Below are 59,095 nucleotides of genomic sequence, written 5' to 3' on the forward strand. Positions count from 1 at the left end.
CCCCAGGCTTCCCGTCTCATGATTACCGTCACTGGAGCCGGCGGGTACTAGAAGGCTCCCGATGTATACTAGCGATTGGGAGCTTTCTGATCATGTCACAGCGGTCACATGACCCGAATGCCCACCTTCTGGCTTTTAGAACCCTTAAAGGGCTGGGAGGTGGTTGGTGGGAAGGGGCTAAGCATGACTGAGACGCTAAACTTTCTCACCTGTGGGAAATGGTTGCACCTTTTCTAAAACCTCATGGTTCTATGTAGGGTTGCACCAATATCGTTTATCAACGCGTATGAGTGCCGGTACTGGGGAGCCATTTACATCCATACAAACCAAATAGACGCAAATTGCACTGCAAAGAATCCCATGCAATTTTAACAGGAATGGGGTGCGATTGCTGCCCCAAATTGCATGCGGTTCCCCCCACCCCCCCCCCCCCCCGTGAACCCAGGCTTGCCATGGTGATTTCAGCCTGGGTTCGCACAGAAGCGGTGCGGGAAACCGCATGCGATTTGAGGCAGGAATCGCACCCAATTTCCGTTCAAATTGCATGGGATTTTTTACATAGCGATTTGAGGCCAATTTGTATAGATGCAAATCGCACCGCAAAGTATCAGTTTTGGCATTGAGAGCATTTTCACAAGCACTTGTTGAAAACACTCGTTATAGGTGGATCCCTAGTTCTATGCATTTCCGTGCATGAGAAAATGCGCTGTGGTTTCCAGTGCGTGGGGGGACTGGCACCCCCACACATCTGCTAAACAGCAACGCGTTTCTGCTGTCTGTGCGGGAATGCATGCGATTTACATGCGCCCACATAGATGTGAACCCAGCCTAAAAACAGAGAATTAGCCAATCCGCTCCAATTACAGTGAAAATGGGAGCTCAGAAATTTTCCCAGTGGGGGCCAGTACTGTCAGCATTCACTCAAACCGAAAATCGCAGATTTGGATCTCTTTACCCTTTTACCGCTGGATAAAAGTGTCAGCGGGTCAGTGAAGAGCGCCATTACTCTGATCATCCAGTGCAATCTTCCCGAGAATCTGATGCTCCAGTTCATTGTTACCCACCGGAAGCTGAAAGAAGTTGATTTCGGCGGCTAAAGTGGCCATAGCGGTGGGGTCCTGCCCAAACTGCGCCCGGAGCATCATGTCCATTTTCTCCAGGCGCCGTTTCAACCGTTTGGCCTCTCGCTCCTTAACAAGTCTGGCCTGCCGCTTCTCCGGAGTCTCATTGGCTCGCTTTAGCCGCATGGCCTCGCGGTCCCTCTGGAGGCGCCTCGCCCGCTGTTCATCCGTCTCCTGCATCCTCTGCTGCCTCTTGGCTTCCCGGTCTCTCATCCTCCTGATCTCTCGCTCTTCGGGGGTTTCGCTGTCTCTCCGGCTTTTCTTGGCGGTGCGTTCTCGCTCCAAGCGCTGCATTCTGGCCTGGACGGGCTCGTTCTGTCTACGGGTCGACCACTTTCGCACCGCGGGGGTCTGAGATGACACCATTTTCCGGTAGGCCACGCAATTGTTGCACACGAGTAACACGCCTGCTGGGTAGATGGGGTTGAAATCCTCGTCTTTTCCTTCCTCGCTGTTGGGGGAATTGTGATTGTTCTGGTTCCAGGAGTCTGAAGACAAAAGCTCCGGTAGCTTCTCACTGAAAAGGAAGCGGAGGAGACTTAGAAGAAGGGACTGGAAAGCTACACAAGTCAAGTCAAGATTTTTTTTTTCACCCATAAATCCTGAGCAAATATTAACCACTTGCATGCTTTTTCTGGCACTTTTTAAAGTAAAAATCTGTATTTTTAATTTTTCTAGAAAATTATTTAGAGCCCCCCCCAAGCATTATGCATTTTTTTTTTTTTTTTTTTTTTTTTTTTTAGCAGAGGCCCTAGGGGATAAAATGGCGATCGCTGCAATTTTTTATGTCGCATGGTATTTGCACATACAAATTTTTTGGGAGAAAAATAAAAAATAAAGTAAAAATAAAAAACACAATATTCACCTCAATTATTTTTGTATAATGTGGAAGATGATGTTGCGCTTAGTAAATAGATACCCAACATGTCAAGCTTTAAAAATTACGCACACTCGTGAAATAGCGACAAACTTCACTACTTAAAAATCTCCATAGGTTACAGAAGAGGTCTAGTGCTAGAATTATTGCTCTATTTACTTTTTATTTAACTTTTTTACACCAATTTATTTTATTTCATCACTTTTATTACTATTACAAGGAATGTAAACATCCCTTGTAATAGAAATAAGGATGACAGGTCCTCTTTATGGAGAAATCTGGGGTGAAAAAGACCCCAAATCTCTTCTTTACCTTTTAAAAGCAAACGATCAAAAAAAAAAAAGAAAATGTTAAAATAAAGAATAAAAATAAAAATATTAATTAAATTAAAGAAATAAAAAATTAAAATGAGCCCGCGGGGGGACACAGGGAGAGAGGAAAGGGAGAGTGAGGGATCCCCTAATCAACCTCCCAGGGAATGCCCAGCTGCTCTGTCCTGCCGAGACAGGGAGAGCTGTACTTACCCGTCCGGACGAGCTGGAGGCATCCCATCACAGACCCACACCCGAGCAGTACGGGGTGGCTGCTGGCCACGGCACACTGTGACACAGACAGTAGTAGTCCGGTCATATGTGTGCCCCAGAACATTGTGCTCACCGGCCGCCCCTGGAGCCTGAGGGGCATGTCGTGGCCGATCCAGCGCGTAGCTAGGGCCTGCTCATGCTCGATGGTCAGGCTGGGGAGACTACAAGGATCTATATTTATCCAGCCTGTCACCCAGCCGGCTGTTCATAGAAGATCAGAGGATCAATATCCTGCGCAAAAGGCAAAAAATCCAGAAAAAAAAAAATCCCCAAGACCGATGGTCCCGGCAGGGAGCCTAGGTCCTCCTCCTTCACTAGGCAGAAAAAAAAACTGAGCTGCAGGAATCAGGCTGAGGGATTATTACCACAGGGACCCCCCCTGGGCGGGACTGTACAGTTCTTTTGTTTTCACATGTGTTACATGTTCTGCCTATTCCTCTCCTGAAGGTGGCGTGATCACCCTACGGTCAAGATTTAATGGAGCTGTGTCCGTCAATGAACGAAAGATAAAAAATGTTTACTTTCAGCCTGGACCGGAAGTGATGTCATGATGTAGTTCCCGGTCCTCCAAGACCATAGAGGCGAACAAAGAGCATCTACTTTTTGATCGTCTATGGGAGCAGCTGGCTGCACCCTGAGATTGTTTCTCACGTGAATCAGCAGAAACGATAAGCCCGAGAAACACTGGCGAGCGGGAGGGTGGGGAGTGTCCCTCCCGCCACTTCAGAAAGCATTCCAGCAGCTCATGAGCCACTTGGAATGCTATGAGAAAGCAAGCCGCCGGCTGCAGAAAAACGACACCGGGTTTATTGTGGAGATCTTCAGCCATAATCCCAGTAAGCCACTTGCAAACCGCAACATATATATATATGTATGTATTGCGGTCGGCAAGTGGTTAAACATGCCATATAAAGTGGTTAGAAAGGTTGCGTTTTTCTGTGACATGTCCAGTCAGAACGGGAGAGCCACCGCCCGGCCGTCATTTTGCTATAGGCTGAGCAGGACGTGGTTATGTCAAATGTTAGTTCTCTTTAAATTCACCTCTCACCTGTTGAACGTGGCAAGGGTGGAAAACTGAGCCCCGCAGACGGCACAGTTGGAAAGCTGATCGTCTGAATGTATAAGAAGGTGACGTCCCAAAGAACCCGGAGAGCTGAGAGCACGGCCACATACCGGACACAGGTAGCTCTTAGCACTGACCACTGCAGCTGTGTGCTGGAAATAAAAAGAGACAAGAAGATATATTGCGGAAAGTCTCCATTTATGTGTAAAACACTGTATCCACGGTTGCCCCCTAAAACACGCTGTAGCCACAGTCACCCCTAAAACACGCTGTATCCACGATCACCCCCCTAAAACATACTGTATCCACGGTCACCCCCCTAAAACATACTGTATCCACGGTCACCCCCCTAAAACATACTGTATCCACGGTCACCCCCTAAAACACTGTATCCAAAGTCACCCCCCTAAAACATACTGTATCCAAAGTCACCCCCCTAAAACATGCTGTATCCACAGTCACCCCCTAAAACATGCTGTATCCACAGTCACCCCCTAAAACATGCTGTATCCACAGTCACCCCCTAAAACATGCTGTATCCACAGTCACCCCCTAAAACATGCTGTATCCACAGTCACCCCCTAAAACATGCTGTATCCACAGTCACCCCCTAAAACATGCTGTATCCACAGTCACTCCCCTAAAACATGCTGTATCCACAGTCACCCCCTAAAACATGCTGTATCCACAGTCACCCCCTAAAACATGCTGTATCCACAGTCACCCCCTAAAACATGCTGTATCCACAGTCACTCCCCTAAAACATGCTGTATCCAGTCACTCCCCTAAAACATGCTGTATCCACAGTCACTCCCCTAAAACATGCTGTATCCACAGTCACCCCCTAAAACATGCTGTATCCACAGTCACTCCCCTAAAACATGCTGTATCCACAGTCACCCCCTAAAACATGCTGTATCCACAGTCACCCCCTAAAACATGCTGTATCCACAGTCACCCCCTAAAACATGCTGTATCCACAGTCACCCCCTAAAACATGCTGTATCCACAGTCACCCCCTAAAACATGCTGTATCCACAGTCACCCCCTAAAACATGCTGTATCCACAGTCACCCCCTAAAACATGCTGTATCCACAGTCACCCCCTAAAACATGCTGTATCCACAGTCACCCCCTAAAACATGCTGTATCCACAGTCACCCCCTAAAACATGCTGTATCCACAGTCACCCCCTAAAACATGCTGTATCCACAGTCACCCCCTAAAACATGCTGTATCCACAGTCACTCCCCTAAAACACGCTGTATCCACAGTCACCCCCTAAAACACGCTGTATCCATGTTCAATACTGTGACGTGCAGAATTATCATCTCAGAGCATAAGAGATTCCTCTATCAGCATTTCGATCAATCCAAGGACCAAGGGATTGATTTCCTTATTTTAGCACAGTGTGTACAAATAATTTCTATATATCCTAAAAGGCATACTATGCATGCCAGAATACAGGCTCATTGAACAGTCACAGCTAGGAGTCATTTAACCACTTCAGCTATTCAGCACCGTGCCGCTTTTACCGGCAATTGTGCGGTCATGCAACGATGTACACAAATTAAATTGATGCTCTATTTATGTGAAAAAAGTTTTCTTATGGTGGTATTTGATCACCACTGTTTTTTTTTTTTTTTTTTTTTTTATCTTTTACTAAATAAATATACGTAAAAAGACATAAAAAACTGAAAAGCAACAATATTTTCTACTTTAAGTAAAATATTCAATAAAATCAAATTTCACCATGAATTTAGGCCAAAATGTTTTCTGAAACATGTGAATGAATGAATGAATGAATGACTTATATAGCGCTACCTATGTGAACTGAATCTCCTCAGGGCGCTTTTCTTGCCACTGGTGTCCATCTGCAGCTATATATGCGGTCCTTTAACCTGTAGAGTCCCGGCACACTTACAACATTGACATACACATACACATATTATGGCCAATTCTTTTGGACAGGGTCTAATTAACCTTCCAGCATGTCTTTGGAGTGTGGGAGGAAACCGGAGTACCCGGAGGAAACCCACGCAGGCACAGGGAGAACATGCAAACTCCAGGCAGATAGTGTCGTGGTCAGGATTTGAACCAGCAACCCTATTGCTGCTAGGTGAAAGTGCTAACCACTACACCACTGTGCATGTCATTGGTAAATCAAAATGCCAACAACTGTATATTGATTGGTTTGTGTGAAAGTTATAGGGTCTATAAACTGTGGGATATACATTTGAAAAATCGATCAATCCTGATGTACTGATGGCTGATCTCGTTTCTTTGATGCCCCAAAATGCCAGAACAGCACAAATATTCCCCAAATTACCCCTTTTTGGAAAGTAGACAGTCTGAGGCATTTAGTAAGATGCATGGCAAGTTTTTTTGAAATTGTAATTTTTGTGCCACAATTTTTTTGTAAAATTAAGAAATTTAATAAAATTTGTTTTGTTTCTGGACATACTGTCACGAGTGCAGTACAACGTCATCATATGATGGGTGTAGTGGTGATCAGGGCCACTGACTGGTGACAGCATGTTAAGAAAAAAAACAATAAATTAAATCATTTTGTATTCAAATGTTTAACTTTTTTTAACTTTGTCTTCATTTATTACTTTTTTTTTTTTTTTTCCCCATCAGAGTAGTTCAGTGTCACCATAGTAACGCTGTAATACTCTGGGGGTAATCAGATTTTTTTTTTTTTTTTTTTTACACTTGGGTTAACCATTCACGACAGTTGTGATCACTAGTGATTGGCTACAGTTATTCACATGGTACTGTGATTGGCCCAGGTACCATGTGATAGCTGTGGGCCAATCAGAGCATAGTCAAGAGAGTAGAGCTGCACGATTCTGGCCAAAATGAGAATGACGATTTTTTTTGCTTAGAATAAAAAGATTGCGATTCTCGCGACGTGAAATCTTTCACATTATAAAAAACAAAATTGGGCTAACTTTACTGGTTAGTTTTATTTTTTTTAATTCATTCCCATAATTCCCCCCCCCCCCCAAAAAAGAATGCATTTGAAAGACCGCTGCGCAAATACAGTGTGACATAAAATATTGCAACAACCACCATTTTATTCTCTAGGGCAGGGATATGCAATTAGTGGACCTCCAGCTTTGCAGAGCTACAAATCCCATGAGGCCTAGCAAGACTCTTGACAGCCACAAGCATGACACCCAGAGGCAGAGGCATGATGGGACTTGTAGTTTTGCAACAGCTGGAGGTCCACTAATTGCATATCCCTGCTGTAGGGTCTCTACTAAAAAAAAAAATATTTATAATGTTTGGGGGGTTATAAGTAAGTTTCTATCAAAAAAATTATTTGACTTGAAACCAAGAAATGTCAGAAAAAGGTTTAGTGTTTAAGTGGTTAAACTTTTTTCACTTCCACACAAAGTCTATTCCATTGACAAATTGTTACAATGTTTATACTTAAGTTTCTCCGCTAAAGAATGTTGTGATTCTTGGCAGACTGCCCTGTTTTTTTTTTTCTTCCTTTCTTTTGGACGGCTGCGGCTTCAGACCGCAAATGGGGAAAAAAATAGCGATTGTGATTCTTGACGATTAATCGTGCAGCTCTACAAGAGAGCTTTTATGAATGAATTAATTTATAACATCTTTGTTGGCATTGTGGTCACATGATCTTCGAGATCCGCAATCCGCGGTTGCCTGCAGGTGCTGCCCAGCCACGGCAAATGGTACTGCAGAAAGTGGTTAACTTGCATACAGCGTTTTCAAGCCGGGTAACTTCCATTGGTGAAAGATGCTCACTGACCTGATATACGTGACTAATAAGTTGCTCCTGACTTTCACATTCCAGCTGGCAAAGCGGGCACAGATACAGAACGGAATCCAGGTGACCGAGGGCGTGGGGAACCTACAAAGCCAGAGAAAAAGAAAGGGAGGACCAGTCACATTTTGTGTTTAATACATAAGTATTAATTACAAACCAAACTGGATCTATAGAGTTTCAAGCACATCCTTGAATTCCTTACCGAGGTCGGGTATTTATGCAAGGACTCCAGAATTCACTGCATTTCTGTGCCCAGCAGTCACCTGTGTTTTTGTACTGCCAGGGCCAGCAGCCTGTACAAAATCAATGACAGGCCGACAGGTGCCACTGCTTTACGCCCATAACCACACAACCAAGCAGTTACAAGAATGGATGTAATTCCTTAGGGTGCAAAGTACTGCCTGTGTCCAGAGCTGCTTATACTCGGATGTGCGGTTATAGGCACAGAGAGTGGAGGTCTGTGAGCCTGCCATTGATTTGTACAGGTGGCTGTACCCAACTGCTTGTGACTCCTGTGACTTCCAAGGGCCAAACCCCCCCCGAATTCTGGTGGTGTACAGCCATCTGCCCCAAACCCTGAGGTTTTGGGGGCCCTACAGCTCTCTAGAAGAAGCATACTACAGGCACCTGCGAGGACCTGTTATTGGGTACCAATATCATTATGGCTCCATTACAGGTACAGGGGAACCTTGGTTTACGATTAACGGGGTTAACAAGCGTTTTGAAAGATGTGCAAATTTTTTTTTATTAAATTCTGACTCAGTTTGCGAGTGTTGTCTCGCGAAATGAGCAGGATTCAAGCCAATAGGCGGTGAAGTACTGCATTTGGCCAGAGGTGCGGGGGCGCCGGGGACACTCGGAACGGTTCGGAGCCGTTTGCAAATACTTGGAATGACTCGGAAATATTCCGTTCCCGAGCCTTTCCAAGTTCAGCCGAGCTGTCCCCGAGTATTTCCGAGGCTCTCCGGCGCCCCCCACCTCTGGCCATATGCGGTATTGCATGTAATAGAAGACAATGTGGAACGAATTATCTTCGTTTCCATTGACTTCTATGGGGAAACTTGCTTTGATATGCGAGTAATTTGGATTACAAGCATTCTCCTGGAACGGATTATGTTCATAATCCGAGGTTCCACTGTACACTTTTATGGATTAATAAAGAGACACAAAGGATCAACAAGGCGACAGCTATTTGGGAGCAATGGTACTTTCGGCATTTTCAAATAGCGGAGGTCACCTACTCCACTGACAGAACGGCTCTCCTCCTTCCCTCTGCTGACTCCCGGCTCTTCTTTGTCACCACTGTCCTCTTCTGAAGCCGGAGAAGACAGGTCATCAATTGTGGTCTCGTCTTCATCGCTGTCACCTGCGGTACAGATAAGCGAGGTGCCTTGCAGTCAACAACTAATACAGACAATAATAAAAAAGGATAATTGAAAGAGATATATATATATATATATATATATATATATATATATATATCACACACCTCCTAAAGGTACATACATCCCCTACAAGTCCACAATAAAATGCAAAGGGGCTCATTTATAATAGAGAACAGATATCCAGAGACACACACTTCCTGCCCAGGACTACATGTCCCATGAGGCATTGCTCCTCACACATTCACAAGTTCTCAGGCACACACACACACACACACACACACACAATTTCCAGGTGCAGATGGACCCAAAAGTAGTTCTTTCTGCTTAACACACCAGAGAGAGCTTTGTGATTGGAGGAGAGACAGTCACATGACTTTTTTCTTTTTCTGTACACATTTTGAAACACATATCCCCACTTGAGCTCCGGGAAGATTTACTCCCCTTCGTGACCAGGCCATTTTTTGCGATACAGCACTGCGTTAATTTAACTGACCATTGCGTGGTTGTGTGAAGCTGTACACTAATAAAATCAATGTCCCCCCCCCCCCCCCACAAAGATCTTTCTTTTGGTGGTATTTGATTTGGTATTTTTTGCGCTATAAACAAAAAAAAAATATAAAAAAAAAAAAAAGATAGTTTTTACTTTCTGCTATAAAACACATCCCATAAAAAAGAAAACAAAATTTAAAAAGGCCAATACGTTTTCTGTATTGCAATATTGGGGAAACGCATCGGTGGAGCCGAATCCTGTGACGGCACTACGCATCAGCCTGCAGACGAAGTCCACAGGTGTTTGCCCGTTTGCTTCCTATCATTTTTTGTTACATGTGCATAAGATACTTTTAATAAATGTTAAAAGTTTATAGTACTGCACCATGAAGCCTCTTTCTTCTATAATCCTTTATGCCTGAGAGAAGCTACAGTGGGATGTTCCACACAGACATGGAGGACACATGAGATACACTGTAACAGAGTGGAGAAGTCTTCTTAAGAGGAGGGAGTGTCCTCATTAGGAGCCTTAGGAGTGGGATATCCCTGGTGGGCGATGCCTTGAGATCCAGCCCTTCTGGTAAGAGGTGCATATTGCATGTGGGAATAAGTACTCTGAAGAACCTTTTTTTGTGAATCACTTTTCACTTATAAGAGCACGTTCCACTGGACTCTTTTTCATTTATTTTATTCATTTTCCTATGGACTTAATGTGGATTTTTTTTTTCACACACAATACAAATTATGTGAGCAGACTGCAGTTCCTCTTTAAGGTGCTAGTGATAAAGGCCAAGTACACAACTTACTAAATATTCAAAAATTATATAAGTGCACAACCTGTAAATTCTCTGTGATAAAATCTATTCTCGTACAATATGAAAAAAAAAAAAAATGATATATATATATATATATATAGGATCGGAAACAGGAAGTGGGCTGTATAAGGTATTTACTGGCAGAAAAAAAATGTTTTACTATCCAAAGTTAAAACAAAAAGGGCAGAAGATTTAATAATAAAGATGAAAAAAAAAAAAAAAAAAAGACTGAAGTTCTGCTTTCAAACTATAAACTTTTTTAGGGCGAGTACAAAATATATTTTCTATATACTGATCGCCATCTAATTCCCTAGGGCAGTGATGGTGAACCTTGGCACCCCAGATGTTTTGGAACTACATTTCCCATGATGCTCCTGCACTCTACAGCGTAGTGGAGCATCATGGGAAATGTAGTTCCAAAACATCTGGGGTGCCAAGGTTCACCATCACTGCCCTAGGGTCTCTGAGAGAGATAGATAGAGATTATATATATATATATATATATATATATATATATATGATATAGATATATGAATGAGAGAGAGAGAGAGAGAGAGGGAGATATTATCTCTCAGAGACCCTAGAGTAATTATATATATATATATATATATATATATATATATATATATATATATATATATATATATATATATATATATATATGTTGTGTACTAGAAAATTAGTTATAACCCCCCCAAAAAAAATAAAAAATATATATAATTTTATTTTTATTTATTTTTTTGGGGCGTTATAACTAATTTTCTAGCAAACAACACTAATTTAAACTCGTAAACAAAAAGTGCAATATAATGACTGGTGTGGAAAGGGATAGAGAAAGCACGGGTGTGAGTAGGAAGGGTACACATATATATAAAATCGCTGATACTAGAGTCACCTGTCACTCATCTGCTCCATACTTACTGCTCATCCTGTCATTTGGTTCCATCATAGAAGCTTCCTGTTTTATGATTTCTGTTTTCATCATTGCTTGACGAGCCTGCTGCTCCAGTCCGGCAAACATCTGCTCCCCTGCCGAGGAAACAATAAAGAACCCGTTACAATTCTTTGTATGGTACAAGTACAGAACAAGGAAGGTCATGTGATACTTCTACTATTTATTAGTAGCGGCTTAAAGCGGAGGAGTTTCCAGCATCAATCACAACTATGGCTTGAATAACACAGGACCCGACCCTCACTCATATCTGGATTTTTTTTTTCTGTTGTCTTGAAGCTGTACCTCCGTCCTTCCACGGCGAGGTACGTCACTTCCGCTTTCCCATTGGCTCCTGGGATAGCTGTGTCATCAATCACACGAGTAAATGCCCCCCCCCGCCCCCGCAGCTAGCATCCCATTATTTAAAAAAAACAGAATGGAAGCGATGCTAGGCGGAGATAGACGCCATTTTTCAATTGCTTGTATTGGTGTTGGGTGGAGGTGCAAGTATCAGCAGCAGCTGGAGGGGCAGGCACAACAGGAGCAGGGTTGCTAATAAGAACTTCCTCCAAACGGGGCCATCGCTATGGAAACCAGTGGGGTGCACTTCCTTCCCACCGCACATGCGCAAGATTGGGAGGTGCATGCACCTAATCCAGGAAGAGGTCTTCTAGATCTGTGTAGTAATCCAGTGTGAGACGTCTTGTAATAAAGACCGCTCACTGCTGCTCTCTCTGCTTGTGCAGGGGGACTGGTCTTGTCTCCGCCCCCCTTCTGTCGTTTTCTGCAGGCAGCCTGCTGGGCCCCTCCCCTCAGCTCTGCTCTCTGCCCAGGCCATGTACAGCACAACACAGTGATGATGTCACTGCTAATTTTACATTAGGAGCACCTTCTTACATCGACAGGACTAATCTGTGCACCACATGAGCACCTACTGTAGCCAGTCTGTGGGAGCCAGAATTATTGGTTGGTAGGGGATCAAATACTTATTTTACTCACTGAACTGCAACTCCATTTAGAACATTTGTATCATGTTTTTTTCTGAATGTTTGGTTGACATTCTGTCTCGATCATATAAAACACACCTATGATAAAAATTATAGACCCTCCATTTCTTTGTAAGTGGGCAACCTTACACAATCTGCAGGGGATCAAATCATTATTTTGACCACTGTAATGCCGCATACACAGGGTCGGACTTTCCGACGGGAAATGTTGGATGTGAGCTTGTTCTCGGAAAGTCCGACCGTGTGTACGCTCCATCGAACATTTTCTGTCGGAATTTCCTCCCACAAATGTTTGAGAGCAGGTTCTCAAATTTTTTCCGACAACTTCACTTGTTGTCGGAAAGTCCGATTGTGTGTACACAAGCCCCTCGCACAAAAGTTCACGCATGCTCGGAATCAAGCAGAAGCAGCCACACTGGCTATTGAACTTCCTTTTTCACAGGTCGTCATACGTGTTGTACGTCACCGCGTTCTTGACGTTCTGCGATTTCCGACAACATTTGTGTGACGGTGTGTATGCAAGACAAGTTTGAGCCAACATCCTTCGGGGAAAAAAAACGGTTTTGTTGTCGGAATGTCCGATCGTGTGTACGGGGGCATGGCTGAACGCAAGTTTTGTGCCTGAAGTTCAGCTTTAAGGCCAGAATAATAACTTGAGCTAGTGAGCCCTCCTTTCACCAATCATATACATACTGCGCGGTAGGCGTGTCTCATTGCTATAGCGTAGAGGGGAGCCGTTTTATTGGCTTACTTTCCTGATACTCACAATGTACTTTATTTGGAGTTGTTTGTTTCCTCCGGGACATTTTATGACGAATGCTTCACATCCACGCTGTCCCTCTACACAGAGCAGCTCTGAAATGACAAGAAAAGGTGAATTCAAACACTACAATTCCAAATCATCAGCCCAAAAGCCTGTTCTGACATTTCTCTCCTACGTGTAAAAATCTGCATTTTATTTTTACTAGAAAAAATTACTTAGAACCCCCAAAACGTTATATAATTTTTAAGCAAAGGCCCTATAGAATAAAATGATGGGTGTTGCAATTTTTTTTTCACACGCCATTTGTGCTGCTGCTTTTCAGACAGTGCATTTTCAAAAATACACTTTAACCGCTTTCGGCACCTATCGGGTGTGCGCACGCGAGTCCCGGGAACTCGATGTTCGCCGGCGGCCCACGATTGCGGTGTGGAAAGGTAGAACAGGAGATGCCTATGTAAACAAGGCATTTCCCTTGTTCTGCCTTGTGACATGACAGAGATCACCGCTCCCTGTCATCAGGAGCAGTGATCGCTGTCATGTCAGTGGTAGCCTACCCCCCCCCCCCCCCCCCCAAGCTTAGAACACCTCCCTAGGACACACTTAACTCCTTGATCGCCCCCTAGTGGTTAACCCCTTCCCTGCCAGTGTCATTTACACAGTAATCAGTGCATTTTTATAACACTGATCGCTGTATAAATGACAATGGTTCCAAAGTGGTGTCAAAAGTGTCCGATGTGTACGTCATAATGTCGCAGTCATGATGGAAAAAAATAAAAATAAAAACACAGATCGCCGCCATTACTAATAAAAAAAAATATATATATAATAAAAACGCTATAAATTGAACCCCTATTTTGTAGACGCTATAACTTTTGCACAAACCAATCAATATACGCTTATTGCGATTTTTTTTACCAAAAATATGTTGAAAAATACATATCAGTCTAAACTGAGAAAATAAATAATTTTTTATATATTTTTTGGGGATATTTAGTATAGAAAAAAGTTTAAAATATTGTTTTTTTCTTTTCAAAATCGACACTTTTTTTTTATTGAATAGAGCAGAAAGTAAAAATGATTGTTTTGTTTTTCAAAATTGGCGGCTTTTTTTTTTTTAAATAGCGCAAAAAATAAAAAAACTGCTGCTAAGGTGATCAAATACCACCAAAAGAATTTTTTGAGGATATTTATTATAGCAAAAAGTAAAAAGTATTTTTTTATTTTTTTTTAATTGTCACTTTTTTTTTGTTTATTGCGCAAAAAATAAAAAAACGCAGAGGTGATCAAATGCCACCAAAAGAAATCTCTATATGTGGGGAAAAAAAAGACGTCAATTTTGTTTGGATGCAACGTCGCACGACCGCGCAGTTGTCAGTTAAAGTGACGCAGTGCCGTATCACAAAAGTGCTCTGGTCAAGAAGGGGGTGAATCCTTCCGGGGTTGAAGTGGTTAATGAATTTTACATACAAAAACACAGTGTAATACCCAATTGTTTTGTGAAATATAAAAGATGATGTTATACCGAGTAAATGTCTGTCACATTTTAACACTGCGCGCGGCGACAAACTACGGTACCTAAAAATCTCCATAGGCAACGTTTTAAAAAGCCTTTACAGGTTAGCAGTTTGGAGTTGGGCACGGTTCACCCTTATGAGTTTTTTGATGCTCTTTTCCAGAAACGCAATACAGTTCATTTAACATGGTTTTCCTATGGGACACGTTCACATCTATGCTTTTTTTTCAGCCGCTGGGTTTTTGAAAAGGGTCAAGGGCTTGTTTATATCCTGGCGAAAACCGGAAGTGACGAAATACTCATCACTTCCGGTCTCTTAGACCATAGAGACGATTGGGGACATTCAGGTCCTCTGTCATCTCTATGGTCAGCCAGTGGAAACCCATGGCTTCACTCCTGGGTTCCTCAGTGGAATGTGAGGGCAGCGGAAGGAGGGGGGCCCACCAATTGCAACAGCGATCCAGCGGCCAATTAGCTGCTGGGATCACTTTTACATTGAAGCCAAACCGGTGGCTGAAACCGAAGATACCGGGAGGAAGCCTGTAGCTGTAGGCATCTTTCCGGTATAACCACTTCAACTAGGCGACGTACGGGTACATCATGGAGGCTGAAGTGGTTAAAGTTGACCTCCAGGCAAACATCTACATCAGTGTTTCTCAACCTTTCTTTCAGTCAAGGCACCCTTTAAAAATGATGAACAATCTTGAGGCTAGGGCTGGGGAAAAAAAAAAAAAGACTCAGTTAGACTTACCGGTGACGGTATTTCTAAGAGCCTTTCAGGACAACCCCGGAGAGAGTAGCTCCACCTTGCAATCAGGAAACACATGCCCACTTTAAAAACACCTCCTCCTCCTCCATGGCTTCAGTTATTGTGGCCTTCCGACGCTGGAAAACAAAGCACAGAAAGCACAACACCATGGTAGAACTTAATACATTTACTAAGCATAACCTAGGGAGGGAAGTAACGGTTGTCCTGAAAGGCTCTTAGAAATACCGTCACCGGTAAGTCTAACTGAGTCTTTCTCAAATCGCCTTTCAGGACAACCCCGGAGAGGATAACCGAGAAACTTACCCTAGGGCGGGACTACTGCCTGCAGTACCTTCCTGCCGAAGGCCTGATCTGCTGCAGACAGTAGATCTAACCGGTAATGCCGGAGAAATGTCGAATAACTGGACCAAGTGGCAGCCTTGCAGATTTGTTCAGGCGTGGCACCGGCCCTTTCAGCCCAGGAAACTGCCGTGGATCTAGTAGAGTGGGCAGCAATACCTGAGGGAGGTATTTCTCCTTTTGCTTTATAGGCTTCTGTTATAGCCAACTTAAGCCACCTACCCAGCGTACTTTTAGAAGCTTTCTCCCCCTTGCGTGATCCAGAAAATATCACAAAGAGGGCGTTTGATTTTCTAAATTCTTTAGTAACTTTCAGAAACTGTAAAAGACATCTTCTCACATCCAATGTGTGAAAAACTTCCTCTCCTGCATTTGCTGGGCTTGCAGAGAATGTAGGTAACACTATTTCCTGTGATCGATGGAAAGTTGAGGATACTTTCGGTAGGAATGCTGGATCCGTCCTCAGTACCACCCTGTCCTGATAAATTCTAAGGAAGGGTTCTGTAATAGCTAGAGCTTGGAGCTCGCTGACTCTCCTGGCCGAGGTGATGGCCACCCAAAAAGATTGTTTTTAAAACCACCTTCTGCAAAGAAGCTTCCTGTAAGGGTTCAAACGGTGCTCCCGAGAGACCCTGTAAAACTGTAGACAAATCCCAACTGGGAAAGTCTTTAAGGGCTACTGGTCTATTTCGAGCAAGAGCCCTAAAAAATCTAGAAATTAAAGTTTCTTTAGATAAAGTCTTTTCAAAGAAAACTGATAAGGCAGCCACCTGAGTCTTCAGGGTACTGGCTGCGAGACCCTTCTCCATTCCTTCATGGAGAAACTCCAAGACTGACACCGTGCTCTTGACCTTGAGTTCTCTAGAACTGCACCAGGAGTTGAACTTTTTCCAGACCTTCATGTAAATTGCCTGTGTAACTGCCTTCCTACTGGACAGCAGGGTCTTTACTACTTTATCTGAGAGACCTTTAGCCTTTAACAGGTCCTCCTCAGAAACCAGGCGGTTAGCTGCAGGAGTTCCACTTCTGGATGACTTACTGTCCCCTGGGATAACAGATCTTTTCTGAGTGGTAACCTCCATGGGGGCTTCGAGGCTAGGTTTCGAAGACCCGCGAACCAGGGTCTTTTTGGCCAAAAAGGAGTGACTAGTATTAAGTCTGTCCTTTCTTCCCTGAATTTCCTCAGTACTAGTGGAATTAGAGGAAAGGGGGGAAAGGCATAGCACAGCTGGTAATGCCAGGGGTGAGCGAATGCATCCAACCCTATTGCTGCATCTCCTCGGTGAAGAGAAAAGAATCTGTCCACCTTTGAGTTCTGCTGGCTGGCAAAAAGGTCTACCTGAGGAACCCCCCAGGCCTCGGAGATCATCAGGAACACTTCCTGATTCAGACTCCATTCTGCCTCTAGCAATTTGTGCCTGCTTAGGAGGTCCGCAAACAAATTCTGAGAGCCCTTCAGATGCACTGCCGATAGTGAGGCTGTGTTCTGTTCTGCCCAGGCTAACAACAGATTGGCCAGCTCCATCAAGCTCCTGCTTCTGGTTCCCCCTTGCTTCATAATGTAGGTAACCGCTGTTGTGTTGTCTGACAACACCTGAACATGGTGGCCTCTCAAACTCTGCTGAAATGCCACTAAACCCAGAAAGATCGCCTTCAACTCCCTCCAGTTGGATGATCTTTGAGCTTCCTGTTTGGACCAGACCCCCTGAGATGTCTGACCATCCAGATGGGCTCCCCAGCCCCAGGCACTTGCGTCTGTAGTAAGGCGCTTGTCCACAGGAAAGGTCCACACCAGGACCCTTGAGAGGTTTGCCTGGTCTCTCCACCACCAAAGAGCCCTTTTCGTCTTTGACGAAATTTTTAGCTGTTTTTCCAAAGGATCCTGATGGGACCAGCTTGACAGAACCTCCCTCTGAAGGGGTCTGGAATGGAACCTGGCCCACTGAACAGCCGGGATTGCTGCCGTAAGCAGGCCCAGAACTGCCATAGCCATCCTGACTGAGACTGTCTGGTTGCTCTGTATCCGCTGTACAGCTAGCTGTAACTTTTCCTGTTTTTCCAACGGCAGGAAAACTTTCTGGAGAATCGAATTTAATGTATACCCCAGAAATTTCATTTCCTGTGAGGGGGTCAGGATTGACTTCTCTAGGTTTAGAAGCCATCCCAGGCCCTCGAGGTGAGACTGGGCCCTCTGGAGATTGACTAGGACCTGCTCCCTGGAGTCTGCAAAAAACAAAAGGTCGTCCAGATAAGGAACGACTGGAATCCCCTTCAATTTCAGGGGTTCCAAAGCCTCTGCCATAATCTTCGTAAAGACCCTGGGAGAGGACGAGAGTCCGAACGGCAGAGCCCTGAATTGGAGGTGCCATACCGAACTCCCTACCTTCAATGCCAGGCGCAGGAACTGCTGCGATGCCTGATGAATTGGTATATGAAGGTAGGCATCCCTTAGGTCCAGGGATGCCATGAAGCATTCTGGGGTCAACAGCTTTGTGATGGAGAAAATTGTATCCATCCTGAAATGTTTGTACCGAATGAACCTGTTCAGGAATTTCAGATTCAGGATTAGACGGTACTTCCCTGAGGGTTTTTTCACCAGAAAAATATGTGAATAAAAACCCCCGCCCTGCTGGCTTACTGGGACTTGAATCAGAACCTCTTGCTGTATCAGCTCCTGTAACAACAGCTTCATTGCAGAGGCCTTCTCCTGATCCCTTGGCAATGTTGTCACATAAAACCTGCTCGGGGGTAGTTCTGAAAACTCCAACCTGTACCCCTGATCGACAACGCTCTTCACGAACAGATTTGGAGACAGCCTGTCCCATTGTTCGCGAAAAGCTGACAGTCTCCCCCCCACTGGGGAGATATTGTCACTTGTTCTTAGGGGACTGCTCTGGGGGAGATCTAAAGAGGACTCCACCCCTGCCTTTGCCCTTCTGTGAACCCCATCTGCTCTTGTGCTCCTGGTCTTTTTTATGGGACTGCTGAAAAGCACGAAAATTCTTTTTAGCCATCTGCTTTTTCTTAACTGGAAAAGCCTTCTTTTTATCGGCTGTTCTATCCAGCACAGACTCTAAATCAGGACCAAAGAGCAAGTCACCCGAGAAGGGAAGACCACACAGCTTGACCTTAGAGGCAGTGTCCCCAGACCATGTTTTCAGCCAAACTGCTCTCCTGGCTGAATTTACAAGAGCCGAAGACCTAGCGGCCAGTTTAACTGATTCTGCTGATGCATCCGCCATGTATTTGACTGCATTCAGGATCAGTGGAAAGGACTCTAAGAGATCCTTGCGGGGTGTCCCCGCCTCAATATGGCTCTTCAGCTTCTCTACCCAACATTCCAGATTCCTGGCCACCACCGTAGCTGCCATTGCTGGTTTTAGACTGACTGACGCAGCATCCCAAGCTTTTTTAAGGATGGAGTCAGCTTTTTTGTCCATTGGGTCTTTAAGGATCCCCATATCTTCAAAGGCTAGATCCGTTCGTCTGGATACCTGCGAGAAAGCTGCATCGACTCTGGGTTTCTTGTTCCAAACCTCTGAGTCCTTATCTTCGAAGGGAAACCTTCTTTTGAGAGCTTTAGAGAAGAAAGGGGCTTTTTCTGGGTCCTTCCACTCCTTTCTCACTGAGTCTGAGAGGACCCTGTGGACAGGAAAAACTCGCCGTTTTGTTTCGTCCAACCCCTGGTACATTTTGTCATGAACTGACAGTTGTACTCTTTCTTCCTGAATTTCTAGAGTAGTGTAGATTGCTTTTAAAATATCATCTACTTCCTCTAGTGATAGCTTGAATTTGGAGCCCCTGCTATCTTCTTCCTCTTCCTCCTCCTCCTCAGAATCCCTGAAGGAGATGAGAGTACTACCCCCTTCGTCTCCAGACTCTTCAGTTTCCACCTGTCTGGATGACGACGCCCTGGGGCTGGGCGGTAAGTTCTGAGGCTCGGTCTGTGCGGGAGGGTTTTGTATCAGGATGGACTTGACTGAACTCAAAGAGTTTGTCAGCTCTTTAACCGAAGAAAACAAATCCTTATATTGTTGAGATGTTTCCTCTTCCACCAATTCTCTGATACAATTTCTGCACATTGCCTTCTGCCATGAATCTCTGAGGGGGGTTTTGCAGGAAGGACATTTTCTCTGACCTGGTCTAGCTTTTCCTAGTGATTTTTCCTGAAACGACATACAGGTTTAATTCACTAAAAGCTCTCAACAACCAGTTGCTTAACACCAAGCCAGTGCAGAGACCCACCACCAAACAGACCTACTAGTGAGACCCCAGAACTAGGCTGCAAAAGGTCAGAGCGAAGTCCACCTCTGACCTGCAGCGACAGGCCCCCAAGAGGGGGGAACAAACAAAGACATACCCACAGTAAAGCAGAGGGTGCCAGTGCACCTTACGTACCTGGGCTGGACCGGTGCTGGGGGCGCCTGTCTCCGCCATAGCTGGCTTGCACTCTTCCATCGTTTGAGTGAGGCAGCTATTTTACAAACAGCTCTCATTTTAAATTTTCCCGGCCGCCGCGTCATCAAGGCCGGCCGGAAGCGGAAGCACACGGTCACCTGACCCGCCCCATGACCCCTGCGTTCCAGGCGCTGAACCACGGCGCCACGCCCCCTCAGAGCGCCCGCGCGTCACCGTGAACGACGCCGTCGCCGCCCGGGACCCGGCGCCGAAAACGGAGCCATGCCGCTGACCTGCAGCGGCCTCCGCCAGCAACAGAGCCCTCCCTGCGCTAACAAGCGGACACCGGGCACCCGACGCCGGCACTCCGAGGGTCCTTACTCCCGTGAGATGGCGGGACCAGGAGCTCCAGGAGTCCTCTCCCCGTGGAGATGCTGCTGGGGGTCAAAGAGAAACAACCTGCAACAAAAGGTAAGCCTTACTCCCCTGCAGAGAGTGTAGCTCTCCCTGGTTCAGGCACATGCTTCCTCCAAGGAGGAAACACAATAACTGAAGCCATGGAGGAGGAGGAGGTGTTTTTAAAGTGGGCATGTGTTTCCTGATTGCAAGGTGGAGCTACTCTCTCCGGGGTTGTCCTGAAAGGCGATTTGAGAAAAAAAACATCAAATCGATTTTTTTTTTTTTGATTTTTTGTTCACTGACACCATGCCGGTCCTGAGGAGCTGCGGGCAAAACTCCTGCCCGCAGCTCCTCAGGACCGGCGTGATGTCCATCAAAAAAAAAAAAAACTTGATTCAAATCGTGAATCGAGTTTTTTAAAAAAAGGAAAAAAAATAAATCATTGTGCATCGTTACAACCTTCTAGCTGCTGTCATCCTAACGACCAATGGCATCATCAGTTGATGAGGAGGATGACTGTCGCCTGCATAGCACCCCTGCGTGACCCTCCCCTGCCCCTCTTCATCAGCTGAGTGATGGAGAAAAATTGAGGAAGAGAAACATTGGAATACTAGTCAGTACCTTAGCCCTGCCATGCAGCAAAACCAGACCTGACTTTTCTCTGCGGCAATACAGTTTGCTTACTACCCATTCCCCAGCCTGTGATTGGACAGTGGAGATGCAGCAACATACTGACGAGCCATCCCTCTGCTCACTCTGCCTTTTCCTCCTATCAGCACCTAGGACTGCCCCTCTGTCTGCTGCATAGGAGATTACAAAAGGCGAATGAAGTTAGTGGCAGCAGCCATATGAGGAGCCTTACCTATTAGGCATGGGGCTGTTATTATTGCAACTCTGAAAAGTGATCTGTGGTGGATCGTTTTTTAGGAGGCACCAAGGAGACGCGATATGTCCCCTCCTGTTTCAACCCTCCGCATTGCAGCACCATTCACTTGATTGGGCTGCATTCAGCGGCGGTACTGCCAATAAAATGCCCCTGCCCGCTCGCGGTCATCTCCGGTGGTATACAGTGAACTACGCATGCATGGGAGCGACATCACCCCCTGCTGGCCGATGAAGATGCCAGCTCCAGTGTGGACCCGTTGGACAGGTAAGTACTCACCTTTTAGTTAAAGGGCCCTTAGCCCTCATTCACATTGACTGCAGCTGTGAAGTTATGCGACTTGATCAGAAATCACATGATTTCAAAGCCGCATCTCAGTGCGACTTGGAAGACATCCGTGCAGCTTTGTGCACAAATGTCTATTCAAGCGTCACCTGAAAAATCGCTACAAGTAGTGAAGGAACTACTTTTCCAAATCAGTGTGGCACTGCAAATTCAGCATTGCATCGATTTTAAAAATGGCCAATGACAGCAATAGGGTGCGACTTGTCATGCGATTCGACCTGTCAAATCGCTTCAATGGGAACAGGGGCCTAGATGCACACAGAACTATTCGCATCTAAGACGCAGAGCATTTTTCTGGGCTCTAGATCGCTCGCAAATTTTTAGTAGCGCAATTGAACTGCCAATAAATGTCCCATGCCGCCACCTGATCAATCGGAAACCAATCCGGTGCGGGCGCTTAACCGACGCTGCAAGAAGAAATCGGAAGCAGATCATTGGCCGACTATACATTAGTACGATACAGACAGCGCAATTATTAACAATGCATCCAATAAATATCCTGCAGGCTGTAACAATTAAATAAAATAAATAAAAAATTCTGTCTGCTGATGGTGATCCCATAGAATACCTGCTGTGCACCATTGCAGGAAGGGTATGGAGCATGCATGGTGCAGGGTTGCCCGGATCCCAGCCACCTCCTGCACCCTGCACCGCTCACCAGTCTGCTGCATTAGAATGGGGGAGGAGGGGGCTCCAGGAAGGACACATTACAATGGCCCTGCCGTGCACTGACAGGCGGCCCTGTGGCCGCACCTACCTACCTGCATGGTGTCCCGGTCACCCCGGAGCGGCCGGCCCCCCTCCCCCGGTATCCCGGGTGTGTCCCGGCTCCCGGCGGCTGCTGGATTCTAGAGGGAGAGAGAGGCCCTCCGGTGACGTCAGCGTCACATGACCCGGCCGGGGGGTGAAGGAGGGGGAGAGCATTGTGTCTGTGGAAGAACTCCTCACACATACACGGAGATATTATATGATTGTCTTAATAAATCACCCAATATGAACTCCAATGTGTGACAGGAAAGTCTATGCCCCAAAAAATGAGTCTGTTAAAAAAATCACACTAAGGCCACATTCATAAATTGCGTTACGGCAACATGCGCCTTTACCTACGTGCGGGAAAACATGGCACTCACAGGGGTACACATTGATATACCCTGTGTTAACGAGGACCCAGTCACACTTTTGCTTTGTGGCCGCGTGCGCCAAGGCCTCATTTACATGGGCGTATAAATGAGTACAGCGCATGGCGGCCATGTTTACCCAGAACACCTGTGCATCCATGTGCGGGAAAACATGGCCCTCACAGGGGTACACATTGATATATTGCCCCGTGTGAATGAGGCCTGTAAACACACATACTAATCCAGCGCACTCCATACAACCACAAGTCAAAACACAAATGGGGGCAATAATGACAGGGCCAATCTAAACTAGAGTTGCCACCTCATCCCTTTAAACCCGAACACATATTAATTACACAGGTTCTGTGGCTGATTAAGGTGGTAATTAAAGGGGTTGTAAAGGTAAATGTTTTTTCACCTTAATGCATTCTATGCATTAAGGTGAAAAAACATCTCACACTGCTGGCGCCCCCAGTCCCCCCGTTTTACTTACCTGACCCCTCGAAAATCCCGCGCTCGCCCCCGCCGTCCTCTTCGCCGCTCAGCCTGGCCGCTGATTGGCTGGAGTGGATGGATTGGCTCGCGCTGCTGTCAATCACATCCAATGACGCAGCGCGCCGGGGGGCGGGGCCTTGAGATACAGCGAGCGGCTATAGCCGCCGGCTGTATCACGGGAGCGCGCCCGCAGTGCTTCTCACCAATGCGAGGGAGCTCGCATTAACGTGAGAAGCACCTGCGGGAGGAAGCAGAGACAGCCGCCGAGGGACCCCAGAAGAGCAGGTTCGGGGCCACTCTGTGCAAAACGAGCTGCACAGTGGAGGTAAGTATGACATGTTTGTTATTTTAAAAAAATAAAAATTTTTACTTTACAACCCCTTTAAACTCACTTAGTGCCTTACCTGCATTTAAAGCGGTTCTTCACCCTAAAGGGGAAGTTCCGCTAATCTGATCCCTCCCCCCTCCGGTGCCACAATCGGCACCTTTCAGGGGGGAGGGGGGTGCAGTTACCTGGATAATCCAGGTATCTGCACCCACTTCCGGGCAGACCACCGCAGACCCCCGCAGACACCCTGCCCCCCCGTTGTGTTCTGGGAAACACACAGTTCCCAGAGACACAGCGGGGGACCATAAGAGACGCGCAGAGCGACTCGCGCATGCGCAGTAGGGAACCGGGCAGTGAAGCTGTAATGCTTCACTTCCCAATTCCCTGACAGAGGATGGCGGCGGGGGCAGCAGCGAGACGAGCGATTGCTCGTCACCTACCGAAGACATCGCTGGACCCTGGGACAGGTAAGTGTGATTTTATTAAAAGTCAGCAGCTGCAATATTAGTAGCTGCTGGCTTTTAATATTTTTATTTTAGGTGCAGAACCGCTTTAATTAGCCTCAGAACATGTGTAATTTATATGTGTTCGGGTTTAAAGGGATGAGGCGGCAACTCTAATCTAAACCGTAATTAGCGGTGCTGAAATATCACTGTTGCTACTATCAGCTGGTGGTGAATAAATGTTTTGACCTTAAACATCACACTTAGGGCCCAGTCACACTTGTGCATTGCGGCAACATGCATCAAGGGCTCTTTCACATGGGGCGTAGCAATGCGTACCACATGTGACAGCCATGTTTACCCAGAACACCTGTGCATCCACGTGCGGGGAAATGTGGCCCTCACAGGGGTACACATTGATATGTCCTGTGTCAATGAGGCCTATAAATGCAAATAATGATCCCGCACACTCCATACAACCCCAAGTCAAAACACAAATGGGTGCCAACCAATCCAAACTGTATGTCGTGGCCCTGAAATGTCACTGTTGCTACTATCAGTTGGTGGTAAATAAATGTTTTGCCTTTAAATATCACACTGAGGGCCCAGTCACACTTGTGCTTTGCGGCAAAATGCGTCAAGGCCTCGTTCACACGGGGCGTATAAATGCGTACCACGCATGATGGCCATGTTTACCCAGAACACCTGTTCATCCACGTGTGGGAACACATGGCTCTCACAGGGGTACACATTGTTATGCCCTGTGTGAATGAGGCCTATAAACGCAAATACGGATCCAGCGCACTCCATACGACCGCAAGTCAAAACACAAATGGGTGCAATGGTATAGGTCCAATCCAAACAGTACTTAGTGGCCCTGAAACGTCACTGTTGTTACTATCAGCTGGTGGTGAATAAATGTTTTGACCCTAAATATCACACTGAGGGCCCAGTCACACTTGTGTGTTGCAGCAACATGCACCAAGGCCTTCGCTCACACGGGGCATATCAATGCGTACCATGCATGAGGGCCGTGTTTACCTGTACAGGGATGCGCAGAACACCTGTACATCATAAACGCAGGTGAGCACTGATACGTCCCGTGTGAACAAGGCCTTAGCGTGGCCCCATTGATATCAATTGGGACGCAGCAGCTGCGCAGACACAGCCGCTACTTCTAATATGACATCCATGTAGGTGCATATCCCCGGACTCACGTTGGGGTTGATTTACTAAAGGCAAATAGACTATGCGGAGCTTCCCCTTTCAGCGCTGTAACAGTTTGAATGTGGGAAAAAGGAGGGTAAGAGCCTCTTTTATAGGCCCCCCCTTTCCTCATGGGATCTGAGGCAGCGGCTTAAAATTATTAGAATATCAGTTTTGAAATTTGCTGCATTTCAATTGGTCAAAATAAGATAGCCAGTTTAAATATTATAAAATATTAATTTGAATATAATTGGTCTGTTAAATATATTTCTCCACCAATAAATGATTTAAATCAAAAAAGGTACCCTTATAAAAAAAGGTCATTAATAACGATTTTTTGACAGTTGGCCAGAAGAACTGAACCTGAGAAGAAGCTCCCTACCCTCCACTCCCACGGCTTTTTATGTGGTTTAATACAATATCATCCAGCCTGAGCTGTAGTGGCTAGGTTGTATTTGGTAAAGTGATATTATAAGATGTTTTAATATATTTTGGTAAAAGTTATCTATTAATATATTAGTTTATACCAATAAAACAGCCGCGGCCTATAATATCCAATAAAATTGTTTGTTAAATCTTACAATGTTTGTCTGTAATCAATTTATTTAAAATAAAAAAATGCATTGCCTGCTGCCTTCTATCCCATGACAATTGCGGGGTGATGCAACGCTGTACTCATATGACATTTTTATAAAAAATAATTTACACAAATAGAGCTTTCTTTTGGTGGTATTTAATCACTGTTGGGTTTTTTATTTTTACTGACTGAAAATTGTGAAAAAAACATGTTTTTCTTTGTTTCTATTACAACATTTTGCAAATACAGAATCTTCAGAAATTGAGTCCAAAATGTATCCTGCTAAATTGCTTTGGTGAAAATAACCCAAATCAGTGTATTTTATTTAGTCTATAGGAAAGTTATAGAGTTCACAAACTATAGGATATATATCTGAAAATTAATCAATCCTGATGGCCTATCTCATTTCTTGAGACCCGAATATGCCAGGACAGTACAGATGTCCCCCAAATTACCCCTTAGTAAGAGGCAAAGCGAGTTATTTGAAGTTGTAATTTTTTTTTTTTTTGTTTTTTACATGCTGTCACCAGTGTAGTACAGCGTCATCATATAACTGGTAACGCGGTGATCAGGGACACTGATTGGTGACAGTACAAAAAAATATAAAAAAAATAATAATCTTATTTATTTTATTTTTTACCATTTTTTTTTGTTGTTTTTAAGACACTTTGACCAGACCAATATAATGTTACCATGGTAACATTGTACTACTCAGGAGAAGTGATCAGTATTTATTCATTTTTTACTTTATTTTTTTTACACATTATGTTTGCTTATAGCAATGAATTTCATTGTTATATGCAAGTATTTTACTGAATGAAATCGATTAATTCAGTTTGTTTTGTTGTGGTTAGCAGTGATTGGCCAGCTGATCACATGGCACAGATGGGCTGTGATTGGCCCAGTCTGTACCATGTGATCACTGTGACCAATCACAGCTAGCAACACAATTATACGAAATGGATGGCTTGAAAGGAAGCCGTCCATTGTTTATTTCTACAGTATTGTTTGTGACCTACAGTATTGTTATTGTGACCTGATGTGATTGATTATAGCGGTCACATGTTAACTACGGTAATCAGCCATCGGCTGTGTCCATGAGACACAGCTCAGCTGGTGACAGATTGTGCCGCAGCGCAATCAGGGAGGGCGTCATATGACATCCACCCAGAGGGACAGGAGGCCAGCCCCAGCGTGATTCTCCCATATACAATGGGCTAAATATCACACTGGGGGTTTATTCACACTTGCGTGCTAAGGCCTAATAAACATGGGATGTGAGGACAGTGTTTAACCGCACAGGGATGCATTGGTGTTCCGTACATCACTGTGCAGACAGTCCCATACATGTCAATAGGGATGCAGCAGCTGCACTCACACTGTCTACATTCAGGGCCGTGCACCCACACGGATATCATATTGGAAGCAGCGGCCATGTCCGTGCATCCGATGCATCCAAATTGACATGAAAACATCCCTGGGTGGATAAACACATCCCTCACAAGGGCTATGTATTGATACACCCCGTATTAACCAGGCCTAAAACCACACACATTGCAGCAACACATGGCCGTATATTCATGTGATCAAGCACACTCCATACAGCCTCAGGCCAAAACATCAACTGATGCAATGGGAATGGTGCCATCAAGCAGAGAATTCCCCAAAAAGTCACTGTTGTTACTATCAGCTGGTGGCAAAGAAAATAGTTTTCCCTTAAAGAGGAAGTAAACCCTGATGGGTGTTACTTCCTCTTTGTCTCCCTGCAAAGGTAAAGCATAATGGACTACTATGCATCGCATAGCAACTCATTATGTGTCACTTAGAATAATGCCCTTGTTTTAGCTGTAGGCCATTTAGATACTTTGAAGCCTGACTGGAATACTCCCAGGACGTTGTTAGGACAATGCTATATGAGGCCTAGTAATTACTGCTCACCTCCATCACAGGAGTGAGCTCTCAAACACAGCTCAGAGCTACTCCACCATTACAAGAGTGAACTCTCAAACATTGAGCTCAGAGCTACTGCATCGGGAGAAAGAAAGAGTGTGATATGGTCATGGACAGGAGGAAGGGAAGACGTGTAGGAACAGAGAAGATGATGGTGGATGGAGGAAGACAGAGGAGGCAGAAGGCAGACCATGAGATGGTCATGAGCAGGAGGAAGGGAAGACATGTAAGAACAGAGAAGATGATCATGGATTCAGAGTAGGCAGAGGGCAGAGCATGAGATGGTCATGGACAGGAGGAAGGGAAGGAGTGTAGGAACAGAGAAGATGATCATGGATGGTGGAAGACAGAGGAAATAGAAGGCAGACCATGAGATGGTCATGAACAGGAAGAAGGGAAGGAGTTTAGGAACAGAGAAGATGATCATGAATTTGGAAAAGAGAGAGGAGGTAGAAAGAGGAGCATGAGCTGGTCATGGACAGGAGGAAGAGAAGGAGCATAGAAACAGAGAAGATGATCATGGATGGGGGAAGAGAGAGGAGGCAGAATATGATTATGGATTTAAAGAAAAGAGAGGAGCCAAAGGGCAGGGCATGGACAGAAGGAAGGGAAGGAGTGTGGGAGCAGAGAAGATGATCATGGATGGGGAAGAGAGAGGAGTCAGAGCATCAGGTGGTCATAGACAGGAGGAAGGAAAGGAGTGTAGGAACAGAGACGATGATCATGGATTCAGGTAAGAGAGAGAAGGTATTGGGATATGATTATGGACAGGGAAGAGAGGAGGTGGGAGATCTGTTGTGGACAGAGGACATGACCTGGTCAGGGACCATTGGGATCAGCAGCTAAAGTCAGGCTCAGTATGGGAAATATCAAATGTCTTACAGCTAAGCTCTGGGGGGAAAAATTGTCAGAATTTTCTTCTTTTCAATATTCATTAGTGCTCCCCTGGTATAAGGCCAGCACGAAAGATATCTGCTTAGCCATATTGGCATCCTCAACCTCTATGGTCATACATGTTGATGGTCCTTCTACTGAAAGATCTTATGGCCATCACATCTTCACACTGCCATCTCTGGTCAATGACCAGACATAATCACTATAGCCAGCGACTGTTTCCTTATTGTTCACATGACTGTATAGGGTGTAATTCATTAGATATTATAGTCTATATACAATAAGCGGTGCTGTGTTCCTGCAGAAATGTGGACAAATTCCTATCTACTGCTGGATATAAAGAGAGCTGAGCTGAGTGCTTCTCCACCATTCAAGAGACGCCTTGTATTTTTATCAATGAACACAAAGCTTCCTCTGATTGGCTGAGGTGGTCTAGGCAGGAGAATTATGTCTCTATTTCCACCTCAGCCAATCCGAGGCAGCTTTGTGTTCATTGATAAAAATACAAGGCTTCTCCTGATTGGTGATAAAGTCCAACTTTCTTCATATCCGGCAGCACACAAAAAGTTGGCAGTACTACTGCCAGAACATAATGCCACTTGTGGTATGTAGATATTGCCACTAGGATATATTACATAGCGACCATGTCATTATGCAATAAAAATAGATTGTTTGAGCCAAGCACACTATTTAAAGTGGCACTAAAGCTGGAGTTCTACATTGAACCGAATCTAGAGTTATTCTTTAACTTTTGAGAGAGAAAAGGGTCAGAACCCCTGCCAGGTTTTTATTGCTGTCTGTGTACGCTGCTGGGGAGATTCACCCCTTCACCCCATCTTTTTGTTGTAGTGACCGCAGTCACTGGGAGAAAGTAAAGGGAAGTCCAACATTTTAACTGTCAACAGAACAAGAGGTTAAATCTCCCTAACTTTGATGGGATTTCCTCACTTCCTGTTGTGTCCCTGTGACAGAAAGTGAAGGAAAATCTCCCCTGTGGGGACACAGAAAAAAAATAATCTGATAGAGGTTCTAACACTATCTTACTGTATCCAATCTACAAATAAAGACTGGACTTTAGAAAGACTGTAAAGCCTCGTACACACGGTACGATTGTTGGCCAACCAAGCATCTGATTTTTATCAAAAGGGGGCGTGTGCTAGGATCTGGTCTTGCATACTAACGGTACACAATTGTCATGCCCCAAACACGAACGTAGTGACGTACTAAGAGGAATTTCAGCTCTTGAGCTCCACCCTTTGGGCACCTTCTGCTAATGTCATGCTAATGTAGTGTTTGGTGAGGATTCATTCCGAGCATGCGTGCTTGTACTTTGGACTTGTGTGTGACTGACTTGTGTACACACTATACGAAAATCTGACAACAGACCGTAAATTTACTAGCCTGCCATCCAACATTTGTTGGCAGAAAAATGGACAACAGTTGTCTGAAGGAGCATACCAACGGTCGGATTTTAGGTAAACAGTCTGTCGTCACACAATTCCCTAATGAAAATCCGATCGTGTGTACGAGGCTTTAGAGTATGAGTATGGAGTACTGTCAGTTGATTTTAGCAGTTAGTAGGTTGTTTGTGAGTTTAAATGTTTCTTTTTGTCCTAAGGGCATGTGCCAGGAACTAACAGCACATAATTATCGACCAACAAACCCAAACATAGTGACGTACTACGTGGAATTTAAGCTCTTGAGCACCACCCTTTGGGCACTTTCTGCTGTCATGTTTGGTGGGCATTGATTCCGACCATGTGTGTTTGTACTTTTGTGTGATGGATTTGTGTACTGACCATATGAAAATCTGACGTCAAACCGCTGCCCGCCGAAAATTTACTAGCCTGTCATCCATTTGTTGGCTGAAAATTGGACAATTTTCAAAAGGAGCGTACTAAAGGTAAGATTTTAGGACAACAACCTGTCAACAGATAATCCCCTGCCAACAATCGTACTGTGTGTACCAGGCTTAGACCCCTTTCACACTGGGGCACTTTGCAGGCGATACAGTGCTAAAAATAGCGCCTGCAAAGCGCCCTGAAAGAACCGCTCCATTCACTCCAGTGTGAAAGCCCGAGGGTTTTCACACTGGAGCGGTGCGCTGGCAGGACAGTAAAAAAAAGTCCTGCTAGCAGCATCTTTGGGGCGGTGTGTATACCGCTCCTGCCCATTGAAATCAATGGGGCAGAGCGGCGTTACCACAGGCACAGCTTTGCGGGTGGTTTAAACCCTTTTTCGGCCACTAGAGGAGGTTAAAAGCATCCCGCTAGTGACCGAATACCTCCGCAAATATGATGGTAAAGCGCCGCTAAAAATAGCGATGCTTTACCTCCACTCCAGTGTGAAAGGAACTTTAAAGTGGTTGTAAACCCTTACAAACCACTTTGACCTACAGGTAAGCCTAGATTAAGGCTTACCTGTAGGTCCAAGCAATATCTCCTAAACCTATATGGTTTAGGAGATATTTGCCCGAAAACGGGCACCGCTGTCTACGGCGCATGCGCCGTAGACAGCGGCGCGCAGGCGCACTGAGCGCAGCATTTCCAAGAATGGAGCTGCTGCGCATGTCGACTCCCATCCGCATGCGCGGGAGTGACGTCATCGCGGCTTCGCCAAATGACAGCGGCGGAGCTGCGAGACCCCACCAGCAAGATGGATGCGGCGGACTACAGGGGACAGCGGCGACTTCGCTGGCTCCTGTGTCAGGTATGTGACACATAATGAGCTACTATGCGATGCATAGTAGTCCATTATGCTTTGCCTTTGCAGGGAATGAAAGAGGAAGTAAACTCATCAGGGTTTACTTCCTCTTTAAACCGGAGTTCTGCTTTAAAAAAAATAATAATTTAAAGTCAGCAGCTACAAATACTGCAGCTGCTGATTTTTAATAATCGGACACTTACCTGTCCCAGGGTCCATTGATGCGGGGAAACGAAGCCCAGCTCTTCACCCCCTCCTCTCTGCGGCGCCGACATTGTCACTGTGGGCGCCCAGGTGCGGCTTCACAGCCGGGCACGCACTGCTCATGTGCGAGCCGCGCTGCGACATGTCCCAGATGATTGCCGAGAGGGACAAGGGAAAGATGAACTGACTTTCGGTGCCACTGCAGAGCCCTGGAAGTGGGAGCTGGGATCCTCTAAGAAAAAAAGGGTTTCTGCTCCTCTTACCCAAAAAAAAATTATGTCAAATGTGGCAGGTCAGGGGTCACCTTTCCTTAAAGCAGAACTTCCATTTTTGGGTGGAACTCCGCTTTAAGGCCAAGCCACATCTCGGGTACACTGGACCACATCCCGGGTACACCGGACCACATCCCAAGTACCCCGGACCACATCCCGGGTACACCGGACCACATCCCGGGTACACTGGACCACATCCTGGGTACACTGCACCACATCCCAAGGACCCCAGTCCACATCCTGGGTACACCGGACCCTTCTTCGATGTTATGTTCAATTTAACTTCACAATCAGTTTTATGGATCTTTAATGACTATTTTGTATGAAATCCATAAAATGAGAACAGGGAACTATCTATAGACCGGTAGTCATGGCGTTCCTGAACTTTTACACAATTCTTTTAAAAGACAAAGAAAACCCCAGAAATAGAACATGACACTCTGCTTTATTATCACTTCCGCACATGTGACCCCCCTACGGGAGGTGAGCGGGCTGTCACATGACGTGACGTCACAGCAGAATCACGCACTGCCCCACCTATCAGCGGCAGATATGACGACCCGTCAGAATTGGTAACGGAAGTGACGTTTCGTCGCCGCCATCTTGCTATACCTCGCAGTCCTCTAGTGTAACAATACACCGAGAAAAGGGGGCAAGCAGACATCTTATTACACCCACCGGAGTTTTGCATTCCGCAGTTATTTTTAACAGGAAACAGAGCTTATAAGGTGAAATACAGTATTTGGAAATCCATCGGATTGTTTTCATGTTGAATTATAAAAGCACAGGTGTTCTGTCACATTAGCAAACGTGTGAAATCAGCAGGTTTGTCGCTGCTTTTAAAAATTCAACATCTAAACAGTTCGTTGGATTTTTATATACTGTAGTTCACCTGAAAGGCTCCGTTTCCCGTTAAAAATAACGGTGAAATGCAAAACTCCGGTGGGTGTAACAAGATGTCCGCTTGCCCCTTCTCGCTGTATCCTTACTGTGGTGGGGTGCGGAGTGTAGCAAGGTGGCGGCGAAGGAACGTCACTTCCGTTACAAAAGCTGAAGGGGTCGCCATAGCTGACGGAACGGCTGCTGCTCCCTTCTCTGGTCCCGCCTCCCGCCCGGCACATGACTGTGGTGTCAGCGGAGGGGCGGGGCTCCGATACAGCCAGGGGGAGGCAGACAGGTAGAGGAGGAAGAGGCCCATCACCCGGGGAGAGGACACAGCCGGTCTGTATAGAGAATATATATGTGTATATATAATGTGTGTCAGTATATAGAGGAGTCAGGAGTTTATATATAATGTTATAGAGGAGTGTATAGTATATACTGTATATATGTCAGTATAAAGAGAAGAGTGTATATAGAATATATGTGTATCAGTATATAGAGGAGTGTATATAGAATATATACTGTATTTAGAAGTGTGTATGTGTGTGTGTGTATATATATATATACACACACACACACACACACACACACACACACACACACACACACAATTCTCCTTCTCCCTCTCTCCCTCTCTGTGTGTGGTCTGTATATGGATAATATAGTGTGTGTTGTAGACACAATATATATATTATCCATATACAATTATTTATATATATATATATATATATATATATATATATATATATATTTTATATATGTGTGTCTACAACACACACTGTGCAGGAACTACCCATAACATTATGACCACTGACAGGTAAGATGAATTATCTGGTTACAATGGCGCCTGAAACTGCACGGGGAAAAAAATGGTCAGCAAGTGAACATGTTGTTCCTGAAGTTGATGTGTTGAAAGCAAAAAAAAAATGGGCAAGTGTCAGGCTGGGTTCACATTATCTTCAGATGTGGCTCACAGCAGGGGTCCGCTGTGTCCCCCTGTTCACCCTTTTGCAGGTCTGCTTTTGGCCTGAATTTTTTTTGGGCTGAATTCGGCCCTGAAACGGGCTAAAAGACACGCATAGGACCCGCAGAGGATATATGTGATGATGGGATGGGGTTTATGGATGGTGGCATACTAAATGGTAATGATGGAAGGGGGTCTGTGGATGGCGGGATAGAGACGGAAGGGGGTCTGTGGATGGCGGGATAGAGACGAAAGGGGGTCTGTGGATGGCGGGATAGAGACGAAAGGGGGTCTGTGGATGGCGGGATAGAGACGAAAGGGGGTCTGTGGATGGCGGGATAGAGACGAAAGGGGGGGGTCTGTGGATGGCGGGATAGAGACGAAAGGGGGGGGGGTCTGTGGATGGCGGGATAGAGACGAAAGGGGGGGGGGGTCTGTGGATGGCGGGATAGAGACGAAAGGGGGGGGGGGTCTGTGGATGGCGGGATAGAGACGAAAGGGGGGGGGTCTGTGGATGGCGGGATAGAGACGAAGGGGGGGGGTCTGTGGATGGCGGGATAGAGACGAAAGGGGGGGGGGTCTGTGGATGGCGGGATAGAGACGAAAGGGGGGGGGGTCTGTGGATGGCGGGATAGAGACGAAAGGGGGGGGGTCTGTGGATGGCGGGATAGAGACGAAAGGGGGGGGGGTCTGTGGATGGCGGGATAGAGACGAAAGGGGGGGGGGGTCTGTGGATGGCGGGATAGAGACGAAAGGGGGGGGGTCTGTGGATGGCGGGATAGAGACGAAAGGGGGGGGGTCTGTGGATGGCGGGATAGAGACGAAAGGGGGGGGGGTCTGTGGATGGCGGGATAGAGACGAAAGGGGGGGGGGTCTGTGGATGGCGGGATAGAGACGAAAGGGGGGGGGGTCTGTGGATGGCGGGATAGAGACGAAAGGGGGGGGGGTCTGTGGATGGCGGGATAGAGACGAAAGGGGGGGGGGGTCTGTGGATGGCGGGATAGAGACGAAAGGGGGGGGGGTCTGTGGATGGCGGGATAGAGACGAAAGGGGGGGGGGGTCTGTGGATGGCGGGATAGAGACGAAAGGGGGGGGGTCTGTGGATGGCGGGATAGAGACGAAAGGGGGGGTCTGTGGATGGCGGGATAGAGACTAAGGGGGGGTCTGTGGATGGCGGGATAGAGACTAAGGCTGCTTTCACACTGGGGCGGGAGCGGCGGCGGCGGTAAAGCGCCGCTATTTTTAGCTGCGCTTTACCGTTGTTTTAGCGGTGGTCTGCGGGCGCTAGCGGGGTGGTTTTAACACCCGCTAGGGGCCGAAAAAGGGTTAAACCCGCCCGCAAAGCACCGCTGCAGCGGCGCTTTGCCGGCGGTATTGCCGCGGTGTCCCATTGATTTCAATGGGTAGGAACGGTGAATACACCGCTCCTTCACCGCTCCAAAGATGCGGCTAGCAGGACTTTTTTCACCGTCCTGCCAGCGCATCGCTCCAGTGTGAAAGCCCTCCGGCTTTCACACTGGAGTTAAAGGGGCCGGTTTTTTTCAGGCGCTACACAGGCGCTATTTTTAGCGCTGTAACGCCTGAATACCGCCCCAGTGTGAAAGGGGCCTAAGGGGGGGGGGGCCTGTGGATGGCGGGATGGAGATGGAAGGGGGCCTGTGGATGGCGGGATGGAGATGGAAGGGGGCCTGTGGACGGTGGGATGGAGATGTGAGCAGCCTAGCCGGAGCAAGTGAACCCATGAGTTGTTTTTTTTTTTTTCTTTTTTCCTTCATTACTCCGAAGTCCCATCACCACTGATTGATGAACAATAAAGATATCCCAACAATTGTGTTGTTAATTCAAGCAACGAATGTGCTGTTTACTTACAATGTAGTAACGGCCAAATATTCCCAATGTACCAGTCACTTTTTCCTATGTTGCCATGGAAAGCACCTACTTTTCCTTAAAGCGGTTCTTCACCCTAAAGGGGAAGTTCCGCTAGTATTATCCCCCCCCCCCCTCCGGTGCCACAATCGGCACCTTTCGGGGGGGAGGGGGGTGCAGTTACCTGGATAATCCAGGTAACTGCACCCACTTCCGGCCAGACCGCCGCATGGCTCCGCCCACCCCCGCATGGCTCCGCCCCCCGTTGTGTTCTGGGAAACACACAGTTCCCAGAGACACAGCGGGGAACCAGCGCAGCGCGACTCGCGCATGCGCAGTAGGGAACCGGGCAGTGAAGCCCTCATGCTTCACTTCCCGATTCCCTGACAGAGGATGGCGGCGGTGGCTGCAGCGAGACGAGCGATCGCTCGTCATCTGCCGCCGACATCGCTGGAACCTGGGACAGGTAAGTGTGATATTATTAAAAGTCAGCAGCTGCAATATTAGTAGCTGCTGGCTTTTAATATTTTTTTTTAGGTGCAGCTCCTCTTTAACAATAATAACTGGGCTATTCTTTAAATATGATCACTATATTATTCTACAAGATTATTATTATATAACGCCAACAGTTTGCACAGCACTTTACAATGTAGAGGGGGGGGACAGTACAATTACTATACAGTTCAATATAGAAGGAATAGGAGGACCCTGTTAATGGAGCTTTCAATCTAATGGGGGGGCGAGTTGGTACAAAAGGTAATAAATGCAGGGGGTGATCTGATGGAGGTGGCCCGGGTACAGTTCTTAAGTGGAGGTGGGGTAGGCTTCCCTGAATGAGTGAGTTTTCAAGGATCACCTAAAGGCAGACAGGGTAGGGGCTGACTGGACATACTGGGGCAGGGAGTTCCGGAGTATGGGAGAGGCTCTGGAGAAGTCCTGAGGCGACTGTGGCAAGGGAGCTAGAGAGGCCCTGGGAGGAGCGGAGAGGACGATTTGGGTGATATCTGCAGATGAGGTTGGTGATGTAGCTGGGGGCGATGTTGTCGATGGCCTTGTATGTAGTGGTTAGTAAATTAGAATTTTATACGATCAGGTAGGGGAAGCCAGTAAAGGGATTGGCAGAGCGGGGGCGGCAGTCACAAAACTGTAAGGTGTATTAGTCTAGCAGCATTCATAATAGACTGAAGGTGGGTTAGTCTGTGTTAAAGGTATGCTAGTGAGGAGGGAGTTGCGGTAGTCAAGGTGTGAGATAGGAAAGGGGTAAATAAGTTGTTTTGTGGTGTCGTTAGTCAGGAAGGGGCATATTCTGAAAATGTTGTGGAGGTTAAGGCGGCAAGAGGTAGCCAGTGATTGTATGTGGGGGATGTAGGAGAGGTCAGAGTCTAGGATTACACCCAGCACCCTGGCATGTGTGGAGGGACCAATGGTTGTGCCGTTGATCTCAATGGTAAAGTCCTTGACAAGTGGGGGGGGGGGCAGGAAATATTACAGGCTCAGCTTTACAAAGATTGAGTTTGAGGAAGTGGCGTGACATCCATACTTCTGTCGGTCAGTATGTTTTTAACATGTGAGGAGGTTGAGGGAGTGAGTTGAGCCGAGAGAAAGATCTGGGTGCTGTCAGCATTGAGGTGGTATTGGAAGCCATGGGAGGTTATCAGCTGCCGCAGGGAAGAGATAAAGAGAGAAAATAGGTAGGGCCCATAATTTGGAGCCTTGGGGTACCCCAACAGAGGAAGAGGAGTTGTATGTGACACTGAAGGTGCGTTGAGATAGAAAGGAGAAGGAGGATAGAGCAGAATCATGGAGGCCAACAGAGTGGAGTTTGGTAAGGAGTCGGTGGTCAACGGTGTTGAAGGCAGCAGAAAAGTCTAAAGCCTCGTACATACGAGCCGATAGTTGGCCAACAGAGCGTCAGACTTTTGTCCGAAGGGCGTGTGCCAGGAACTTATCTTGCATACTAACGGCACACAATTGTCGGATAACAAACGCGAACGTAGTGGCGTACTGAGCGGCATTTCGGATATTGAGCGCCACCCTTTGGGCATCTTCTGTTAATGTCATGTTTGGTGAGCATTGTGTGACTGTTTTGTGTACACACGATACAAAAATCTGACAACGGACCATTGTCCGCCGAATATTTACTAGCCTGCAATCCAACATTTATTGGCGGAAAGTTGAACAACAATTGTCTGAAGGAGCGTACTAGTAGTTGGATTTTAGGCAAACAGTCTGTCATCACACAATTCCCTGCCGAAAATCCATTCGTGTGTATGAGGCTTTAGAGCAGGGGTCTCCAAACTGCAGCCTGAGGGCCAGTGGTGGCCCTTTGCTAGCCTTTATGCGGCCCTTGGGGCACAACTTCTTCCACTGATATGAGCCACTATTCGTCTCACTGACACCAACAATGGGGCACTATATCGTCCACCGATACCAATGATGGAATACTATTCCTCCTACTAATAGGGGGAATACTCCTCCTATTGACCATCAACCCGGACGCCATATTTATTCTCACTGATGCTGGGCCCTTTGCTAGCCTTTATGCGGCCCTTGGGGCACAACTTCTTCCACTGATATGAGCCACTATTCGTCTCACTGACACCAACAATGGGGCACTATATCGTCCACCGATACCAATGATGGAATACTATTCCTCCTACTAATAGGGGGAATACTCCTCCTATTGACCATCAACCCGGACGCCATATTTATTCTCACTGATGCTGGGCCCTTTGCTAGCCTTTATGCGGCCCTTGGGGCACAACTTCTTCCACTGATATGAGCCACTATTCGTCTCACTGACACCAACAATGGGGCACTATATCGTCCACCGATACCAATGATGGAATACTATTCCTCCTACTAATAGGGGGAATACTCCTATTGACCACCAACCCCGACGCCATATTTATTCTCACTGATGCTGGGCCCGTGACATTTTCTGCCCCTGCTGGCCACAATCCAGCCCTGATGATAAAGTCTGAAGGACAATAAAGTGGCCCTTTGTTTGAAAAGTTTGGAGACCCCTGCTTTAGAGTATGAGTATGGAGTACTGCCAGTTGATTTTAGACGTTAGTAGGTTGTTGGGGAGTTAGAATGTTAGGGGAAGCCGGACTGCAGGGTAATCGAGGAAGGTTGTTGTCAGTGAGGTAGGAGCTCATACGGTTGTGAACAAGGCATTCAAGAAGCTTAGAGGCAACAGGAGCAGGGAAATGCTGAAGTTACTCAAACAGATGGGGTCTAGTGAGACTTTTTTTTCGAGTATGGGGGTAACCAGTACAGGGTTGAGCGGGGAGGGAAAGGTGCCTGTAGAGAGAGGGGGGGGGGGAGAGGGGTTGAAGATGTGGGTTCGAGGGTTTAGGATAGAGCTGGAAGGTGGTTGCAGTAATTGTGAAGGGGACCTGTCCAGGTTACAGGTGGTGAGGCGGCCCATGGAAAGGAGTTTGGCAACTTCCTCAGTGGTAAAACTTTTCTGGTCCTTTCTTATTAGCAGTACTGCATGTCTGGTTTTAGGCCCCATTCACGCCTGTGCGTTTTGTAGCTTCAAGCCTGAAGCTACAAAACGCTGGAGGGAGGGGAAAAAATCTTTTATTCTCAATGGAGATGGTTCACATCTCCACTCCGTGTCGCTTGAAGCCGAACGCCTGAAGCTCAAACAAGTTCTAGACCCTTTTTTTTTTCGTCGCTCGAATCGGGCAGATTTGGGCGTTTTTTCTTCTTTTTACATTGGTGACCTTTTGCCCTGCACGAAATCGTGGCAAAACGTGGTAATAAACGTAACACAAAAACGCTGTAATATCACACAATCTTCTGCCTGAAAATGCTATAGTCAGGTATGAATGGGGCCTTATGGTGATGCATCAGTCAGTATATTATACAAACTCCCTGGCCATGTTGTCCTGGTAGGCGAGTTGTGTGGTTGCTGTATTGGATTTATGGGTGGACCAAGATTCAAAGGTTAGCTTGGATGCTATCAGCAATTGTCATTCTTTTCTTTATCTAAACCTCTGTCCAGTTCCGTGCGTGTGCGTGTGTGTGTGTGTGTGTGTGTGTGTGTGTGTGTGTGTGTGTGTGTGTGTGTCTATATATGTATGTACGCTATATTACTAAAAGTATTGGGACACCTGCCTTTACACGCACATTAACTTTTTATAGCATCCAGGTCTTGACATCCCAATACTTTTGACAATATAGTGTGTGTGTTTTATATATAATGTATATGTTTTATTATGACTTCATTTAGATTTCATGATCTTTTCACAATTTATCTCCACCTCTCTTGGCAGTGATCGGACATCATGTTGGGTTCTGGGTTCAAAGCCGAGCGGCTTCGCGTGAACCTGCGACTTGTCATAAACCGGCTGAAGCTCCTGGAGAAGAAGAAGAGTGAGTTTTTTTTCTTGTACCATTGGTCCTTTTACATGCCGGAGTCCAATAATTCTGAAGAGCCCGGGATGAGGGGTCGCTTGCTTTTTATTTTTAAAAAAAGAGACTAATAGGTCTATTGTACCAAAACCAGAGGTTAACGCTTCGTAACTTCACTTACACTAATGAAAGCTTGTTTGTGATAGGTTGCTACAGACTGCGTTTTTGTTGGCAACCTGCTTTCTTGTACAGGATGATCTCGCTGATTCTAATAGTAATAGTGTATGCTAGGATCCTGCCACAGGCTCCTCCGTGGCTGTGAATGGTCACATGTAGTTTTAGTGTAGTAGCTCTTGCCTGAAATTTTCATAAACAAGAACATAGAAGAAGTTCTCAGATTTATTTTTTTAGGCCTCATGCACGCTGGACATTTTGCTATCTCTCCTAGATGCCTTTCCTCCAGCCAGCAGTGTGTTGGCCGAAACAAAAACGATCAATGCCTGTAAACGTGGGTCAAGCGCCTGGGTGTTAATTCATTTCATTTGCCATAATAATTATTCTGGCCATTGAAATTAAAGGAGAAGTCTTTCCTGAGCTTTTTAGGCTGGGCTTCTCCTATGGGTCACAGCAGTGCAATTCGTTTTGCACTCCTGCGACACGTTTTTTGTGGCCTGCTGTTGTCACCAGTATCAGTCCCGACAATGGAAGTCTGGATCCGCCAGGTGCCTGGACTGATGGCAGTCTCTACGAGCCGCTGAGACGGCTGCTTCCCGCCCCCTCCACTGCTCAGCGCTCCAATGAGCGTGGAGGAGAGATGGTGATTGACAGGCAGCATCTCTCCACTCAGAGAGGGGAGAGCCCAGCCATCAGCGATGTTCGGTGGCTCGGTTCTCAGTGCAGAGGTGGCTGGGGTCTGATACTGCATCCACCTAGGTAAATATGAATCTTAACCACTTCAGCCCCGGACCATTTTGCTGGTCAAAGACCAGACCACTTTTTGCGATTCGGCACTGCGTCCCTTTAACTGACAATTGCGCGATCGTTCGACGTGGCTCCCAAACAAAATTGACGTCCTTTTTTCCCCACAAATAGAGCTTTCATTTGGTGGTATTTGATCACCCCTGCGGTTTTTTATTTTTTGCGCTATAAACAAAAATAGAGCGTCAATTTTGAAAAAAACAAATTTTTAAAATTTTTGTTATAATAAATATCCCCCAAAAATATATAAAAAAACAAACATTTTTTTCCCTCAGTTTAGGCCGATACGTATTCTTCTACATATATTTGGTAAAAATCGCAATACGCAATTATTGATTGGTTTGCGCAAAAGTTATAGCGTTTACAAAATAGGGGATAGTTTTATGGCAATTTTATTTTTTTTTTAAATTTTTTTTTACTAGTAATTGTATTGTGACTGCGACATTATGGCAGACACATCGGACATTTTTGACACATTTTTGGGACTATTGTCATTTATACAGCAATCAGTGCTATATAAATGCACTGATTACTGTGTAAATGACACTGGCAGTGAAGGGGTTAACCAGTGGGTGGCAGTGTAGGGGTTAAGTGTTCCTAGGGGTGTTTTAGTAACTGTGGGGGGGTTGGGCTTTCATTTAGTGAACACTGATCTCTGCTCCAATCACATGGAGCTCCCAACCGGCGGCGCACTCGCGATGGCAGGGCGGCATTAAAGATTGGACGTACCTGTACGCCAATATGCCTGCCCGTGCCATTCTGGCGACGTACATCGGCGTGCGTCAGTTGGAAACTGGTTAAAAAAAACAACCAAAAAAAAAACATGGTACTTCCCTTTTAATTAACGTTAAAGGCGCCTAGCGCCAGGGCACGTTTTAGAGGCATTTAGAAAATAAATGTTTGGGTACAGCTCTGACTTTTTTTTTTTTTTTTTTGTCCCCGCAGCTGAGCTGGCACAGAAGGCGAGGAAGGAGATCGCTGATTACTTGTCTACCGGAAAGGATGAAAGAGCGAGGATCCGGGTGGAGCACATCATCCGAGAAGATTACTTGGTGGAAGCGATGGAGATCCTGGAGTTGTACTGTGACCTACTGCTGGCCCGGTTTGGGCTAATCCAGTCCATGAAGTAAGACTCTACGTTCTGCCTGATAGGCCACACATTATGGCATCGATGGGGTTCAATGTTCAATGTTTCTTATTCCGTCTCCTTCCATTGTAGAGAGCTGGACCCTGGCCTGTCTGAAGCAGTCTCCACCCTCATCTGGGCGGCTCCGCGATTACAAACGGAGGTTTCTGAGCTCAAGACGGTAAGTTAAAGGAGTTGCCTACTAGAATAGATTCTATTCCCATCACTTCTCAAACTTTGGGGGTTATAATGACCAACCTCCTGCAGGAAAAACACTCACTTGTTTTAGGAGACTGAATAAGCAGCTTGTGACATTTTAGTTTGTTTTGGTCATAAGGTAGCCACAGCTAGAGTAGAAAAGCCCATTCCCCGCCTCCCCCCCACTGCTATCTGCTATGTGTGTGACAACAGTGGTCTCCTTGCAGTGGTCTGACACCACTTTCCTATGAGTTGCATCTCTCCTTACAGCAGAGCTCACACTCCTGGCTGATTAGGGAGCTCTAGCCCTGACGGCAGGAGGTCTATGGTTCTGATGCAGAGGCACCACTGCTTACACACATAGAAAAACAACATTTTCCACTTCCCTTATAACAGTGGTCTCCAAATCTGCAGCCCGTGAGCCGAATGCAGCCCTTTGCTTGCCTTTATCTGGCCCCTGGAGCACAGTTCCTTGCGCTGACGCCAGCAGTGGGGCACCGACGGTTCCTTGCACTGACGCCAGCAGTGGGGCACCGCCCCTCCCCCCAATATTATTGATGGGGCATTATTTCTTCTTGTACTGACTATAGGCACCATGTCGTGTGTTTTTTTTTTTTTTTTTTTTTTTTTTTTTACTCCCACTGACGCTGGTGCCTTTTCTACTTTTATTGGCCACTCCTCCGGCTCCCCCTAAACTCTGAAGAACGGTAAAATGGCTCTTTTTTTGTTTCGAAAGTTTGAAGACCCCTGCCTTAGAACATTCCAGAACGTAGGAAATGACTAATGGGGATTGGGTTTCCTTCTCTAACAAGTGATATTCCCTTCTCCTTCCTGCAGGTTGCTGATCAGCTATGCGCCAAGTACAGTAAAGAGTACGGCAAACTGTGCAGGACAAACCAGATTGGAACAGTCAACGATCGGGTATGGCAGGAAACATTTATGCATTTATTGTCTCATTTCATGGTAAACACAGACCTGGCAGAAGTTGGAAGATAAATGGTAACCTGTTATTTCCCCTTAGTTGATGCACAAGCTGAGTGTGGAGGCCCCACCTAAAATCCTGGTGGAGAGATACCTGATCGAGATCGCCAAGAATTACAATGTTCCGTATGAGCCGGATTCTGTCGTAATGGTAGGTGAAGATCCTGCTACTGTTAAAGCAGTAGTAAATCGATCCCATGCGATCCGATTCTGGTGCGTGTAAAAAAAAAAAAAAAAGGGGTCCTGCATGAGTTTGGTCCGAATGCAATGCAAATTCAGGCTGAATTCGCATCGCGCAGACCTCGCAGGTGATCTGCACAGCAATGTGGTGTGAATCACATGCAATATCTGGCATCGCACTAGTGTGAACTGGCCCTTTCGTGGAATAGCCGATACTGAGCTATGGGGAGCAGAATAGAACTGTCAAAAGACCCGCGTAACAAGGTAAATGGTACTTTATAAAGATGGAAAAGGATATAAAAAGATCTCCATATGCAAGTCAAGGGTCATTTAATTTGTTTGCTTGTGGTCATGGTTTTACATAGTAAGGTTGAATAAAGACACCGTTCCATCCAGTTCAACCTGAGTGAGTGTTTACAGTTGTCCCTATCCCTGTACATTGCATACTCACATCGGTCCCTACCCTCAAGGAGCCCACAATCTAAGGTCCCCATTCATATACTAGGGCCAATTTTTGGACAGAAGCCAATTAACCTACCTGCATGTCTTTGGAGTGTGGGAAGGAAACCGGAGTACCCGGAGGAAACCCACACAGGCACAGGGAGAACATGCAAACTCCAGGCAGGTAGTGTCGTGGTTGGGATTTGAACCAGCAACCCTTCAGGTGAACTGGACGGACTGGTGTCTTTATTCAACCTTATTAACTATGTAACAGTTACAGAATATGAATCCCATAAGAAATGAAAGCAATCTGTTTTGTCTGCTCATTACTGGTTACATTTGCCTAACACGATGGCTGAGACAGATCACTGAGTACTTTATAAAACATGTTTGAATCTTGATAATTACTCGTTCACACAGCATAGCTATTCCTTCTAAACTACATCTGCTATGCTGTTCTCTGTCTAGGAAAATTAGACCTTCCTTCCATATATAACCAGTCAGTTTGTGTCATGTGACTTATGTGTTCTTTTTTTTTCCTTTTTTATGCTTGAAGGCCGAGGTTCCCACTGGTATAGAGGCAGACCTTATAGATGTCGAATTTTCAGATGACAAAAAGCGAGGAGGAGGAGGTGGTGGTGGTGGTGGAGGCGGCGGCGGTGGTGGAGGTTTTGCAATGCCATTGCCAACAATGGGTGCCATGCAGATGCCCACTCCCACGATTCCTTTCTCCTACCCTGCACCTGGTGGTCCGGTATGTGTTATTTTTTTTATTTGAAAAAACAAAAAAAAAAGGGTAGTATGCAATACAGGATTTACTGCAGGAACAAAAATGATATACACAATAGATTGACACAAAGACAATGGTTACATTACAATAAAGCAAAATGCATCACACAGTGTCATCTATTCATTACATGGAAACCTCTGTTAGTATGCTTTAGTACTATTTCTGAATAATCATTAGAATGGCTCTCAAAGTAACCCCAGAGAAATACCAGAGAATAAGAAGGGAACGAGGGAAGATTGGGGGATTATAGTCAAAGTAGAGGGGGAAAGGTGTGTTGGAATAGAGGAGGTGTTAGGAGGAGGTTATAGTCAACCAAGAGCCACCTTAGCTCGCCTGATATATAGCATCAATTGCGTACATTTATACAGTGCTGTGTTCCGGCAGCAAGATGGGTCTTCCCACGCTGTATAAAGTGTATATAGCATCAATTACATTATACAGTGCTGTGTTCCGGTGTCCTATCATATAGAGTCCGCCATCGGATAGTGTCCTCTGTGTGCTGAGCATGCGCAGTACACAGCACACACAGATTCCGAAAATAGCCGAAGATGAACGGCGCCTGCGCCGTGAGTCCAGGTTCTAGCCCCACCATCCAAGTGGACATAGAGTTGGAATAAAAAAAGCTGAGCACGAAGCGTGGCGAGCAAAGCCCTCTAATTTTGCCAGCCCTATGTCCGCTTGGATGGTGGGGCTACCACCTCGACTCACGGCGCAGGCGCCGTTCATCTTCAGAGATTTCCCGAAGCTTCTTCTGCTCCGTACTGCGCAAGTGCTGAGCATGAGCAGTACGGGGCGGACAGTATCCGATGGCAGGACACTATATGCCAGAACACCGGCAGCAAGATGGGTCTTCCCGTCCTGCGGGGACACTGTATAAACTGTATATAGCATCAATTACATACAGTATACAGTGCTGTGTTCCGGCAGCGGGATGGTATTCCCGTTTGTCCTCCCGCTACAAAATCAAGTTGGGCCGAGCACTACTCAGCCATTCACAGGAAGCCTTGTGTTTCATCAGTGAATACAGGGCATCCACTGAGATGCAGAGGTGGGTGTATAATGTCATGATCTCCACCTCAGCCAATCAGAGGAAGCCATGTATTAAACGCGAACAATAAGAGGGATTTCATACAGTCTTTATGTAGATAGAGCAACAGTATGCATGTTTAAATGTGAGAAAAAAAAAAGTAGCTTAAAGGGGTTTTAAACCCTCGTGTGTGTTTCACCTTAATGCTTCCTATGCATTAAGGTGAAAAAACACCTGGCAGTGACTGGCTTCCCCGTTTTACTTACCTGAGCCCCATATTTCCGTCGGCGAAGACGTGCTCTCGCTCTCTCTTCTCCATGGGGTTCCGGCTCTTGACTGGATAGATTGATAGCAGCACAGCCATTGGCTCTCACTGCTGTCAATCAAATCCAATGACGCGGGCCGGCATTTGTGTCTATGGACGTAAATGCTGGTCTCGGGAGCTCTCCCGCAGAAGCTAGGAGGTTATCTGATGTGGGGAGGAGCCACGAGAGCCACCGAGGGACCCCAGAAGATCAGGGCCACACTGTGCAAAACGAGCTGCATAGTGGGGGTAAGTATATGTTTTTGTAAACCCTCATCCTGTTATTTAAAAAATAAAAATAAAATGACTTTAAGTCTTAAAGAAAAATTCCGGCCCTGCTGCAGGTTAACCGCTTCAGCCCCAGAAGAGTTTACCCCCTTCCTGACCAGAGCCCTTTTTGCGATTTGGCACTTTTTTACTTTTTTGCTATAATTATCCCCCAAAAATATATAAAAAATTTTTTCCTTATTTTAGGCCGATATGTATTCTTCTTCGTGTTTTTGGTATAAAAAAAAATCGCAATAACTGTATATTGATTGGTTTGCGCAAAAGTTATAGCATCTACAAAATAGGGGATAGTTTTATGGCATTCTTATAATTTTTTTTTTTTTTTTTTTTATTAGTAATGGCGGCGATCTGCGTTTTTTATCGGGACTGCGACATTATGGCGGACACATCAAACACACTTTTGGTACCATTGGCATCTATGCAGCGATCAGTACTGTAAAAAATGTCACTTGCAGGGAAGGGGTTAACCACTAGTGGGCGATCAAGGGGTTAATGTGTTCCCTCTCTGTGTGTTCTGAGGGGGAAGGGGACTGTGTAGGGGAGGTGACAGATTGCTGTTCATACTCTGTATGAACAGACGATCAGTCGGAAACTGTGTGTTTATACACACACACACACACACACATCCCGGTTCTCGGTGTGTCACCAGCGATCGTGGAAGCCCGGCAGTGATCGCGACCACTGGGCACTCGCATCGGCTCCAGGGGCAAGCAGCGGGCGCTGCTCCCCTAGTGGCCACAGGGCGAAGCAATGTAACATAACACTGTTTCGCCCAGCTGTGCCATTCTGCCGTAGTAAAACGGTGGCTGGTTGGCAAGTGGTTAATGGCATATTGTGCTAGTTCGAATTGCATACTAGCACATTATAACAGTCCTACCTGTAAAACAGGTCCCTCCGATGGGGCACTGTCACTGCTGACGGGTTCCATCTATGCCTGGCGTTCCTTCCAGGTTCACGGGCTGCGGACGTTTGTCAGAACCGCAATGACGTCACTCCCGCACATGTGCACTGGAGCCACAGTCGCAGCCCAGAGCTCTGGCTTGACGATACATTCAGTGTGCCCCCAATTCAGAGCACAGTGTGCATGCGCCGGTGACATCACCAGCTGAACGTGCACATTTTAGGAGCTCCCTAAATAACTTCTTATGTTTATAGAGAACAATAGGAGAGCGCTGCCATGTACTTTTGTTTAACACATAAGCACTAATATTGGAATTTTACCCCAAGATTGTAAAATTGGGCATTTTTAGTTTTCAAATTTGTTTATACAGCATTATAGGATATACTTTAAATTGGCAGACATTTCATGTACTTCTTCAATCATATTGTAATAGGAGACTTTCAATGGAGCTGCCGTGGGAATGTACCAGCCTTTTGGCAACCAGAATCCTCCACCGATTGGACTTGTGCCACCACCGATCCCAGCCATGCCTCCTACGTATGACTTTGTAAGTAGTGAGGGATGACTCCTTCTCTTTTACTGGACTTAAGTTTTCCTTTATTAGATCATGTTACAACTGTAATTCAGGGTTTATAACAAGTGAGATGGGCCCCCCAGAACCTCTTTGTGACATTTAAAGCCAAATTCCAGGAATTCAGCTCCTTTGTAATAAAAAAAAAAAAGAAATAAAGGCGCACTATGAATTAAGTTCAGGGAGGTGCATGACACCTCCTGGGCTTGTCTGTTATTTTAGTTCTGACCGCTGCAGCTGCTATGCTCACCCCTCCCCCTCCTCCTGCCCATTCACAGAAGCCTTTGTATTTATGTGAACATATTCCCAAAATACATATCCTTCTCTGAATGGGCAGGAGAAGGGGAGGGGTGGGTGTATAGCAGATGTGTGCCTTTCTCCTCCCACAGCCCCAAGTGTCTCCCAGTGTAATTCCCAGCAGAGCAATAAACCAGATATAAAGCCCAGGAGGTGCCTTGCACCCCCTTGGACTTAAAGCATTTGTTATCCCAACACTTCATATTCCTGATATGTGCCTACTGTACCATGTACTTGTATGAGAACGTCTCCTGTTTTGTATTGGTTCCTTTTGTGTGAAATCCCTGCTAGTCCCTTGCTTTCCTGTTAAAAACTGACCATGCTAAGCAGTAGAGGTCCCTCTTCGGTGCTCCAGGCCCCTCCCTCCTGTTGAGCAAGCTGCTTGCTGTGGGGGCACCCGAGCTGAGCCACAGCTCCCTCTGCCCTCTGGGTCCCACAATGCCGTTATGAAGTCCAGTAGAAGGTTTTTTAAAACTGACTTGTGTCGTTATTGTGTGTGTGTGTGTGTGTGTGTGTGTGTGTGTGTGTGTGTTTATTGTGTGGGTTTTTTATTTTATTTTTTATTTTTTTTTATTTTTTTTATATATCAATAGTAACCTATCCCTTTTATCCAACAGATTAATGATGGTGGACCCCATGCTAATGCTCCTCCGGCACAAGATGGTAAGGCAATGCATGGCTTCTAGTACTGTATGATTGTAGTGTTGTTGTGACCAGCACCTAATGTCTGAAACGCCTTTAGGAAAATACAAAAAATCCCAAACACTCAATCCAACTAGTCGGCACAAAAAAAAAACAATGAAATTGTGTTTAAACTTAGGTTAAAAATCTAAATAGAACTCTCTTAGATTATATCAATCTGTTTATTGCAAGTTGGGGGGGGGGGGGGGGGGCGCACGCGAATGGAGAGCGATAGAGGGAGGAAGAGATATATATTATACACACAGGCACAATTTTACACTTTTGTCTCTGTATGCCACCAGAATAAAATAAAAACGAATCAATCCAAATGAATTTAAGTGCAGACTTTCAGCTTTAGTTTAAGGAGTTAAACATAAATATTAAGTACAAATATTAGGAACAGCAACCATTTTTATACACAGTCCTCCCATTCTCAGGGGTTCAAATGTAATTGGACAAATGAATATAATCATAATTGTTCATTTTTTATATTTTGTTGAGAATCGTTTACTGGCAATGACTGCCTGAAGTCTGGACCCATGGACACTAACAAAGACTGTCTTTCCTCCTTTCTGATGCTTTGCCAGGCTCTAACTGCAGCAGTCTTCAGTTCTTTGTTTGCGGTCTTTCTGCCTTTAGTTTTGCCTTCAGCAAGTGAAATGCTCAATTGGGTTGAGATCAGGTGATTGAATCGGCCATTACAGAATATTCTACTTCTTTGCCTTCAAAAGCTGCTGGGTTGCTTTTGCAGTGTGTTTTGGATCATTGTCCATCTGTACTGTGAAGCGCCGTCTAATCAGCTTTGCTGCATTTGGCTGAATCTGGGCTGACCGTATATATCTAAACACTGCAGAATTAATCCGGCTGCTTCTGTCTTCTGTCACATCATCACTAACCACCAATGACCCAGTGCCACTGGAAGCCATGCGTGCCCATGCTATCACACTGCAAGCTCCACCATGTGACCACAGATGACGTTGTGTCCTTTGTATCATGAGCTGTTCCAAGCCCTCGCCACACTTTCTTCCCGTCAGTCTGGTACAGATTAATCTTTTTTTCATCTGTCCAAATAATGCTTTTCCTGAACTGCTCTGGCTTTTTTTTTTTTTTTTATGTTTTTTGACAGTCTAATCTGGCTTTTCTATTCTTCAGGCTTATGAATGGTTTGCACCTTGTGGTGAACCCTCTGTATTTGCTCTTGTGAAGTCTTCTCTTGATTGTAAACTTTGACAATGATACGCCCGCCTCCTGGAGAGTGTCCTTCACTTGTCTGGATGTTGTGAATGGGTTTTTCTTTACTGTAGCGCGGATCCTGCGATCATCCACCACTGTTGTCTTCCGTGGATGTTCAGGCCTTTTTTATGTTGAGCTCACCAGTGCGTTCTTATTTCCTCAGAATGTACCAAACTGTTGATTTGGCTGCTCCTAATGTTTTTGAAGCCTTACAATGGCCTGTTTCACTCACTTGGACAGCTCCTTTGAACGCATGATGTAGGTTCACAGCAATAGATTTCAAATGTAAATACCACACTTGGTCAGTGCCACCTATCAGTGCCCACCAATGGTGCCTCATCTGTGCCACCTAGCAGTCCTGCCTACCAGTGTCCATCCGTGCCTCTCAGTGCAGCCTCATTGGCGTACATCAATGAAGGACAAAAATTACCTGTTTGCAAAATTTTATACCAAAATATAAAACTGTTTTTGAGGTGTTTTTTAATTTTTTAATTTTTTTTGCAAAATAAAAAACCCAGCAGCGATTAAATGCCACCAAAAGAGAGCTTTATTTGTTGGGAAAAATGATAAAAATGTAATTAGGGCACAGTGTTGCATGACTGCGCAATTGTCATTCAAAGTCTGAAAAATGGTCTGGGCAGGAAGGGGGTTTAAGTGCCCAGTAAGCAAGTGGTTAAAAGCTGTAACTCCTAAATAACTCCAATTAAACCTGAGAGTCTGCACTTCCAGCCCATATTGTATAACTATAGCTTGAATATAAAAGTGTGTGGCGCTACCTTTAAAATAAATACCAAAATATGTGAAAAAAAAAAAGCTGAAATCAAAATAAATGCGCAAATAGCAAAACTCAATGCTAAAAACTCAAGCACCACACAAATGTGTATACTGGCTGAAAAGTGTAAATCACCTATAGCAATATATTAAATACCAATCGCATACAGTGTGCACCTGGCTCCTCCCTGACACGTTGCGTCACAGACACGTGACTTTCAAAGGGTCCATTTATCACATTGCTATAGGTGAGTTGCACTTCTTATATTGAATTTATGCATTAAGCACTGGAACAGCAGTTTGAACATTTTCTTGGACACTTTTTTGTTTTGTTTTTTATATTTTTAGCAATATTCTGCGATTCTTTGCACATTGTTATGCGATTGCTATTTATTATATTGCTATAGGTGATTTACACTTTTCAGCCAGTATACACATTTGTGTGGTGCTTGCGTTTTTAGCATTGAGTTTTGCTATTTGCACATTTATTTTGATTTCAGCTCGTTTTGTTTTTTCACATATTTTGGTATTTATTTTAAAGGTAGCGCCACACACTTTTATATGCATTTGTTTAGCTAGTGTTGAGAACATTATTTGTGTTGGCGGCTTCCTTGGTTTTATAGTTAATTAGGAATTAGTTAATTTTATAGGGGTTGTGCGCGCTAGTACCTTTTTTTTTATAGCTTGAATATATTTTGGTAAATACCTGGAAAAAAAAACGAATTTTGCCTGTGTCCAAATATATATGGACCCAACTGTGTGTGTGTGTGTGTGTGTGTGTGTGTATATATATATATATATATATATATATTATATTAACCACTTGCCGACCGGGCCATAGCCGAAAGACTGCTACAGCGCGGTCGTGTTTTTCTGGGTGGACGTCCTCCCAGAATCTTGCTCTCGCGCGCCCCCTGAGGTGCCCTACCGCTAGCATCCATGACCGCCGAGTCTTCTGGCATCACAGATCAGGGTAAACGGCCGCTGGTAGCAGGCGTTTACCACGTGATCGCTCCGTCAACTGACGGACCGATTACTTGTAAACAAACCGCCGTCATGTCATGACGCCGGTTCCTCCCTCCCCTCTCTGTACCGATCGGTACAGTGAGATGGAAGAGGGGAAGAGATGGCAGCAGCGCTGTGGGCTGGATGTGTAGTGCCCACAGCACTGCTCGCTGCCCATACTCTGCCCATACTCTGCAATAAATTTTAACAGAGAATAATTTTATTTTTTTTTCCGAATTTTCATTGTTTTTTGATAGCGCAAACAATAAAAAACCCAGCGGTGATTAAATACCACCAAAAGAAAGCTCTATTTGTGTGGGAAAAAAATGACAAACATTTCATTTGGGTACAGTGTTACATGACTGAGTAATTGTCATTCAAAGTGTGAGAGCACCAAAAGCTGAAAATTGGTCTGGTTAGGAACGGGGTTTAAGTGCTCAGTTGTCAAGTGGTTAAAGAGGTTATGTTTCAAGCTTTTTTTTAATTAATTAATTAAATGCAGTAAACCTAAATGAGACTGAACAAAACCTTCAACACCGCACCTGCAAATTGTACAAATACATCCGGTACCAGTACCTATGGTCAGAAATGGAGGTCAGGAGAGGCAGGGAGACAACCAGTAATTAATAGAGGAGGGATCAGCCAAAATGGATCATGAGAAACAACCCAGCTGTTTACCTGGAACCCCATATTTATATCCATCTCAATGAATGAATTAACCACTTCAATACAGGGCACTTTCGCCCCCTTCCTTCCCAGCCCAATTTTCTGATTTCTGCGCTCTAGCGCTTTCAGTGACAATTGCGCGGTCATGCTACACTGTACTTAAATGAAATTTTTATCATTTTGTTTGCACAAATAGAGATTTATTTTGGTGGTATTTATTCACGACTCCGTTTTTTTATTTTTTGCGATATAAGCGCAAAAATAGCGGAAATTTGGAAAAAAAAAATATTTTCTTTTTTCTATTTTAAAAGAAATCCAATAAAATCTAATTTTGTCATAAATTTAAGCCAAAATGTATTCTGCTACATGTTTTTGGTAAAAAAAATTCAGTTAAGTGTATAATAATTGGTTTGTGTGATCACGGACATATGTACGCAAATGATCATGTACATATGTGTGCAGGTGATCACGTACATATGTGTGCAGATAATCATTGGGACATGTGATTTTAGTGGGACATATGTGGGGGACATGTTTTTATTAGGGACATGTGTTTTTTATTATTTGGGGACATGTATGTTTTGGGGACATATGTGGGGACATTGTGTTTATACTGTGTGGTGTGTTGTGTGTTTACACTAGACTGGTGATCAGTGAGTAAAAAGCTGTAAAAAACAGCTCATACTCACTGATCATCAGCCGGCTGCAGCGATCTGCTCTCCTCAGCGATGACTTCTGTGTGAGGAGAGGAGGAGCCGATTGCCTAGCAACCGGCTGTTTGTTTACATCACATGACGGCCGTCATGTGATCAGGAGGGCCAATCACAGAGCCCTCCTGCCGATCTGAGATGTGCCGTATCCGGGTGACACAAGCACATCGGGATCGCGCCGCTGTGCGGGCGCGATCCGGCTCCTTCTAAAGGACGTTCCTGAATGTCCTATCAGAAGTAGACGACTCCCTCCCGGCCGTATATATGCATTGGCCGGGTGGGAAGTGGTTAAGATCAGGTTTGCCTTGGCGGTAGCCTCATGGTATGTCCCTGGGTGTGCAGAGTTTATAGTTGGGGACCACACCTTGTAGAGATGATGACAGGACCGTGTGCCTTCACATATATTTGTAAATGTACTGTGCTGTGTATTTCCCAACCCGTGTGCATCTTTCCTCCTAGATGTAAATTGATTCTAGTTGCTATATTTTTTTTTTTTTTTTTTCTTTGACGTTTCCCTAGGTCCAGGAATCAACGCTCCTGTTGCCAAGCCACGGTCAAAACTGGCAGATAACTTTGTCCTGCCCGAGTTACCTTCCGTTCCCGACACCCTTCCATCCGCCTCAACCGGAGTGGGCACTTCCAGTTCAGATGATATTGATTTTGATGACCTCTCACGTAGGTTTGAGGAGCTTAAGAAGAAAACCTAAGCAGTGAGGACAGCCTTGATTTCGGTCAACCTCTCAACTCCTGACCCTGACTCTCTTTTCTGAGAAGAAATTTTCATATCTAAAACTTTTACTGTAAATCCTGCAATGAGCAGCTCCTCCCAAATACCTCCTGGGAAGGTGGACTCTAATCTACTTTTGCAGGTTCTTCATGACCCTTGCACTAATGATGGGGTAGCTTTTGGCTATAGTAGGGAAGGGTGTATGTTTTTTGGGGGGGGTTTTTTGTCCGTTAATTGTCAACAGGGGGGTTTTGTGTCTTAAAGTCTAAACCAAGAACCTGTTTCTCTAAAGCTGATGCCTTTTCTTTGTTAACCAAGAACTTTGGAACTCAACTGCAGAGTTATCATCCAATAAAATGTAAGACCTTCCCTTTGCTAGCACGATAATGAGCTGCTCTTAATACATGATTTTCTAACCTTTGTATATATTATTTACAGACTTATGTTAGGCTTGTTTAAGTGTGCTGTTCTTTCAAATAAAGCCATGGCCTTCTTAAATTTGTGTGCGGTCTTATTGGGACAAGCGATGTTGGAGTCGAAGGTAGTAGGGCGATTTGTAATGCCCTACCCTGTTGGTAATCCTATGTGGAGGTGACTGTCTCGGTAGAGGAGCAAAGCCATTACTGGTGGTCTGATGACTGGTGGGGGGAAACTCAGAACTAGATGGACACTTACACAAATCCCTTGGTAAGTTAAATAACTCCCATATATCTTTTACTGGCGTTTAAACATTAACCACTTCCCGACCGGCGCACGACGATGTACGTCGGCAGAATGGCACGGGCAGGCAAATTGGCGTACAGGTACGTCCATTTCTATATGCCGCCCTGCCATCGCATGCGCGCCACCGGCGGCGTGCTCGCATGCCGGTCGGGACCCCCGTGAGTCCAGTCGCGGGTCCCGCGAACTCGATCACCTCGGGGATACCCGCGATCATCTCACGGGGAGGCTGAACGTGGAGGTGCCATTGTAAACAGCATCTCCCTAGCAACAAGTGACACTAATGTCTGCTCCATGTGATTGGAGCAGAGATCAGTGTTCACTAACCTACAGCACAGCCCCCCACAGTTGGTAACACGCCCCTAGGAACACTTAACCCCTACACTGCCACCCCCTGCTTAATCCCTTCACTGCCAGTGTCATTTACACAGGAATCGATGCATTTGTATAGCACAGATTGCTGTAAATAACAATGGTCCCAAAACTGTCCGATGTGTCCGCCCTAATGTCACAGTCGCAATAAAAATCGCTGATCGCCGCCATTACTAGTAAAAAAAAAAAAAAAATTATAAAAATGCCATAAAACTATCCCCTATTTTCTAAACGCTATAACTTTTGCGCAAACTAATCAATCACTTATTGTTTTTTTTTGTGTGTGGTGTTTTTTTTTTTTTTTTTACCAAAAATATGTAGAATACGTATTGGCCTAAACTGAGGAAAAAAAGTTTTTTTTTATATATTTTTGGGGGATATTTATTATAACAAAAAGTAAAAAATAATGCGTATTTATTTATTTTTTTCAAAATTGTCACTCTTTTTTATAGCGCAAAAAATAAAAACCGCAGGGGTGATCAAATACCACCAAAAAAAAGCTCTACTTGTGGGAAAAAAAGGACGTCAATTTTGTTTGGGAGCCACGTCGCACGACCACGCAATTGTCAGTTAAAGCGACGCAGTGCCGAATTACAAAAAGTGGTCTGGTCTTAAGCCAGCAAAATGGTCCGGTCTGAAAGAGAGATTGAGATTTTACCCCCTTCCTGATAAGAGCACTTTTTGCGATTCGGCACTGCATCGATTTAACTGACAATTGCGTGGCCGTGCGAGAATACACCAAAACAAAATTGACGTCCTTTTTTTTTCCCCACAAATGGAGCTTTCTTTTGGTGGTATTTGATCGCCTCTGCTGTTTATTTTTTTGCGCTATAAACAAAAATCTTGACAATTAAAAAAAACGCAATATTTTGTATTTTTTGCCATAATATATTATATATATATCTATATATACTTCTTTTTTTTTTTTTTTTTTTTTTTTTGTATTCTTCTTCTATATATTTTAGGGGGAAAAAAATCGCAATAAGCGTATATTGATTAGTTTGGGCAAAAGTTACAGCATTTACAAAATAGGGGATAGATTTATAGCATTTTTATTTTTTTACTAGTAATGGCGGCGATCTGCAATTTTTTTTTTTTTTTTTTTTTTTTTTTTTTTTTTTTTATCGTGACTGCGATATTATGACAGACACATCGGACCATTTTGACACATTTTTTGGGACCATTGGCATTAATATAGCAATCAATGTAAAAATGTCAACGGCAGGGAAGGGGTTAACACCAGGGGGCAATCAAAGGGGTTAATTGTGTTCCCTAGTGTGTGTTCTAACTGAAGGGGGGGGGGGGGACTGACTAGAGGAGATGACATATCACTGTTTATACTTTATATGAACAGACCATCTGTCACTTCTCCCCTCATAAAACCAGGAGCTCTGTGTTTACACACCGAGATCCCGGTTCTCGCCATGTATCGAGTGATCGTGGGAGCTCCTAGTGGCCACCAGAGGGGGGCGACGTATCCTAACGGCAATCCGCCTGCCCGTGCCATTTTGCCGCAGGTTGATCACCTTTTGCGTTTTTTTTTTTTTTAAACTATAAACCAAAAAAGAGCAGCAATTTTTTTTTTTTTTTTTGTTAAAAGCAATATTTTTTACTTTTTGCTATAATATCCCCCAAAATATATATGAAAAATAATTATATCCTCAGTTTTTAGGTCGATTATGTATTCTAGATATCTTTGGTAAAAAAAATTGTAGTAAGTGTATATTGATTGGTTTGCGCAAAAGTTATACCGTCTACAAAATAGGGGATAGATTTATGGCATTTTTAATTTTTTTTTTTTTATTAGTAATGGCGGCAATCGGCATTGAAGGGGTTAAAAACAAGGGGGGCGATCAAGGGGTTAAGTGTGTCCTATGGAGTGATTCTAACTATGGGGGGGTTGGGGCGATCACTGCTCCCGATGACAGGAAGCGGTGATCTCTGTCATGTCACTCGGCATACTGGGGAAACGCCCTGTTTACATGGGCATCTCCCTGTTCTGTAGCTCCGTGACACGATCGCAGGACATCAGGGGACATCGAGTCTGCTGGCACGGTCACACTGTACGCGCCCGCCAATCAAAGGGGACGTACAGGTACGCCCATTTGCCCACCGCTGCCATTGTGCCGATGTATATCGACATGCAGCGGTCGTCAATTATTTAAGGGGCTGGCATGGACATGATACAGTGCCTTGAAAAAGTATTCACACCCCTTGACATTTTCCACATTTTGTCATGTTACAACCAACAGCATAAATGGGTTTATGTGATAGACCAACACAAAGTGGCACATAATTGAGAAGTGGAAGGAAAATGAGAAATGGTTTTCAATACTATTTTTATTTTTTATTTTTTTTTAACCAATGTATTTGTAAATATTTTTTTTTTTAGAACCTAACCCTGCCTTAAATGTGAATTATGTGTTTGGGTGTTTTTCGCCCATCATACTTGCCTACGTGGATGCAGCATCGGTCCCCCGTCGCCTCTACACTGAGAACTGAGCGATCGAACATCGCCGATGGCTCGGTGCTCACAGCCTGCCCCTCCTCGCTCACTGAAGCGCTAAACTATGGCGGGGCAGGGAGTGGCCATCTCAGGCTCTCAGTGGCTCGCTGAGAGACTCAGGGGTGACAGTCCAGGCACCCGGTGGATCCAGACTCCCATTGTCGGGATGACGTGGACTGAATTCTGTGATGTCAGCAGAGAGCAAATTTTTTTTGGGGGGGGGGGGGGGCACAAACCGTAGGCCGACCCAGCTCCCCCCGTCAATTGGCCGGTGGGATGGTCGGTTACACTTACCCATCGCGCCTTCCCATGCTCGGCGGCGGCCTCCCATTCCCCTGCTCTCTGGCGGCGGCTTCTGTTTTTTCCTCCCTCCTTGGCGGCCAATCAGAAAACAGGCCTCACACCCGCTTCTGATTGGCCGGATTGAGGATCAGTCTTACTACAGTGCATATTCACTCGCTGTTGTAACGCTTGGGTGGGCTCGTGGTGCAATGCTCTGCGCTCCGAGCCCACCCTATTTTGAAGCCTCTGGCTCTAATCAGGTGCTTAAAAAAAAATAAAAAACGCCCCCGCCATAGTAATTCAGGCGCCCGGCGTCCTGAAAGGGGCCCGGACGCCTGAACAGAGGGCGGCGGCCATGGATAGATTCATGCTATGCATGAATTTCTCCATTAACTGTATAAGAGGTGGCATGGATAGAGGGGGCGGTGCCCCTAATGATTAGGCCGCCACTGGCGGTAAGGATGTGCAACTCCCTTCCACAATTAGTGGTGTCAGTGGGGGAAGCGTTGGTCATTTCAAACAACTTTTTGAGATGGGTGGGCATCTTAGCAAACATACAGGGATATGGGAAGTGGTGGAGAAATAAATGCATACATACACCCACACAGGTTGGACTGGTGTCTTTATTCAACCTTACCAACTATGTCGTTGGCAGGAGTTCCACTTGAAGCACATCTCAGGGCAGTTATCGTGAGCAAAACCATTTTTGATTTTCTCTTGGCAAAATGACTACTTGCTTCCACAGTGGATAAGTATTCCTACCCCAAGGCCCTTAGGGGCCTTCCGAACCGGATGTTTTTTAGGTATTTGCAGGTGCGCCACGCATACAGATCCCAATTTCCCCAACCGATCACCCTACAGATGTCGGCTTTGGAATCAGAGCTTCGTTCCCCAGAGCAACGTAAAACACTATTGACCATCTACAATATGCTGACTCTATTAGACACATCTAAGGTCTCTCAGCTGTATGAGACCTGGAGACGGGACATAGCGGACCTGACGGGGGAGGAGTGGGAGGAGGGGCTTCGGCAGTACCTGACCTTGGCTATTTCCTCGAGGGATAGATTTGGCCAACTCAAGTTCCTTCACCGGGCCTACTTTTCCCCGCTGAAGTTGGCCAAGATGTATCCGGACAGATCGCCGGCATGCCCCAGATGCGGAGTGGGGCAGGCAGACTTCTTCCACACGGTTTGGTCATGTCCGCCGATCAGGGAGTTCTGGTTGGAGGTCCTGGATGACATCAATTCTGTAGGGCAACTGAATGTACCCTGCAGTCCAGCCCCCCTCCTCCTGGGTATCTGCTCCTTCCTTGAGGCTCCCCAGCGGAAAAAGTTATTTGTCTTCTACACCTGTATGTATGCTAGGAAGGCTATTCTCTTGAAATGGAATCAGGCTCAACCTCCCTCCAGGCAGCTCTGGCTGCAACTTATTAATAATGCGTTGCCTTTATATAAATTAACTTATATGGGGAGGAATTGCCCAGGGAAGTTTGACAGAATATGGGCGGACTGGGTAGAGGCTAAACAACTGACTATTGGATAGCCGGGTGCTCTCCTCCGGATTGCTGAGACCTGCTGTGGACTTGGGGCT

General features: G+C 45.5%; 2 protein-coding genes across 3 annotated transcripts; one reads left to right on the forward strand and one right to left on the reverse strand.

Annotated features, from left to right (window-relative positions):
- Positions 1-437: 437 nt before the first annotated feature.
- On the reverse strand, positions 438-22,374 carry ZNF821 (zinc finger protein 821). 2 transcript variants are annotated; one of them, XM_077451946.1, is made up of 7 exons: positions 22,052-22,374; positions 12,841-12,929; positions 11,055-11,162; positions 8,686-8,810; positions 7,427-7,528; positions 3,631-3,797; positions 438-1,638 (listed from the first exon to the last, which is right to left on the reverse strand). In XM_077451946.1, the coding sequence occupies exons 2-7, from the start codon at positions 12,878-12,880 to the stop codon at positions 987-989; spliced, it is 1,194 nt and encodes a 397-aa protein (XP_077308072.1). In that variant the 5' UTR covers positions 12,881-12,929; positions 22,052-22,374; the 3' UTR covers positions 438-986. The 2 variants fall into 2 exon arrangements, with proteins under 2 accessions (XP_077308072.1, XP_077308064.1); XM_077451938.1 differs by having other exon boundaries at positions 439-1,638; positions 22,245-22,374.
- A 10,370-nt stretch (positions 22,375-32,744) lies between these two features.
- Positions 32,745-54,123, forward strand: LOC143927695 (IST1 homolog). The gene is made up of 10 exons (XM_077451957.1): positions 32,745-32,894; positions 39,672-39,771; positions 41,674-41,854; positions 41,948-42,035; positions 42,890-42,973; positions 43,074-43,184; positions 44,211-44,408; positions 47,398-47,511; positions 48,450-48,495; positions 53,418-54,123. Exons 2-10 carry the CDS (start codon positions 39,684-39,686, stop codon positions 53,603-53,605), a joined length of 1,098 nt encoding a protein of 365 aa, XP_077308083.1. The 5' UTR covers positions 32,745-32,894; positions 39,672-39,683; the 3' UTR covers positions 53,606-54,123.
- Positions 54,124-59,095: the final 4,972 nt, after the last annotated feature.

The sequence above is a fragment of the Lithobates pipiens genome, unplaced genomic scaffold, assembly GCF_037356315.1.
Source record: "Lithobates pipiens isolate NorthernLeopardFrog02 unplaced genomic scaffold, aLitPip1_a1.2 Scaffold_10, whole genome shotgun sequence".
Taxonomy (NCBI): Eukaryota; Metazoa; Chordata; class Amphibia; order Anura; family Ranidae; genus Lithobates; species Lithobates pipiens.

Excerpts from the sequence above, each read along its gene's own strand:
- ZNF821 (XM_077451946.1), bottom strand. The coding sequence starts at position 12,880 with ATGTCCCGGAGGAAACAAACAACTCCAAATAAAGTACATT. Across the intron at positions 11,163-12,840 it reads AACTCCAAATAAAGTACATT|GGGAGCAGATGTTTGCCGGA; the intron begins GTGAGTATCAGG and ends TTTCCTCGGCAG. Across the intron at positions 3,798-7,426 it reads TTATTAGTCACGTATATCAG|CACACAGCTGCAGTGGTCAG; the intron begins GTCAGTGAGCAT and ends TTTTATTTCCAG.
- LOC143927695 (XM_077451957.1), top strand. The coding sequence starts at position 39,684 with ATGTTGGGTTCTGGGTTCAAAGCCGAGCGGCTTCGCGTGAACCTGCGA. Across the intron at positions 42,036-42,889 it reads AGGTTTCTGAGCTCAAGACG|GTTGCTGATCAGCTATGCGC; the intron begins GTAAGTTAAAGG and ends TCCTTCCTGCAG. Across the intron at positions 44,409-47,397 it reads ACCCTGCACCTGGTGGTCCG|GAGACTTTCAATGGAGCTGC; the intron begins GTATGTGTTATT and ends ATATTGTAATAG.